The 71,228-nt window shown below is 37.8% G+C and overlaps 4 protein-coding genes and 1 long non-coding RNA gene across 16 annotated transcripts; 2 read left to right on the forward strand and 3 right to left on the reverse strand.

Annotated features, from left to right (window-relative positions):
• Positions 1-4,547: 4,547 nt before the first annotated feature.
• Positions 4,548-16,215, forward strand: LOC122009168 (DEAD-box ATP-dependent RNA helicase 39-like). 2 transcript variants are annotated; one of them, XM_042565196.1, is made up of 10 exons: positions 4,548-5,197; positions 5,638-5,733; positions 5,814-6,002; positions 6,152-6,292; positions 8,495-8,635; positions 12,527-12,669; positions 14,125-14,254; positions 14,366-14,414; positions 14,684-15,175; positions 15,932-16,215. In XM_042565196.1, the coding sequence occupies exons 1-9, from the start codon at positions 4,631-4,633 to the stop codon at positions 15,142-15,144; spliced, it is 1,917 nt and encodes a 638-aa protein (XP_042421130.1). In that variant the 5' UTR covers positions 4,548-4,630; the 3' UTR covers positions 15,145-15,175; positions 15,932-16,215. The 2 variants fall into 2 exon arrangements, with proteins under 2 accessions (XP_042421130.1, XP_042421129.1); XM_042565195.1 differs by lacking the exon at positions 15,932-16,215 and having other exon boundaries at positions 14,684-15,474.
• Positions 15,959-18,385, reverse strand: LOC122010862 (U-box domain-containing protein 35-like). The gene is made up of 4 exons (XM_042567333.1): positions 18,208-18,385; positions 17,990-18,105; positions 17,779-17,897; positions 15,959-17,699 (listed from the first exon to the last, which is right to left on the reverse strand). The coding sequence occupies exons 1-4, from the start codon at positions 18,383-18,385 to the stop codon at positions 15,959-15,961; spliced, it is 2,154 nt and encodes a 717-aa protein (XP_042423267.1).
• Positions 18,386-27,131: 8,746 nt separating this feature from the next.
• On the forward strand, positions 27,132-33,473 carry LOC122009171. 5 transcript variants are annotated; one of them, XM_042565209.1, is made up of 4 exons: positions 27,132-27,272; positions 27,361-27,548; positions 27,629-27,791; positions 33,219-33,473. In XM_042565209.1, the coding sequence occupies exons 1-4, from the start codon at positions 27,195-27,197 to the stop codon at positions 33,219-33,221; spliced, it is 432 nt and encodes a 143-aa protein (XP_042421143.1). In that variant the 5' UTR covers positions 27,132-27,194; the 3' UTR covers positions 33,222-33,473. The 5 variants fall into 5 exon arrangements, with proteins under 5 accessions (XP_042421143.1, XP_042421142.1, XP_042421138.1 ...); XM_042565208.1 differs by lacking the exon at positions 33,219-33,473 and adding an exon at positions 28,206-31,547; XM_042565204.1 differs by lacking the exon at positions 33,219-33,473 and adding an exon at positions 28,110-28,546.
• On the reverse strand, positions 30,002-34,105 carry LOC122009169 (zinc finger protein CONSTANS-LIKE 9-like). Of its 7 annotated transcripts, XM_042565201.1 has the most exons (6): positions 33,535-34,105; positions 32,491-32,570; positions 32,193-32,400; positions 30,876-31,361; positions 30,390-30,560; positions 30,002-30,228 (listed from the first exon to the last, which is right to left on the reverse strand). In XM_042565201.1, the coding sequence occupies exons 3-6, from the start codon at positions 32,229-32,231 to the stop codon at positions 30,130-30,132; spliced, it is 795 nt and encodes a 264-aa protein (XP_042421135.1). In that variant the 5' UTR covers positions 32,232-32,400; positions 32,491-32,570; positions 33,535-34,105; the 3' UTR covers positions 30,002-30,129. The 7 variants fall into 7 exon arrangements, with proteins under 7 accessions (XP_042421135.1, XP_042421134.1, XP_042421137.1 ...); XM_042565200.1 differs by having other exon boundaries at positions 32,193-32,570; XM_042565203.1 differs by lacking the exon at positions 33,535-34,105 and having other exon boundaries at positions 32,491-33,225.
• Positions 34,106-44,367: 10,262 nt separating this feature from the next.
• LOC122011573 lies at positions 44,368-45,434 on the reverse strand. The gene is made up of 3 exons (XR_006119976.1): positions 44,813-45,434; positions 44,664-44,732; positions 44,368-44,426 (listed from the first exon to the last, which is right to left on the reverse strand). It is a non-coding gene; the product is annotated as an uncharacterized LOC122011573 (long non-coding RNA).
• Positions 45,435-71,228: the final 25,794 nt, after the last annotated feature.

The following is a 71,228-nucleotide window of genomic DNA, read 5'->3' on the forward strand; positions in this document are numbered from 1 at the left end:
TGGATTCAAACCAACATTAGTGCTAGTCTTTAAAGACCAACACCAACGCCGATGTTGGTTTGTAGAAATCAGCACCATCTTACATGCAGGAGAGGGAAAAAAGTTATTTGCATGCAAAAGAGAGAAGAGAATTGTATGTGAGAGAGGGAAATAAAAAAACAGTTTTAACAGTGTCAGAGCATCCACGTTGGATATTGTCCACCGTTGTATAGGGTAAGTTGTATAGGATATCATTCTTAATATATATATATATATATATATATATATAGAGTTTTGATCTCCTGCGCGCTCGCACAGTGCGCGACTGTGCGCGCGCGCAGGAGATCGGTCAGTTTTCTTTTTTTTTTTTTAATTTTTTTAATATTTTAAATTAAAAAAATCAATTAAAAAATTTAACATTTCCTTATATAAATTTTTAATACCTTAATATATCCCCTTAACATATTACAATACTCAATAAATGCTTAAATTAATTTTATTTTAATTTTTTTTTAAACCCAAACACTATAATCTAATTGGAAAGCCTAAACCCCAGAGGTAAAATCTAAAAAAAAAAATAGCTTTAACACTATAACCAAAGCCTGAACCCTAGAAATAAACTTTTAAAAAAATATTTTTTTTAATTTTTTTTTAATTTATAAATTAAAAAAAATTTAAAAAAAATAAAAATCAGTTGTTATCCTGCGCGGCGCGCACAGTCGCGTACTGTGGCGTCGCGCAGGATAACAAATCCTTATATATATATATATAGAGAGAGAGAGAGAGAAACATGCTTTGCTACAGAGAAAACGCCGCGTGATTATGTGTGCCACAGCGATCTCAATTTTGTTAAAGATAACACTATACTCCGTGAGCATTTAAAATTTTTAATTTTGAACATTATAATCTAAGAGGGAAGTCTGACCCTAGAGAGAAAATCTTATTATCTTAAACCCATTATAACACAACCCCTAAATCCTTAAATCTCAAACCTAAATACATATAATATACACGGTGAACATCTAAAATTTGTAATCTTGAACATTATAATCCAAAAAGGCTTATAATCCAAAAAGGAAGTCTGAACCTTAGAAGAAAAATTTTATTAGTTTAAACCTATTATAATCCAACTTCTAAATCCTAAAATCTTAAACCTTAAATATATATAATATATTCAAAATAAAATAAAAAAAAATCACTGAATGCATCCAGACGCTTGGATTCATTCCAGGAGCCTAGACCAATGTTGCACACAAGCACGTGACGCAAGGTCTGCAACAGAGCAAGCTTATATATATATATATACACACACACAAATTTATTATACTGGGTAACGCACGTGAGCACCTCTCATGCGCGGAGGCGCTTCCAATGATCAGAGACACATACGCGTGCCACCAAGCATTATATATATATATATATATATATATTACTTTTGATTTATGATGGTTGAATTTTTATTTCAAAGTAGTTATTGACCTATAACAACTTTAAAAAGAAAAAACATTCGAAGCGCCACTATATCTACTACTAGGCTGTTGCTTCTCTTTCCCCATTGTGTCCGTTTCGACATTTGGCTTCAGGCGCCCGTCGACATGGAGCAGCTCGAGATGGAAGACGCGAAGACGATCGGTATCAGCTCGTCTCCTCCTGCCGAAATCCAGTCCCAGATCTCGTCTCTCATCTTCGGTAGGAACTAACTCTCGCTTGCGTACTCCTAAAATCTCGTTTCATCGAATCTCCCGTCTCAGTGATTGACACGCCATTGTTCGCTTGCCAACAATCTGAAACATGTTTTGTATCGCATTCTATTCTCATCTAAATTTTATGGCATTTGGGCGAGAGATTTTCTCTTGATGCTTCCTCCTTCCGTTTTTTTTTCTCTCAATGAAAAGGGTACTTCGATTCTTCTAGCTCAGAGTTGATCGATCTGGTGTTCGTATACATAGATTACGATAGTTTTATCCCTGGATTTCTCTGTTGGTAAGATATTCACCTGCAATCTCTCGAATCGAACAACTTCTTTATTGAAGATTTTGGAGGTTAAGCAAACCGCTATGGTTTAGATCCTTTAATAAACGAGGCCAATTCAATGGCCATGAGTAAAGAGCGGCAATGCAGAAGATGCTTTGGGAAATAATTGCACGATTGATTAGGGAGATTTTTGAAACCTTTTTTTTGTGTGTGTGTGTATGTGAAAAGACTTTTGAAATGCTTATGATTTTGTGAATATAGGTTTTCCATTGACTCATTTGTGAAGTGCTAAGTAATTTAGTCATATTCTCTAATCGAGTGGGATTTTGTTTTCTCCAAGATATCCTTGGTAATTAGTAGTTGATGTAAATCTCTGCTGATAAGGGGATCCATTGTCAATGCAACTAATCCATGTGTTACTCTTTCATCTTGATTCATGTCCTGGGTTATGATGTTTCTTATGTGGATGGTATTCCAGATCTGTATTAGCACCTGGGGAATGCCACTCCAACTTTTGAGCATCAGTATTTTAAAGTGTAAAAGAGTATTCCTTTTAGTATTTTGGTGTCATAGGTCAAAAAGAAAAAGAAAAAAAAAGCCCTGGACATTAGCAATGAAAAAGGAAGGTGCAAAGAAACTGTGAACTAGAACATTTTAATCTTTTATCATTTACTTATAGTCACATTTTTGAGGGCTCTAGCTTTAGCTTAACATTAATATGAAGATTTTGAACTCTCAGAGCTACTGAATCTTGTAAAATCTCAAGTGATCTAAGAAGTTCATATTCTAACCCAACAAATCCTAATAACTTAAGTTTTTATGTTGAAAATTAAATTAATTGAGATCATTTATGTATGAAGACTAAATTGTAGATATCAGGGATTCAGGGACCAAATTGAGGATTACTTAAATTCAACAAAGCCAAACTTTGGGGTAATTCTGCTATTAGCCATATAAATAGTAGAGATGCCATCAAACTTTCATAGAATCTCTTGCACTGCTGCTATCATGTGTCTGTAAATATGTATTTCATCAATTAATTCTTTGAAGGATGACTATTGAAGTCAATTTTTTTTATTTATTAGTAAATCTTTTGTCAATCAACATTTGGTATAAATACTCTTTCATGTGATAGTTGATTCACCAGGGGCTTATGATTTCAAATGGATTCACTTGACACATTTTAACCTTGCAGAGACATGGCAACAAGTTCAAGATGCTATGGAGAGCATGGTTAAAATGACTAAGTGAGATTTTTATCTGCATTTTTTATTTTTAACTATAAAAACAATAAAGTTGAGCTATTGTTGTTTTCTTGGTCTATCCTGTTGGTCAAGGAAGATTTCCTTACGCTATGTTTTTAGGAATATGTGGTATTTTCAATTTTATGATTGTTTTATAGGTAGAACACAATATTCTCATGCACCTATTTCGTATATTAGGTGTAGCTAGTGAATTCAACGGCTAGGTATGGTTCCTTTGTAACCTCTAATTTGATCGAGGAAACCACTGAAAGCGAATATACTAATGTAGGTTACAGATACACGGTTAAAGGGTAGAGACTTCTAATATTGTAGTTGCCCATGGTTATTTTGAGCAATTGATCTTCCATATGCTAGTTTCAATCCTTTCACCCTTTTTCTTAATCATTATTTCAGTAAGTGAAAAGTCGAATGTTAAACTTTAAAGCAATGAAACTCATCTTCAAACAAGATCTGAATTCTACTGTTCTTGGTTCTTCTTTCTCTTTAATACCAAACCAATTTCAGACTCTTTAAAATTTGTTGCAAGTTCCAGCAAAATTGCAATTCAACCTTGTGAAAATGTACGTCACATGCAAATCTAGGATCCATATATAAATGTTTCATATTATTCGCAACAAATATTTGCTACAGCCTTCACTAATAAAATTTATTTGCACAACAGTGAGATTGAACAAACATCAGCTGAGATAGCGGAAGAGATTGAGAAATGCAAGGAATATTTGGTAGTTAGGAGTAAGGTACTGGAGGAAGAAAAAGAGAGCCTTCAGCGAGCAGCTTTTGCTGTGCTGCAGATTTTTAACCCCGATGCCATTTAAATGCTTTGCATCTTTTGTTATTTTCACTCAAAATGACGGTTAGTGGTAAGTCCAAGCAAAAGGCTTTTCGTTCTTTGCGGTTAGCGGTTAGCAGTTAGCAGTGATGAATTAACCACATCTGAAGATAACTGTGACAAATTTTCCCCAGCTTCATTTGAAAATGCATTTTTCTCCTTGTTATTGTTGTTGTTTCATGTACTGGCTTGCATTTTGTGGTGAAATCACTCACTTCAATTTAAAAATTAACCTGCTTTCTTGTAAGGTTTATGTGATTTGTTCCTCGTTAACAAAATTCTTATCGAGCTTAAAAATAAATTAAAAATTCTCAAAATTAATAAAAAGCTCTTAAAATAAAAATAAGCTCAACTCAAGCTCAAATAATTATTTTAATAGTTTAGTTCATTTAGGCTCGGTTCAATTTGATTAAGTTGATCGAATCGTTTGGTTTGACTTGGTTTAGGTTGGCTAGGCTAGTTTAAGGGCCTAGGAGACTTCGCTATTACTCTTTACCCATAAGTATCCAGAGGCCCCCGACTTTATCCGCAGTCCTCGCTCTCGCTCTCGCTCTCGCTCGGTGCCGCCGCCGTTGCATTTGGCATGCCCATGGCCGTGGCAATGGCCGCCAGTGGTGCCGCCGGGAAAGCCCTCTTTTCCGCTTCCTCCTCGTTATTCTTTTCGCGCACCTTCCGCTCCTTCTCCAATCCCCGCCTCCCGCCACCGCCTAGGCTTTTCCCTGTGCTCGCCCGCCCTCTATGCCTCTCCTCAATTCCCGCCTCCGCAGCCTCCACGACTACCGTCGAGCCTGAGCAGGCAGTGAAACCCCTCCTGCACTCGGTCCTTCTTGAGCGCCTGCGCCATCGGCATCTCAAGGACCAAGCCAAGGGAGCCGTCCAGTCGCGAGCGTCGTCCCCTTCCTCGCTCCCAAAGCCTGCGAATGTTGCGGCCAGGAAGAAGATCAAGGATACACGGAGCAATACGGTGGAGAGCTTTGAGGAATTGGACCTCAGTGACGAGGTGATGGGGGCCGTGAAGGAGATAGGCATCTCTGTGCCTACCGAGATCCAGTGCATCGCTGTGCCTGCGATTCTCGAGGGTAAAAGTGTGGCTTTGGGCTCTCATACTGGTTCTGGGAAGACCCTGGCATATATGTTGCCTATAGTCCAGGTCATTTTTCTTTTTTTGTTATTTTCACTTTATGCCGCCTTTTCTTGTTCTACCGTATCATTTACCTTTTTCTTTATATACATATACCCAGGGTTCACGTTTGTTTCATCTTGGGTTTGATATAATCATTTTCTGTCTACCATCCATTTAGTTTACGACTTTTAGATTTTTCATACATCATCTAAGTGAACTTGATCCTGTACTTATTTATGATTCTCTGTTTTGAGCAAATGGTCTTGCATGTTTGCAGTTTGTTGAACGATTGATTTATGATTTCATTCCTGAAGATATTTGCAGTTACATTACCTCAGAACAGTGCTTAAAGATTTTATGATAAAGCAGCCTTCTTTTAACATTTATCCATCTTTTAATTAACTTTGGACCAGATATCTGGGTCGACTTTCTTCAATTTTCACTCGTCTAGATCTTTGATTTTGCAGTTGATGCGGCATGATGAAGAAGTGTCTGGAAAGTTGATGAAATCCAAGCGTCCCAGAGTGGTGGTACTTTGTCCTACGAGGGAGTTATGTGAACAGGTCAAGTATTTCACGAATCCTAGACACTGAAAACGGGAAAAAAGTATAGTGTGTAAAATTTTCATCCTTTGAATCTTTAGGTTTTCCACGTAGCAAAGTCCATTAGCCACCATGCACGCTTTAGATCTACGATGATCAGTGGAGGTGGCCGATTAAGACCCCAAGAGGATTCACTAAGTGAACCAATTGATATGGTTGTTGGAACCCCAGGGAGAATTCTTCAGCATATCAATGAAGGAAACATGGTGTATGGGGACATAAAGTACTTGGTACGACTTATCAGAATCAGTCAGCGCTTCAATTGATTCTATGTTGCTATTTTCATTTAGTTGCAATTCTTTGCTGTTCTGTTTTACGGAAAATATGTTGATGAGTAATAGTACCAACATGATATTGAATTTGACCAACTTTATACTAGGTGTTGGATGAGGCTGACACAATGTTTGATCAAGGTTTTGGTCCTGACATACGCAAGTTTCTTGGTCCCCTAAAGAGTCGTGCAGAAAAACCCGGTGACCAAGGTTTTCAAACTGTTTTGGTGACTGCAACAATGACCAAGGTTTGATATTGTTCTTTATGAAGTCATTTGGACGACATTTTTATGTAATCAGCTTCAGATGCATATTTAGTTAAAGATGTAGACTACTTTCAAATTTGTCTAGATGTGCTTCGATTAATTTGTTGTTTTCATTCTAATCAATCTAGTCTCTATTTTTTTTATAGACTAGTAGCAATTTTTTCTTTTCTAGATGTTGTATGAGAAGTTATTTGTGGTGCCATTTACTTATTTTGCTTTTAATTATTAACCCATAACCAGAAATAGTCTTATTATGATGCAAGTTCTGCACAGATACCTTCATAACTTTTCATTAGCTCTCAATATTGCTCTTAACTATCATAAAGTAATAATAGATGGAAATAAAGTGAAAAAAGAAGAAAAATACATGAAATTGAGCACTTGCTTGTAATTGTGAAGCTGTGTTGAAATTTACATGAGCCGAAATTAGGTGATGCTCATGTCACATTTCATAATGTATCTTTTGTAATTACTTCCATTATGCAGTTATGGGTTAATCCACTGATGCTGCAATTTTGGCTGTTATATATCTGGACACTAAGTCTTGATGGCTGATACTCGTTAAGCATTGGTTTAAGATGCCTTAATGCCCTTTTACCGCATCTAGATGGAAATGAATGGACAAGTTTTATGACATTAGCTTGAGCAAGACCTAGTGTGGAAGGAACTAATGGTTTGGATCATACTTGTTGAAACTTAATGCAAATTTTTGTGTGTATGTCTGTTTTAATCTTTGAGTCATATTTCATATTCCTTTTCTTTGTCAAATTCTTAAACTATGAAATTTTACATTTGTTATTCAAGGAGATAGCATTGTGAATATCTTAGCAAAATATTGACTAAAGATTGAGTGTTCAAAAATAGGAGTTTGTTTTCAAAATCTTGTATGGTATGGTGATCGTGGGTAAAAGCAAAATTTTGTAAGATTGTGTTACAGCGAGCCATTTTTTATTAATCAGTTAGAGACCAACCTATGAAAAGTTAGTGCGAAACCTTTTCTTTTCTATAAAAAAATGAAAATTTAGCGTAGTATATTTGATAATGCTTATATGAATGTATGAGGATAGTAGAACAAATAAAAATAATAAACTACAACTATATTACTATCAAGGAGTTACAAATTATTATTTCAATCCTATAATAAGGTGTATTTCATGACATTATCAAACAACTAGATATTTAAATCCTATATAGTGTTATCAATATTAAATATGATTTGTTAACATGATATAACTGATTGGAAGCATGATCAATATAGACAAGCAAAAATGATATGACATGATTCAAATATGTAAATGAGTGACATAGATTTTGCCGAGTGAAACTAATTTTAGTATCTAATATCTTTTTATTGTCTGAAAATTGTTAGGAGGTTTAATTAATTTTAAATCATGTAAAATTATTTTAAAATACATAATCAATTGTATATTATTTTGTATAGTTGTATATTGACACAAATGACATGATCACTTATGATACAATTACCATGATTTGATCTGGATTTCCACTTCTAGTTCTATGTATTTAACATTTTCTTACTAAATAGGTTTTGACAATGCAAAACATGTTTAGGGATTAATAAAAAATAATATTCCCCAAGCAATATATCTTAGTGGTCAGCTATTGTTTTTTTAGTTTCAAATGATCGATGATTAAGCTGAGTTCATAAGTCCAAAATTTGTTTTTGAACTAAAAAACTGAACCTGTTTTTGAGTATGTCAGGGAGTGAGTGCGTGATTTTGATATTGGGAAGTAGGGGCATGATTTATTTTAAAAGAAAATTGCAGAGGTGTGATTTTGAGAATCCTAGGTATGTGATCTAGAGACTTAGCTAGCTGATTACAACTGTAACACTTCTAGTTTATGACTTTAAGCTGACTTGAATGCTTGCTGAGATTTTGATAATTACTTAATTTTAATGGCTTATTTTAATTCATACATATCAGAAGATCTTGTTTTTACTTTCTCATTGGCTATGCATGTTGTCTGACTTGAAGCTACCCTCCTATTCAAGACTTTTGATTTATAGGCTATGCTTAGCTCTGTAACCCTTGAATTCTCAGACTGGATTTGGATGATGACTGTCTTGTACTATGCTAATCCTAATCTAATAGGAGTTAGCTTTTAAATCCCTAAGTTGTCTGTGCTGTACTCTGTGATATCTGACATGATAATATTCTGTAGGCTGTGCAGAAATTGATTGATGAAGAATTCCAGGGAATAATTCATTTAAGAACTTCTAGTTTTCAAAAGAAAGTTGCATCTGCTCGACATGACTTTATAAAGCTTTCTGGTGCAGAAAATAAGCTTGAAGCTCTTCTACAGGTCACTCTCATTCCCTTCCCCAACTTTTAGATTGCTTTAATAGTTCTTTCTAATTTTCATGTGTTATTAGTTGATTCAATTAAGTGAACCATCTCTTGTGCCTTTCTTTCAAGTTTCTAATTTTCCCTTGTCGTATATTGGAACAACTGAAAAAAATGTAATTGTTGACTATAGTTCTTTATTAAAGTCTTCCTTGAGATTTGTTAGTTGTGATGGATTATTGCCTTCAACGAGAGGCACTTGGGCTGGGGTTTTCCCCATTTATGAGTCTACAACTAGAGGGAAAGTATTTTCTATCATGCATCCCTCAAAATACAAATTTTTTTCAACCTTCCAAATTGAGGAGAATAAGGAAGGAATTCCTTGTAAGATTTTTTTTTACCCTTTTTTATATACGTCCTTTTAAACAAGGAAATTTTTTAATCACTCTCTTTCCTGCCTTTGTTAAAGCACCCAAGATTGCCCTAGGTGGCAACAATTATCATTCGAAGGAATTTAGACACTTGGGTTTATTGTCCGATAGGAAAGGACTAACTTCTATGGAGGAGCTGCTAATAGACTGATTTTCTTGTATGCTGAAAAGTCTAGGCTGAGTTAGATTTTGTGCCTTGACTAAGATGTCAACCAATAAAAGACAGTATGCCATTGATATGGTCCCGAGTATAGGATCGAGTCACAGGTCGAGATCCGGACCCGTACTTGGTCATGCAACACGTAAGGGGGGGAAAGGGGGAAGATAGACTCGTCCTAGACAGAGTCCCAATTACTCAATTTTCTTCGCCTCTTCATTGATAATAACAAGGAGAAAAAGGAAAAGACAATCCCTAAAGGAAACAAGGAATCAAATAAATAAATGTCCTTTATTTATTTCTACTTATAACAGTAGCAAATTTGGGCAGTAGCAGAATTTGGACAGTAACCAAATAGGCAGTAGCAGATTTATTCAGTAGCTAATTAAATAGTAGCAGATTTATTCCAAGCTAGTAATTTGCTTCCGATTATAGTGGCGTCCAACAAAGGCGTCCACATCATTACTCCCCTCCTCGATGTTGAGCTTGTCCTCAAGCTCGAAGGTTGGGTAGATGGAGAGGAACTTCTCGGCCGGTTCCCAAGTAGCATCTTCAATGGAGGAATCTGCCCAATGCACTAAGTACTCCCGTGCTCCTCTGTTAAGACGGCTGCGCAGAATTGTCTGGGGAACAGGTAAAGCTTGGCCTTCACACATCTGAGGTAAGGTTCCCGCATTATCTGGTGGAGATCCCTTATATGGCTTTAGCAATGAGACGTGAAAAACATCATGGATGCGACTATCAGGCGGTAAATCAAGTCTGTAAGCAACAGACCCAATGTGTGCCGCCACCTGAAATGGACCAAAATATTTGGGAAGCAACTTGTGATGACGTTGGCAAGCCACCGATAGTTGACGTACGGCTGTAGGCGCAGCCAGACCCAGTCACCCACTGCAAAGCTCAATTCACGGCGAGAGGAGTCAAAAGCCAAATTGGTTCGCTATTGGGATTGCAGTAAACATGCCTTCACCACCTGAAGCACCTCATCCTTCTCCATCAAGGTGCGATCTACTGCAGCAACACGAGTAGAGCCTCCAGAATAAGATAGGAGACGAGGGGGCTCTCGTCCGTACACTAGCTGAAATGGTGTAGCCCCCAAAGCAGTATGGAAAGATGTGTTGTAGCAATACTCAACCCATGGAAGCCATTCAAGCCATTTCTGCGGTTGATCCCCAACAAGGCAGCGCAGATACATTTCAGTAGCTAATTAGGTAGTAGCAGATTTATTCAAGCTAGTAATTTGTTTCCGATTATAGTGGCGCCCAACAAAGACGTCCACATCAACCATCTTAGGTTTGTTGGACATGGGAAGGAAATGGTGTGCTATTTATTAAAAACTTTGTGTGTCTGCTATCGTTTATTTATAATAACTATTTTGTCATGTGTCTCAAGTCTTCAGGTCAATACTATGGTTTTTTTTGTCTTCATTAAATGTGCATAATACAACTTGATACTTTTTAGTGATGTATATTTTCTATTAAAGACCTGACAAGAGAGTCCACTAGAAATTAAAATATTCTTCAATATCACATTTCCTTTTGAGAAATATAAACTTATCTTAATAATTCCTTGATTAATAGTTACCTGGTTGCTTCACCGAAGAGGAAGATTAGTTTTGTATACCTACTCCTGTAGCAATGTTTAGACTTTTTATTGCTGGTATGGTACGAGTTATAACTCCATTTTGCATAGCAGAGATCTTGTGTGTTCCTTTTGTAATGTTATTTATAGAAGAAAGTAGATCTTTCCGACACCTGAAAAACTGTTTTGGTGGTTTTTCCTACATTAGAAAGATGAAATGGTGGGGTTACGCTCTATTCTGGAACAGTCAGTCTTAACATGACTTCTTTCTACTTTGTTAGACTACAAATTTCTGAACCTTTATGATTTAAGAACCACTTGGGACAGAGGTTTAAAATTTCAACCCGTGCCGAAGTTTCGGTTCTAGACCGGAACGATACAGTTTTGGTATCGTATCGTACCGTGCCGTGCCGATATAGTTTCGATATTTTTTTATTTATATATAGTGATTATTAGATAAATATATTTATTGTTTATAATTTAAAAAATAAATTATATATTGATTTTATATAAATTCTCTATTATTACAATTTAATATTGTTAGAAAAAATAATTAAATATATATTTTTTTAAGAAAATTAATCTATCAATAACTCGAATTGAATATTTATTTATTTATTTAATAATTCAAATAATATATTTAAAATAGTAAAAAATAGAATATCAATTTACATTAAAATAGTAAAAAAACACAAAATAATTTTTAAAAAATATCAGAATATAAATTTAATTTATTAGAATTTTTATAATTTTTCGATTTTTTTAAAAAAAAATTTAGAATTTTTTATAGAATTTTTAAATAAAATTTAAAACATTATAAACAATTTCAAAATATTATTTAATAAAATTTATTAATTTTTTAAAAAAAATTTAAATATATTTTTTATATTTTATTGGGAAAATTTAATTAGGTTAATGAAAGCCTCTTTCAAATATTATACTTCCTTAGGAATTGTTTAATTTATTTAAATTAGAATATGAATTTTGCATAGTAAAACCAACGACACTCGCCTCCAATGCCCACGTCTACGCCTGCCTCTGACGCAACGCCCGCGGACTCCTCTAATGGCGTCAGAGGAGTCCGGCGACATCTCCAGCAGCACCAGAAGTGTTTGGCGATGCTTCCGGTGGCACTGGAGGCATCCCGCGATGCTTTCGGCTCTGCCAGAAGAAATGGGGGCACGCATGCGATGCCTCCGACGACTCCGAACGCGTCACGCGACGCTTCCGACTCCTCCAGAAACGTCGAGACGTGTGTGCGTGATGTGCCGGTTTCGCCTTTGCGGCAGAACGGTAAAAATTGTCCGTGCCGGGTGATACAGAACGACATTTCATTCACTGCTTGGGACAAAATTCTTCATACTAATAAATTGAAGTTTGAGTTGTCTTGCCATCTTAATGCAAGAACAACAATGAACCATGAGTAAATTATATTGGTTTGGCTGCTTAGATCTATGAAATCTAGTCAAACTTAATCGTCTTTTAGAATAAGAAAGATTATTATTTACATCCTAAGGTGAAAGTCATACTTTAACAAAGTTGGGGTGTAAGGTCTGCCTGTATGGTGAAGTAGAAGGAAGGTGTATGAATGATTTATTTCTTTAACATCTTATTGCTAAGGTTCAATTTCAGCTACCTGTTCTATGCACATGTTAAAATTAGATAACTGACTTGCTATGAAAGCTAATTGAGTAATCCAAAATATGTAGTCTTTTAAACAATATGCAGTGTTTTATGGCAGGTTCTTCAGCCAAGTTTGGTAAAGGGTAACAGGGTAATGGTATTCTGCAATACTTTGAACTCAAGCCGTGCTGTCGATCATTTCCTTGGTGAGAATCAAATATTCACCGTAAATTACCATGGCGAGGTGCCTGCAGAAGAAAGGTAAATCAGTTGGTTCCATGTTTTGACTTTCTGTTACTACTGTAATATTTCAACAAATACTGTTTATATCCTGTTTGCATATTATAATGTTCTTATAATTCTTGCTTCTAGTGAACTTCATCAAGCTTTGTCAGGGTTATTCCTTCTGTCTTTTTCATTATTTGCTGAATTCCTTGACTTATCTGAGCATATTCCTGTATTTCTCTACTTGTTGGAATTTTCATGGTTTTAACATTTTGTTTTGTTTTGTTTTTATCTGTATTGGCATTATGTTTGGTGCGTTGAGCACTCTATTATTTTCTTACCTAAGACTTTCTAGCATATCTTCCTTGATTTTTCTTGCATTTTCTGTATTTAGTTTTATGATTTGCCACAAACCCATCTTCCACCATCAGCTACGATATTGTACTTGTATTTTGTTTGCACAAATTGGCCGAATATGACAACTGAGGATTCAAAGCCTTCCATGAACCAGTGTAATATTACTCATAGTTTTCCCTTTGTCCTGTTTTTAGATCTTTTGACCCTTTTCCCACCCTTCTCATCTTGCCCTTTTTGACTCAAATAATCACTTGTGAGAATAAAGGAGCTTGTTCAGCCAGAACAAGTTCCACTTATAGCCGTTGCATTGATTCAGCTCCTGCAGCATTTATCGAAGAGGTGAACATTGCTGAATAAGTTTCACTCAGATTCACAAAGTTAGCTTTACTTCTTTGTTGTTGGTTTTGACCATAATAATTCCTACTAATGGTGCATTGGTTGGTATCAGTGAAGCACCATAAGGCCATTGACTCATCCAGCATGGATGGTTCTCAAAACGTTGGGAACAGATTTTAGCAAATTGATTTACTCTTTTCACATTTCTTTGGAAACATCTGGGGAAGGAAACACCCATATGGCATGGATGGAATCCACCCCAGAGTAAAGAAAGAGACAGGGAAGACTTTCCCCAATTTTCTACAAACTAGCTTCTGTCCACTCAGGCAGCAAGCTCCTACTGGGGGGCAAAATGCCAGAAATTTATATATATAAGGCTTTGATAGCCTGCGCGATGCCGGTGAGCGACGTGCGTGGGCGCTTCTCACATTCAGAGGTGTCTCCAATAAGGCGCCCACGCGCGTTGCCCACCGGCGTCACCCAGGCTAATAAGCCTATCTATCTATCTATCTATCTATATATATATATAATTGATTTTTATTTATTAAAAAAACAATTTCACAAAATAAAGTTCTGCTCCATTTTCTCTCTAAAGAAACAGCAAAGATTTCTCTCCTGGTTTACTTCCCTCAAAGGAAACAAAAATGAGAGATCGCTTTTCTCTCCACAAACTTTTTCTCTATCTCTCTTCTCTCCGTACAATATATTTGAGATAAATGTTATCGGAGCATTTATTCTTTGTTTCCATATGATTGTTATTTTTAATTGATTGGTTGTTGTTTTGCCTCTTTATGTCAGAGTCGAAAATCTGAAAAAGTTTAAGAGTGACGATGGAGATTGTCCTACTTTGGTATGTACGGATTTGGCTGCTAGAGGACTTGACCTTGCTGTGGATCATGTTATCATGTTTGATTTTCCCAAAAACTCAGTGGGTGTTATTTTTCTTTTAGATGTTCTTTAACAGTGTAGATTATATACATGTTTTACCCATTTCATTGGTCATTCTGTGAAAATTATTTCTTTATTGTTGCATATTTAGATCGATTATCTTCATCGGACTGGAAGAACTGCTCGTATGGGTGCCAAAGGTACACATTCTTGCTTTAAATTTTAATATGGTTTTGCTAAACCAAATAAGGGAAAAGTAGTAGTACTATTCTAACATTGAAGTCATAATCTATGGTGATATAACTGTTTTGGGTTTGCTTTTTAAATCATATCTACCTAGTGAGATATCAGTTAATAAGTAAAGAAAATCCCTGTATGAGTTTCTGAACTTTTATATTTCATCATTGTGATTTACAAGAAAATTCTACCTGCGATACGATTAAAAATCTTGACTCGCTACTTTATGCAGGCAAAGTGACAAGCCTAGTTGCAAAGAAAGATCTGCCTTTAGCCACAAAAATTGAGGAAGCGTTAAAGAAAAATCAAAGTTTGGAATCACTCAGTATTAACAGTGTGAAAAGAGATGCTGCTATATCAAGACAGATTAATAAGACATACAAAATGAAGGTTTTGTCCAAGCCTTCATCCAAAATCGGCAAAAAGGATTCTGCTTCCCCAAACTCACTAGCTAGTAAGAAAGGAGTCGCTGCTTCTCCGAGTAAAACAAAGAAGGGTATCACTCTCTCGAGGGCGAATAAATCCTCCGGTGCTTCGAGAAGGGAATCACCTAAAGGCAACAAGCTTCGCCAGACTAAAACATCTGGTGCTAAAAAAGCTCCTACATCTAAACTTAGCGTTGTAGGCTTCAGGGGCCGTAGTTCTGCTGGCAAAAATGCCGCTTCTAAAAATTCCACTAGGAGATCAACCTGAAGTCTAAAGACATTTTTGGCTCCTTTTCGAGGTGAGTTCTGCTTGGTCATTTGACACTAACAGAATCATAAAGATTATCAATGCCGTCATTCATATGTATATAATCTCGGTGTCTCGGTTACGAGCAAAATCGAGACGCTTGCAGGTTTCTCGATTTTTCAAGTTGTTTTGGTATTTTTCTTAAAATGCCATATGGCAGGTAAGGTTAGGAGAACCACCAAGTTGCTCTTTACCATTGTTCATGTAAGCAGTTACTGAATTTATCTCCTGATTGTTTATCCATTTAGTGAGCTGATTACAGAATTAAAATGAGTATATTTGGTGGATCAATTGAAGAATGAAATTGATTGCAGCTAGTTGCTGATTGTGGAACCAAGTTTTTGCATTGATACAGCTTTTTAATATATGCACCTTTTATATTATTTTAAAAATATTTTGTTAACTAATTAATATATCAGCAATAGTTCTTTGGATTGTGAATAAACAAAAAAAACATTTTAAATCAAATAAATATATTAATATTTTCACAAATTAAGTTCTTGTATCATGATAAATTTATCATAAAACTTCAAGTATACATATTAATTATTAAACATGAAAGTCTATATATGGTTCTATTTTTTTCTAAATGTTATTAAGATCATGGCAACTATTTTCCTTCAAAAACAGAAAGATATATTAAAAAAAAATTTATTTACAAATTGTATGAGAAAATTTGATATTGAACTCTTGAAAAATTTGACTGGTCGATCGATGAACATGATGATGAGACTTTCTTCATTTGCAGAGTGGAGATGCATTGGAAGGACTTTCTTCATTTGCAGAGTGGAGGTGCATTGGATGCACCTCGCAATGTGTTTGGGATAGCACAGACATCGCCGTCGAACAATTTGAATCGCTTGGCTTCGAATTCTTGACCGATGCGGCTCAGTCGGCTGAGCTCCGGCAGAATGGCCTTGGACAGATCAGGGCGGTCCTTTCTCCTCAACTCGGCGCACTTCAGAGCCAGCTTAGCGAATGAGATGGTCTCTTCCGCCGGCCAATCCGTGATAGCGCCGTCGAGCATCTCCGCCAATGCCCCCCTCTCGATGGCCAGCTCCACATGGCGCGTCAGCCCCATCGGACCTCTCGCCGTGATGATCTGCAGCAGCAGCACGCCGAGCGAGTACACGTCGGACTGGACGCAGAGCATGCCGGACTGCTGGTATTCCGGGTCGATGTAGCACAGCGTCCCGGCGGTCGAAGTCATCCTGCACTGGGTGACGTCGTCCGCCACCGCGGCCGGCACCAGCCGCGCGAGGCCGACGTCGCCGATCTTGCTCACGTAGTTGCGGTCGAGGAGTATGTTGGCGGGTTTGAGGTCTCTGTGAACCAGCGGCTCCGGCTTCGCCTGGTGAAGGAAGAGCAAGGCGGTGGCTATCTCCACCGCGATCTTGAACCTGGCCGGCCAGGGAATCGGCGGAGTGTTTCCTCGCCGGAACAGCCTGTCCTCTAGACTCCCGTAGTCCATGTACTCGTACACCAAACATCCGTACTCCGGGCACGCCCCGAGCAGCAGCACCATGTTGGGGTGCCGGATGCTGCTCAGAATCTCTACCTCCTGCTGGAACTGCCTCCTCCCCTGCGCCGCGTCCGGTCTCAGAATCTTGACGGCGACGGGGGTGTGATCGAGCACGCCACGGAACACAGGCCCGTATCCGCCCTCACCGATCTTCAGGGACGGGGAGAAGAAGCTCGTGGCCACTTCGATCTCATCGATGCTGTACCTCCGACACCTCAAGTCGGAGCGAAGAAGGGACTGGTGCTGCTCCTTGGCCGCCGCCCGGCTTCTGGCTTTCGACTCCGCGTTGAGTCGCCGCTTGACTTCGAGCTCTGCGATCCTCTGCGCTGCGTCGGCGACCTCCAGAGCCGCCTTGCACTTGGATTTCTCTACCGCAGCAAGCGCAAGGGCGGTCTCTTCCGACTGCCTCACGCTCTCGACTTTCCGCACTTCCTCTATCTTCATCCTCTGCAGCTCCTCCGCCTCGTCTTGGGCCATGATCGCCTCTTTCAGAGCCGCGTTGCACATTTCCGTCGTCTGCTTCAGCTCGAGCCTTAGCCTCCGCAGTTCGTCCCCCGCCGACCGTCGTCCTCCCTGATCACGTACCGGAACTGCAGAGGAAAATGACGTCCGACTCGGACAGCTTTCCTCGTTCCCCAACTCCGATTCATCCATTTTCCTTGCCAAGTCAACGTCTTCGCCGGATATTGAGCGAAGATGGCGGATCCTAACCGGCGCGATCCTAACCGGCGCGATCGAGGATTCACGCGGCGTCGAATGCATGCTCCTCGTATCAAACTGCCCGACGGAGCAATCCAACTGCGGTAATGATTGAGATGGCGTGGGATCGAGTTGCAGTGAACGCCTGGGAGGAACATCATCGACTTTGGCCGCCGCCAGCCGCACTTTGGCCGTCCGGCTCGTCAGGAGCTTCCCTTTGTATATCACGTACACTCCACACCAATCGGGCAGGCCTTTCATCAAACACGTCGGAATATCCGGATTCAGAAACCTCCTGATTCAACAGAATATTAAATTAAAAAAAAATGAGACAAAACAAAAACAAACAAAATAGGCGAGATGTGGAGACCTACATGAGTGCGTTCCTGTTGTTAGCTCCGAGAACGACGCTTTGGATTCTGTTGGCAACGACGTAGTCGACTATGGCTCTCGGTACGTCCCAACCTTCCAGCACCACCTTCTTCATTTGCAACTGCAATTTAATTAATTTCCATGAGCAATATAATCGAATTAATTAAGGAAGTAGTGCTTTTCAAGCCAACTGCTAATTAATTAATTAATTACGTCTTTACGGGCACAGAGAGCTCTGTAAGGAAGAAAGATCTCGGCGGCCTCGGCGTCCTCTTGCACAATCTTCCACTCTGAACCGCTCGATCTTCCGGTTTTCACAGGGCCATCCGCTGCAATGAATTTACAAAGAAATTACCGTCAGATATTGAAATTAGTTAAACAATGAATTAATAACCCATTTAAGGAACTGCAGAGCGATCGAGAGAGCCGACCTTTTGGGCTCCTAACATGAATGGGGACTATGGACTTGGTGTCGCCGAAGAGGAGGTGGTCGACCGCCCATTTGAACGTTTGCTGGCTGTTCTTGCTTTTGTCGATCGCCACTGCTATCGCCGGTCGCCATGGGTTAGATTCGTCCGATGATGGCAACGAAGATGAGAGAATGTCCATTTGGTGCCGATTCTTACACTAAACTAGTAGTAGCAATAGTAAGAATGAGGGATGGATTGAGAGGTTGAGCGAGTGTCGATGAATATATAGGTATACCTCGATCTTCCTTCTCCTATCTTGTCATGTTGTCTCAAAATCGTTATTGCAATTGACAGTTGGAAATCTAAAGGAAGCCAGATCGACAGTAGGAAATAACAATTCTGAGGTGTGAAATATCGTTGGCCAGGAATTGGCCATGACTTCTTTGGACAGATCCATCTCATTTATGAAGTTTTTTTTTTGTTTTTGTTTACGCCTAAGACCACTAATTAGACTAAATAAAAATAAAAATATTATTTTAATATTAAAAATGAATGAAACCAAAGTATCTTGAAAATTATTTAGAATTAGTTGGATTTATTTAAATTGAATTGATATCAGAATATCTCAATTGTTTATCCATTATTAAATTTAAAATTTTTATTATTGTAAAAGATAACATTATCAAGTAAAGAACGAAGTTTAGGATCATTATAATGTATGGCTCGAACCGACTAGAGAGGATGTGTCAATCATCGATTTTGTTAAGTGCTTGTATGTGAATTTGGTTGGTTATTTGTGCAACTAATAATAATAATAATAATAATACTTTCACATTATATTTTTCATGGTTCAAAGCCTTACTCTTGCTCCACAACTTAACTATTTGTTATATGAATCATGCCGGTACAATCATATACCCTTAAGCATGTCGTTTTATTATTTGAGCAAAGGTTTAAATTAGGATTAAATTATAATTATAGATATGACAGGAACTCTGCTCCGCACTAGCCAACTCAACCTTGCCCCGGGAGCAATATAATTGTTGATATGGTATCTCCAAGTGTGGGTTGCTTAATATTGATATTGCAAGTGCAATAACAAAAGTCTAAGTAGATCGAGCGCATACTCGACAAATGAAAGTTTAAGTACGTCAATAATTAGATATTTAGTAAGTGAAAATTCAAGTAATCTGAGAACCAGATACTTAGTGAATTGAAATCCTAACAAGTTAGAGGGCACCAGACGCTTAGCAAACTAGGAAGTCCTAAAGACACAATCCCTTAGTATGGAAGATTCATACCTCACGCTTTTGACACATAAAGTTCTAGAGGCGAAATCTCTTTGAAGTTAACTTTTTGTGAAGTTTAGAGTCGAGTTCATCTATATGTTGGGTTATGTGTGGGGCTAGACATAGAAAAGCATTCAACCCTTATAAATGATCTTAATCGAGTATTCAGTTGACTGAGTCTTTCACTAAATTGGAACTTAAGTTGACTATTGTTGCGCAAAGAGAGGGCAACACCTCTCAACCTCTAAAATGCGGAAGAAGAGGAAGAGAGAAAAGAGATCGCGCGGTGCAACAAGACAAAGACGCACAAAAGGAGAGCAAACACAAGGAAGAAGAAGAAGAAAAGAAAGAAGAAGAGTTACTGTGGTTCGACGACGTGCCTACTCTGCAAAATAGCCGAAGCTTTATTGGAATTCTCTCTACACAAGAGAATCACATCTAATGATTGTTATGTTTGTTGTTGTACAATAGGCTTACAATAATCCCTATAAATAATGCTAAACTCCAGACTTGGAAAAATCGTAACAGAATTTTGTTATGAAAAATCACAATAAAATTCTGTTATATAAAATCTTAACAGATTTTTCTTCCATAACATCCCTCATATTAACCTTATCCAAATATGAGCCACCCGTCAACAATCTCCACCTTGGCGAATATTCGCCCATTCGAAGAACACGAGTATCTGAATAAAGCTCCACTTGGATCTCTGGGTCTGGACTTCGTTCCTCTAGCATTTAGAGATATGGATTAAGTTCAAGCAATGCTTGAATTTCTTTGTGGTCATTGGCTTTGTCAGCGTGTCTGCATCATTGTCTGCAGTGTGAACCTTCTCAAATTGAATTTCTCCGGAAGCAATCAACTCTCTGATCTTGTGAAATCTCATATCAATGTGCTTGGTTCTCGCATGATACACTTGATTCTTCGCCAAATAGATACCACTCTGACTATCACATAACAACTTGACTCCACTTTGCTGAACACCCAGTTCTCTGACCAACCCTGTAAGCTATAAAGCTTCTTTCACTGCTTCAACTACTGCCATGTACTCGAACTCTGTAGTAGACAATACAACAATAGATTGTATCATAGATTTCCAACAAATAAGTCCTCCTGCCACAGTGAATACGTATTTTGTAGTAGACCTCCTATTATCTAAATCTCTTGCATAGTCTGTATCTACGTACCCAGCAACTAAATGATCTTCTGGTTGTCTACTGAACATGATGTCATAATCAGTTGTATTTCTCAAGTATCTGAAAATCCATTTCACTGCATCCCAATGTTGTCGACCAGGATTTGAGAGAAACTTGCTCACCATACTAACTACTTGCGCCAAATCTGGTCTCATGCAAACCATGACATACATCAGACAACCAACTACACTGGTATAAGGAGCCTTTGGCATCTCTTGGATCTCGTCATCCGTCTTTAGACACTGTGTACTGGATAACTTGAAGTGATGTGCTAGGGGTGTGCTCATCGATTTTGCATTCTTCATGTTGAACCTATCCAGCACCTTCTCCACATAGCTACGTTGAGACAACCATAATCTCCCTATAGCTTTATCTCTGTGAATCTCTATCCCAAGAATCTTCTTGGCCTTTCCCAAATCTTTCATGTCAAATTCCTTGCTCAGTAGCCTCTTCAATTTGTCAACCTGTTTTTTCTTCTTCGCAATAATGAGCATGTCATCTACGTGTAGTAGTAAGAAAATTAATGATTCATCTTCAAGGCTCTTCACATATATGCAGTAGTCATACTCACATCTCCTATATCCGTTTTGAATCATATATGAATCAAAACGTTTGTATCATTGCCTAGGAGATTGTTTCAATCTATAGAGCGATTTTTTCAACTTGCAAACCAACTGCTCTTGTCTGGGCTGACTAAATCCCTCGGGTTGTGATATAAAAATTTGCTCCTCCAAATTTCCATGAAGAAATGTCGTCTTCACATCCATTTGCTCAAGTTGCAAATCGTGATGTGTCACTAAAGTCAACACCGTTCTAATTGACGTATGTCTTACCACCAGAGAGGAAATTTCTTCATAGTCAATCCCCTTTCTCTGTGAATACCCCTTTGCTACCAACAGAGCCTTGAACTTCACTTCTTCGCCCTCTGACATTGCTTCTTTCTTCTTGAATACCCACTTGCACCCTATAGCTTTCTCTTCTTCAGAAAGTTTCACTAGATCCCACGTTTGGTTCTTATGCAATGACTCCATCTCCTCTGCCATAACACTTGTCCATCTGTCCTTCTCAGAGCTGTGTATCGCCTCCTGAAAAGATGTAGGGTTTCCGCTACTAGTGATGAGCGCATAAGATACCAAGTCTTCGAATCTGTATCTAATGTGTGGTTTTACGACTCGTCTCGTTCTACCACTAGCCATAGTGCGATGCTCCGTGTGCTCTGAGTTAGAATCATCAGAGTCATAAGTCTCTAGCTCCACCTGCACAATATCTTTCTCCATGTTGCTCTGTGGTGTTTCCTTTCCTTCTTACTGAGTACGTTGTAACATAGTTTTCTCGTCAAACACCACATCTCTGCTGATCACCACCTTGTTTGCCTTAGGATCCCAAAGCTTGAAGCCTTTAACTCCTTTCTGATACCCTAGAAAAATGCACTGCTTTGATTTCGCATCCAGCTTTGATCTTTCCTCACTAGATATGTGCATATAACCTGGACATCCAAAAACTCGAAGATGAGAGTAATCTACTTGATTCTCTATCCATACTTTCTCTGATACTTTACTTTCTAGTACTACCCTTGGTGATCTATTAATAAGATAACATGCCATGTTACCTGCTTCCACCCAGAAATTCTTTGCAAGCCCTGCATTCAGCCTGAGATATCTTACCTTCTCAATGATTGTCCTGTTCAACCTTTTCGTTACCCCGTTCTGTTGAGGTGTCCTGCGAACCGAGAAATGCCTCATTATCTCATGTTGCTCACAAAATTCCTGAAACTTTGAATCTGTGTACTCAATCCCATTGTCTGACCTAAGATATTTGATCTTCCTTCCGGTCTAGTTCTCTACTTCAATTTTCTACAATTTAAACTTTCCAAAAGTTTCCGACTTGTGACGCATAAAGTATACCCAAACCTTTCATGAGAAATCATTAGAAAAACTCACAAAATATAAGTGTCTTCCACATGATGCTACACTGGCTGGTCCCCAGAGATCCGTATGTACGTAGTCATCCGTATGTACGTAGTCCATAATCCTCTCCGTCTTGTTAGCTATCGTCTTGAATTGCACTTTGCTCTGTTTCCCAAGAACATAGAATTTGCAGAATTCAAGATTGCACATCTTGACACCCTTCAACAAATCTCTCTTGTGAAGTTCTAACATCCCACGTTCACTCATATGCCCTAGCCGCATATGCCACAAGACAGTACTGTTTGATTTAGATTCCATTGAGGCGACTCCACCTATAACTGTAGTCCCTATCAACTTGTAAATATTTTCTGCTATCTTTTGTCCTTTCATTACCGTCAGAGCTCCCTTGCTGACCTTCATCACATCGCTCACTGATTTGTAATTACACCCAATACCATCCAGTGTGCCTAGTGAGATCAAGTTCTTCCTTAGCTCTGGTATATATCTGACATCACATAAAGTTCTGATCACACCATCAAACATCTTGATTCTGACGTTCCCTATGTCGATAACTTTGCATGACACATCTTTTTCCATCAACACTGAACCAGAATTCACTGTCCTATAGGTGTCAAACCACTCCGTGTTTGGAGTCATGTGATATGAACATGCAGAGTCTAAGATCCATGCATCTGTCAACTGCTCCGAACTCGACATAACTGATAGCATATCTCCATCACCGCTCTCTGAATTTTTTTTTCTTCAACTATGTTTGCAGACTTTGTCGAACTACCTTTGTTCTCTGCAACATATTTCTTTATCTCTAGACAATCTCTCTTAATATGACCTTTGCTTCCACATTTGTATCACGTGATCACCTTCTTCCTTCTCAATTTAGAATGAGCCTTGTTGTTATTACCCTATCCATGTCGAGATTTACTCCTACCACGCTCTTGGTTACTATTTACCACAAGTCCTTCTCCTTGAGAAACTTCATCGCTTGTTTTCTTCCTTTGGTGAAAACCTAGCAACGCACCTGTGATCTCCTCCAATTTGAGAGTTTCTTTTCCCCACATCAAAGTAGTAACCAAATTCTCGTATGTAGGAGATGAAGGTAGAGAATTCAACAACATTAGTGTTTTATCTTCGTTTTCGATCTTCACATTAACCCGCTTCAGATCACTTACAATCTGGTTGAATATGTTGATGTGCTGGCTCAGATCGGTTCCTTCTGCCATCTTTAGCCCGAATAATTTCTGTTTAAGATACAACTTGTTTGTTAATGACTTTGACATGTACTGACTTTCCAGCTTTTACCAAACTGCCACCGGTGACTCATCGCCCATGACATGGTACATCACGTCATATGTAAGACAAAGTCTGATTGTTACTACTGCATTCGCCTGAAGTTCTTCCCAATCTGATCTCTCCATGCTTTCTAGTTTTCTTTCTCCTAGCGCCTTCACCATGCCTTGCTGCACCAACAAGTCCTTGACTCTTCTCTGTCATAATCCAAAGTTTTCGGTTCCGTCAAACTTCACCATATCAAACTTCGTAGAAGTCGTCTCCGACATATTGAAGAAATCCGCCGAAAACCTGTAGGCTCTGATACTAATTGTTGTGCAAAGAGAGGGCAACACCTCTCAACCTCTAAAATGTGGAAGAAGATGAAGAGAGAAAAGAGATCGCACAGTGTAACAAGACAAAGACACATAAAAGGAGAGCAAACACGAGGAAGGAGAAGAAGAAGGGAAAGAAGAAGAGTTACCGTGGTTCGGCGACGTACTTACCTCACAAAACGACCGAAGCTTTATTAAAATTCTTTCTACACAAGAGAATCACATATAATGATTCTTGGGTTTATTGTTGTACAATAGGCTTACAATAATCTCTATAAATAATACTAAACTCCAGACCCGATAAAATCGTAACAGAATTTTGTTATGAAAAATCACAACAAAATTCTGTTATATAAAATCTTAACAGAATTTTATTACGAAAAATCTTAACAGTTTTTTCTTCCATAACATCTCTCATATGAACCTTATCCAAATATAAGCTATCCGTCAACAACTATCTAATTTATTTAATTGACTTAGGTTAATCAAGAAGAAAACAAAGTGTTTTTGTGATGTTGGGTTCTAGGGTTCAATCAACTAACTAGTCAACTGATGCGTGATCAATTGGCTGATGATTAGGGTGAGTCAATTGTGGAACCAATAGAAATATTAGCAAGAAACCATTGATCTGACATGATTAGACTGCGACGACCATCAAATGCTATAATACTTTAGTCGATTGATAGTAAGATTGAGTCGACTAAGATTATTGTTATTGTGTAGAAGGGTGATGAATTCAAGTCAATAGTTAACTTGAGGCATACATTAGTCAACTTATTAGACGTTGAAAATTAGAACAAAGTTGAAAGCAATGATGATTGATGTGTCTATAAATATGGGTCAAATGAGCAATAAGAAAATGATTGAAAGTGCTTCATTTTGTAATTCTCATCAAACTACTTGTTTACTCAATTGTTTTCATTCTTCCAATTCATCGTTGTATTTAATTTATATCTTGCAAGAAGAATGTAAGAGATTTCTCCATCTCTAAAAGTTTTTTGAGAAAGAGATTGAGAGGAGTGACTCACTAAGTCATAAGCTGTGGGGTAGGAATCAAAGTTCCGAAACGCAAAATATAAATGCTTGTATTTCTTGTTTGATACTTTTACTTGTATTTTGTTTATCCATTGCATACTAAATTTAAATGTAGAATCAAACAAGAAATTGAACAATGATCCTCTATTCACTCCTCTCTCTAGCCTTATTAATGATCCACTAAGTTGTATAAGAGTAAATTCACTCTCAAGCCAAATAAGTAAATTCAACACATGACAATGTAAGACGGACATAGCATCCGGAGGAAAATGTTCTGTTATACGATGTAGCTAAGATTGAATTGTGAACACTTGGGAAATTGCTTGATTGCCTTATCGATGCACCAGATCCGAAATTCTTTTACTACTCTGGCTACCGCCTAGAAAGTCATTCAAACAATTAGTAGCAAATAAATGATACACAAGAATTCAAGGCAGCATACCATAATGCTAACTCAGGCATATAACATGGTTCAATTATTGATTCTACTTCATTGTCTATGATTCATCAGTGAGTAGTGAGTTACTTTCGAAAAGCCCACTATCCTTCTACTCCATGGTTAACTATTAAAGGTAGAGAAATCTCTTACAACAAGCATATACAAGAATTAAGATGAAGACAAAAGATTACAAGAGGACATTAAATAAGATCTAACCAATCTAATTTCACCAACATAAGCCATCCATCTTACTTTTCTTTTATTGCTTTCAATCCCCTTCATTTTTGTTTACTAGTTAATTAGTTGATTTGTCACTAAGCAATCAATTAGATTCATCACTAGTCGCCTGATTACTTTAGCTTGAATCTACCAACAGTTGCTTGAGTCAACAATATTTCACCGTCAGTCGACTAGCTGACTATAACCCTTAGCTATTCAATTATTGCAACGCAATTTTATAACATTAATTGCTCCTTCATGCTTTCTTCCTATGGTAATTAACTAAAATTCTTTATAAGTCGACTAAACACAAATTAGTCGGCTCTCTAATTAACTCAGTCTTGAATAAATATATTCTATTTACTAACTCATCACCTTGAGTCATATCTTTAGTTGACTCATCTTTTCAGTTGACTTCTCACTTTTAGTCGAAGATGAACCCTACCCCAAGAATAGATTTTCTTAGCTCTCTTAGTTCTTCATTAGAACTTATCTTCTGCGGCTTAGCTTCACCACAACTGTTGCCTTATTAGGTTATTTGTCCCTCGGTTTCATTACTTGGTCCATATAATCCTTTGTACAGACATCAAAATTGAAGGTTGAACGCAATCCCTTAAGTCATGATTATATTAATATAGTCGATTCAACTCAATTTCAAATAGAACTTTGTTACTTGTAAATAGAACCTCTTTACCCGAATTCCCAGCTGGCTTGTCATCCCAGTTGACTAGTATTAACCTCTAGTGATTATATCATTGACTACAACTAAACTATGGTCTAGTTAAAACCTACATAGACCCTAAAGTTCAAGCTAATCATAACTCAAATTATGGTAAGTGTAAATTGATTGGTGAATAACTTATAGAATTAAAATCCAAGTTTATGCAAAAATAAGGGGTGCAAAAAAGAGAAAAAAATATAGCATTTTCCAAAAAATCATTTCCATAGGCATAAAATAAATTATATTGTTGAATTAAAATTCTAACTTTATTCCATATAAAAATGTGTAGGTTATTATATGTAATTTTTATAAGAGTAATGACGTGTAGGGAGAAGAAATCGTAAGTAAAAGTTTACATATAAATATCATGATCTATCATTTTTTTTTTATTTTTATGATTCCATTTTACGTGTCTATCCTAAAAAATTTTCCAAAGAATTTTTCTCTTCTCGTATCATTTTTCTTTATAATATACAAACTAATTTATAAATCGATCTAATTTTGTGGGTTAGATGTGGAGGGGAATACTATAAATAGTAAACACAGTCCATTTTCCCAATTGTTCAGGAGAAGCTTTCCAGCAATGGCGTTTCCATCCACCTTCCAAGAGAGGCTTCAACAGATGGAAGCCACTCGAAACCAAAGGCTTCTCCTCCTTCAGGTTATCCTCCTCCTCCTCCTCCTCCCCCGTCCCTCCTTCTCCACCGTCCCCGACAAACCCTAACCCACATCCGCTGGTGTTGCTCCAGGCGGAGAAGGAGCTTCACCTCGCCAAGTCGCAGCTGCTGTCGAAGAAGATCGAGGACCTGCGGCGGGAGGAGTGTCGGTGCCTCCTCTTGAAGAGGAGAGGCACCGAACTCGCTTGCCAGATTCTCGCTAGCAAGTCCGAGATCGACGCCTTAGAAGCCCGGCACCAGGCGGCCGCCTGTGAGTACAGGCAAGTTTCTTCTGTCTGCCCTTTCTCTTCCTACTTGTGGCTTTATTCCGTGCTTTATAGATGGGAACATGAAAAATTAGGGATTTGAAGAGGGAGATTGAGGAACTGGAAGAGAAGGAGAAGACGAGGGACGAGTTCTATAATCTGCGGATGTCGGAATTGGAAGAATTCAAGGAATCCACTAGGAGATTTCTTTTGGATAACCGTGACAAGGTGCAGAAACTGCAAGATTCATTCTGGGAAGTAAGTTTCTTTTTCCTCTCTGCATCTCCGACATGTTGATGCTCAATCCTCTCTTTTTTTTTTTTTTTTGGATTCTTCTATTATCCTCAACTCTTAGAAGGCATATATTTATTGATTTGGTGCTTAATTAAACAACGAGAAAGATCAAAATGATAGCCTCGGGTGGTCTTCCTTTTGGAACTTGTATTAAGCTAGCTACATTTTGTTCCAAATTCCAATTTTGCAGGAGGGTTTTAAACAATTGAGCTAATAGAGAATTAAGCTTTACTGGTTGAAGAAGTATGTATGGTTTAAATCTGAACTGATAATGGTTTATAGTATTTGTTACAGAACACTTGTGACCTCTTAGCAATGCAACTGGTTTTATGTAATGTCATGCCGTTGCAGCTCAAATCAACTCTGAACCTCCTTCAGGGCAGCGATGGATATATGGATAATGGTAGGATTGCGGCAGCAGAGACCAAAAAGTCTGAGCTCTTAGCAGAGAAGGAGAAATTAGAGAAGTATTTAATTTCAAGTGACCATTTGAGGACGTTGTTGCAGAAGCAACTCCACAAGATGTTGATATCACAGGGCAAAAAGAAGACCAAGGCCCTAACTAAAGATCAAGTTGAGAAATAGCAAAGTTGGAACCAATATAATGGACGTTAGTGTGGTCATAACTAAGTTGCTGTTTAGTTTTCACTTTTCGTTGGTATTAGATAGAATGCTAGTTCTATGTGATTCAAGTTAGGAAGTAGTAAAAGAAATTGTCATTGTTTGTTGGTCTTTCTGCACCCATTTCTACGATGAGATGCAATGCAAAACGGGCTTAATATGATGGTGGCCCTGGTGTTATGGTTGAATCACTAAATACTGAAGTCTACTTGATTTAGGTTGAATATGGCACTTTGGGCCCCCAGGGCGTAGTACAAACGGTAGGTTTAGGACATTTTTGTCATAATAGTCAAGGGTCGAATCTCTATGGGAGTGGTGCTCTGCTATTCACTCTATGCGTCCAACGTCTATGTACCTGTATTTATCTTCCTTTATATTCGTGGATCCGGTTATAGGAGATCTGTTGAGGTAGCGGATCTATTTTTTTTTTTTAATATGACACTTTAGTGGAAGGAAAGGATGAAGATTGAATAAGGTCTTCTTAGATTGGTTACTTGCCTGCTAGTCCACTTCTTCTAAAGAGGGAGTAGTTCGTTCAATTGATTCGAGGTAGGAATAGTCGACTACTCTGCCTATAGTAGTAGTCTGGTGAAGGTTAGATGAAAAGTCATCGTCGAAAGAAATGGTCGTGATCCATTGGAATCAGTCATAGTAATTAACTGATGAATCATAACAACCATGGACAATAAATCAGAATGATTGTGGCAAAGATTTATTTAGAAAAATATGTTGTTTTAAGATTTTAAGAGTCCATGAATAAGCAACAACAATAGAATATTTTTCTATTGAATTATATTGTTAATTCTAGAAATTCTATTGTAATCCTCTGTTAGCTTTGATCAGATATGGCCCAAGCCTCCAAGTAAAGTTTAAGAATATAAACACCAATCCTTTCCTCATGTTGCTGTAATGGTGAGTAGCGCCTGTGTGTTCTTGGCCCTCCCACAATTGCTAACATGTTACATGCTCCTTAACTCTTCAAGTGAGGTGAGTCTAGTCATATAACCTCCTAGAGAGATCCATGCATCATTGTCTAACAATTCGACATAAGATTGGTAAACAAAAAATTGCCTTGCACATCAAATTTCAGAACAACAGTTTAAAGCTATAGAATATGAAAACCACCCTAGTGCCTAATGGATCTGTGGAAGTAATGTAGAAAGGCATCGACCATTAGGACTCCAAAAATCACAAGGGATGGAAGCTTCCTTCAATGTCATCCACAACGGAAGTTTTGATCTCTCCTAGAGGGTGGCAACACAATCATCTTTTCTAGATCATTTGTACCTGTTATTGTTCTGGAAGAACTATCTATAGGTAGCAATGAGCTTACCGTTTGCAAAATTTCGATCACGGTCTCAGCAACTAGTCAGCTCCATGAGAGCTTCTAGCATCGCCATAAGCAAAAGCTTCTAGTGCGGAGGCTTAAACTTGGATATCATATCTAGTATCTAGAATAAAGTTTATCAAGATTCTCCAAGTCCATAGATATCATATCAGAAAATTTTCTTCGTTTATTACCACTTTAGGACATAATTCAAGGCAACAGAAACTTGTTATAATCATTAGTAAACTGATTTATTTATACGTATTTACATAACTGCGATAGAAGACTTAATTTAATACAGGCAAACACTACAGCTGAAGAAACATTTAGCAATAGGGGTATTCTTTACACCTCTTACAGCTTACTACTCGTAGCACTCTTGTCTTCTATCTTCACAAACCTTCCACGGACACGAGGCTGACAGTCTGCTAGAGCCTTTCTGCACGCGTACTGCTATATGTGCAAAATTTTGTCATTCATTGGACTAAAACAATCATGTGTTTCTATGAGAAGAAATATTATAGTAATGCATTTAGTAAGTTTAAGAGGATTGCTCTTCTTTTTGTTAACATACTGAGAACAATCATACAATCTGATGGAGGTAGAAATTTCACCTTTATCTTTCTTCCATAGTTTCTACTTGTCCTTTTCTTCCTGTACCTAGAAAGCTTTATCCTCCTTGCTTCAATCTTCTCCTCGGTCTTCGCATCCTCTACGGATGCTAAAAACTCAAGAGAAGGAAAAGTGTTCATGATACCATGAACTGGGTTATTAGTTCGAAGAATCTGCCAGAAGAAACTCAAAATCAATGACCTGCAATATCCTGTGGCAATTGACAAAAAGACCTAAACATATCTTAGTATATGTAACATCACAAGCAAAGAAAAATCAACTACCGCCAATTAGTTAAAGCATGTATACTTAAAGAAATCTCGTAGAAACAGGGTCACTTCGAATCAAGTATCCAACCCAGAAACTGTTTTGTGATGTGGCTATATGGATAAACAGACCAGACAAACAAAAGGTAGTAATTTTTTTAATCGAAAAGGAAAAAGGCAAAAACACACACACAAACACGGAAGTGTACTCTTAGTTCTGACCTCGATATCCCCTTCACTGTATGCCCTCCTTATGCCAAAAGCAGACTCAAAATTCATTTCATGCAAGCCAAGCAAACATGGTTCAACACTGGAAGGGTTAGCACCATCCACTGTGCTTAAACACTCTTTACTGATACTCTTCTGCAAAGATCCCTCTACAGAAGAACCCTCTGTCAGCGGTGCAGAAACCGGAATATTTGATGCCTCAAGAGTAGGCACATTTGTGACTGACTTTGAAACGAGGTCTCCCTTCCAGTCATTGAGCACCTCACATAAGAGATCTTCATTTTCAATTGATTTCATATCTGAAATTTGTATTGTTTCATCTGTAATAGAACTTCCATAGCCAGAGATCATTGATAGAGCAGCAGACAAAGGATTCACTGCAAGTAATGATTCTTCTACTATGGGCTTTGGGGCATTGAACAGATCTCCATCTCCTCCAAGGTCATAGTCAGAGACAGCAGATGTATGGATCAGGTTATCCTGTACCAATTGTAAAAGAAACTAAGTTTTACAGGAATACTTTGTCTAGCTACTAGCTAATTATATTCTATCTGGCACTCCAAAATAAAATCTATGTGCCATAGTAAGTTTGGTCCCTTGTATAAGAGATATATTGCAACTTACATTTAAGGTTGAGTTTCTCTAACGTCAACAAATTCAACACCATGTATATGATTCAAGACATATTCATTACTATTAAATTCTTCAGCGACTTAACATTGTGTGTTATAATGACAAAAATGGTCACTTGTTTTATAGCAAAATTCTGATTGTTCGCTTGGAATAAGAATTTGAAGACTGATAAGGTTCATGCGAGTTGTTCTTCTTTCATCAATAAGCATTTTGCAATCCTTAGATTGACTATAAAACATAAACTACAAAGTGGTTATGAAAGATAGAGTTGCACACAGTTAATAAATGTGACCGAGTAACTACTACAAATATTTTTCAAATGATTCTCATATTGTCAGATGTCCTCGTGACCGACCAGGAACAAAATCATACTTTCAGAAATGAAATTTAAGAAGGCATAATCGAACACCAAGAAAGGTTGGATAAGAAATATAGTGGAAAGGTTCAGAAACTATCCTATAATGATAGAACATAGAAAATCTGACAGCAAAGAGAAAGAAGAAAACCTGCAAATGTCACATGAAAAAATGATCTGCTGTAAAAATTCTCAGAAAAAAAATACAATAACCTCTAAAATAATCAACAGTTTCAATGTCATCAAAGGACACAATTTGCCACAGAAAATGATCTACATTTCATGTATAAGAAAAAACAGAACATAACTATACCCTGAATTACCCTGCACTGGAATGTTTGCATGAAAGATGAAGGGCACATTGAATAATGAGAGCAACTGATTGGTATTATCCTCTTCAATGCACAAACTAGCTACCAAGAACTCTTATGTGGCTGCCTATGTGCAGGTCTACTAGTGACTTGGCATGGAACAGATTCACAGTGAACGAGCACAACAGCCGTACGATAGAAATGGCAACCTAGGAAGATTCTACAACAAAAACCACACCAATGTACTGCATGTAAAGTAAATCTTGAAAAGTTGATACCATTGTGTCATAAGTAAACCATCAAAATTTACCAATTTTATCTTCCAACTGACTTCAGCTTCATAGCCATGAGTGAGTATTTCTTCAGGTTGTGGTGTTCTCGCAAGAACATCTAGCATGAAGGTAGCAAGTAAGAGGACTTCTTTATAGCTTACAAGCATATTGTCCATAAGGTATGAGATGGATATAAACAACTGCTTTTCTCAACATTAGCTACAAGTACATGACTTGCAAATTCCTCAAGATATTAAAGTGCAAATTTATCTAAACTGATCGAGATTTTATCCCTCTGAGCCCTCGAGACAAAGAAAAATTTTCAACTAATTATATTACTTAATTTCGATGTAAATAACTGATTCTTAAAAGAAAATGTTATCTTGGCGGTTTCAAATATGTCAAAGCTTTTTACCTTCCTTTCAGTACTATGCAAAAGTTTTATCCAATCGGGTAATTCTATACTTTGTAGCTTTCAACCATACTATGTGCTCTACTAGAGTAGTGCAAAATATAGCAACATATCACTGATAAATAAAAATATGAACCCAGATGGAAAACACTTAGAAAGTATCCAGTTTAACTTTCAGGATAACCTATTTCAGAGAAGATTTCCACAGGATAACTATATAAGAATTCTAACCTGGATCAACATCTAGCAATTAATTTAAGTGAGAATGAATGAGCTATACTTTTTTATCTTGAGAAAACAAATTTTGGACCTTTAAGTAACCATTGTTTATCTATTTCACTTCCTTTGCAATAGTAGGATCATATCAGCCCCATCTTGGGACAAAGGTAGCATTCTGAATCGAGCATATTCAACAACATCAACATTTCTGTGATAACTTGATGCGAGTGAGAAGAGCAGAGGCAAGGAAACATGCTTCAAGAAGGCAACTTGATGTAGAAGAAAGAGAGGGCTGCAAGGGTTGACAAAACCCTTACAATTTACAGTTGATTTTCCCAAAGAGGAAATCCAAGAGACAACACTTTCACATAGTTGATTTCTTTGAGGAAGCGATAAGAGGGCAAAAAAAAAACTCAAGGTAAAAGGCAGCAGTAGGTCTCGAAACATATACCAAGCTGATGGAGAGCAAGTCTGGGGAAGACGGCAATGGTGTGAGACGGTGGTCGCCCCAAGATATCTCCTGCGGCAGGCCCTGCAGGACGGGTAACAGCAGCCCCAGGTCGGCATACATCTTACCTCCTCCCCTTCTACCTCGCTGAACCAACAAGATCGACAACGCAGGGAATATAAGAGCGGCAAGAAGCAGAAGACTCTACAGGTCCCCAAACTACTCTCTCCTTGCTTTTCGAGCCAATACTGGACACAGCAACATCCCCTAGCAAGACCACTGCACAATATCTTTCCAATTTATTCCGAGTTGTCACTGTTTTCCGTATTATATCTTCCGGAGTTCCAGAGACATTTAATCATCAATTCAGACTCTGTCTCGGTGGAATTATCACGGTAAGAATAATGTGGAAGTGGTGACTACAGGATGAAGATAAGGATACCATTGCTTGCATTTCTTGAATAAAATGCATTAAAAAAGAGATTGCCCCGAATCCTTTTTCATTAAAGTATGATCAAAATAAGAAAGATGGAGTCTTCTTTTCACTGACATAAAATCAAGCTCCATTCAAATGGAGTCAGTGGTCCAATTTGCTGCAGCATCCATGCTCCTATCTTATCCTAAAGATAAGAGGAATATTATTAAATTTGCTGATCAAGAAAAAAAAAAGATTGGAAAATGTTTAATGTATTGTGAACATTTTGATGACTTTTAGCAGACAGGGAAACAAATGGGAAAGAAACTGATGCTGCTGACCAACTACAGTGGTAGGTTATTAAGATAGGGAGAGCAAGAAGGTGAGGTAATCAGCCAGCCAGTCACATGAAGCCAAATGAGTCGAGGTCAGGACGGACGTGAGCACATTAATTAAATCCTGATGGTGGGAACTAAAAGGGTTAAGTCAGGGATTATACATTTATATTAAATCTATGACAGGTAAAGCTGGATGCAATAAAGCTTTCTCTGAGATTTCGTATGACGAGAATTTCGTCCACAGACTATTTTTTTTTATATTAAATATATGACGGACATAGTCTGCGTACTTGTTGATTGATTCCTTGTCATGATGTTGAGGTGTTGTTGTTGTGCTATTAATTTTATAAAAGAGACGATAGCATGCGTTTTTTTTACATAATCACGTTTTTTATTATAAGTAATTACCATTTCAATTGAAATAATTGATATTTATATGAATACATATTCTAATAAATTTAGAGATTAATTTTTAACTGGCGTAAAAATATTATTGGATGTCTAACAAAAAATTCTACATGTAGTGATGGACTTATTCCGTCGCTATTTGCATATAGCAACAGAATATATTCCGTCGTTTAGATTTTTGTCATTTACATTTTTACGACGGAATATAAAATATCGTCGTTAATTAGCAATAAAATAGATATATCGTTGCTAAATATAACAACGAATTTATATATTCCATTATTATATTCCGTTAAACTAATTAGCAATGGATTTAAATAAATCTATCGCTAATTTGCAAGAGTAAATTATTATCCGTCGATAGTTTGAATAGAATTAGATTCCATAAATAAATTAATGATGGATTCTATATAAGCTAGTCATTAATTAGTGACAGTAAGTTAATATTCATTGCAAATTTAATAAACAAAATTCGTCGAAGCATTAGCGACGGGTATTAAAATCCGTTGCTAATTTTTATTAAAAAATTGTTCATTTGGTTCATTTTCCCTGTTTACATCTAAATATAATCAAATACAATCTATGATGTTCATAACAAACTTATAATATAATCCATATCAACAAGCTCACAATGGAAAATCATATTAACAAATATCCATATCAACTTAAACAATACAATCCATACACAAAAAAGATAACATCCAAAACTAATAGAATCTATTGCATAGGACATCCAAAATTTGGACACAAAGTTTATATCATTCATACAAGACATTCTGATGAAAATCTAATACAAAATATAAAAACAAACTCACTATGGATATCTGGATATGGTGATAGAAATATGCAACATCTGAAAATGATTATGAAAAATTATAATATAATTAGAAATGCATATAATTTTTTTTTTAAAAAAAGTGATAGAAATGTTTTTGACTGAAATAAATACAAAATTTAAAAGCTAAGATAAAGGATAATATACTTCAAAATGATCTAATCGGCAAGGGAATCTTTGGGATCTTAGACCTCTTGGGACTCCAAACAATGGGGGTGCGACATCTATGTATCGGGAGTGAATGCTACTACAAACACTTCAATATGGCTAACTTTCTCCTCAACTCGAGATTGTCGCTCGTGCATCTCCCGTATCTCTGCTCTCAACCAACATCTCCTCCAATAACAAGATTCGAGACCGCAAATCCTGAATTTCCACCCACAATATTAATGCTTGTACCTCACTAGATGAGGATGAGGAACTAGGATGCCCTTGATCCCTGGAGCCCTCATCCGATCAAAGATAACTTTGGTCTGAGAATCAAGTCCATAGAGGGAGGTCTTCTTCCTTCCACTGACGATATCATAATAAATGTCATAACTTCATAGGTGGAAAGAGATTGTAATCCCTCTCGCTCTTCATCAGGTTGAGATGTTTGTGTAGCTCTAGTGGACATTGCTTCTTGTGTTAAAATAATAATTTTATTAACCTCCATATAAAATCTACAAATATATTCACGAAAATTAATATTCTTACGTTCATTGATGAGGAATGTCAATGAACCTTCTTATGGGTCTTGTTAAATATCTCACAATAAGTAACGGGTCTCTATAATTCAACAGTTTGTCTACAGAGAATGCAAGTACATTAAAACTAATAAAAAATACATGTAATAAATTTTTATATAACTTAATTTTAAACTTAGCAAGTCAGAAGCATGTTTCATGATAGAACGATATCCAACAGTATGATTTCTGGATCCGATGCTCGGCCCAACAGACTCTGAATTGTGATTGTCTCGGGCAATCGCTGAATCAGACTGCCAATCCTGGGTAGCCCAAATGACTCTACAAGCATCCCAAACTGCATCAAGGACCTCAGATAGCCTGGTGCCCTTCTGCCTCCACTTGTATAACATGCCCCTATATAGTTTAGCACAGTAGTTGTTCCAAATTTTTTAAAATTTGGCCTCGTACTCTTCCTCCCAAATATACTCTTGGCGCAACGGGGCTGACAAGAGGGGTGTAAATTGCTTATGTGAAAAACAAGCAAGCCTTTCCCAATCTTTCAGCTTGGATTAGTAGCAGTAGCACAATTATAATAAAAATAAACGAACAACTTTAAAAGAAAAGAGGTAAAAGAGTTACTTAGTTACAATCTAGATGGTTGTTAATCTAAGGCAAATAAAGCACTAAAACAAGTCTCCTTTGGTGAAGGCAGAGAAGCCCCTTACACTCATTGAACGTTCAGAAAGTTGCTAGGAAATGAATACTAAAGTTGTTGATTATTTCCTAGGTCCAATTATAGCCCCTGAAAAAAGTTATCCGCAGCTTGAAGACGCCTCCAATGAGGTCCAAGGTGCCTTCCATCGGATAGAGTTTTATCCATCGAGGATAAAACTTTATCCTCGACTAACGGCTAACGAAGGCATCTTCAAAGTTTGGAAGGCGTCTTCATACTATTCATCGAATGCACCTTCTATCCATGGAAGGCACCTTCCACAGAGCAACTCAGCTCAAAGCTGATCTCTTCACATAGTTGTTCACGTAGGTGATTATCCGGCTAACCGGAGTTGAGCTCACTCGAATCCAACTCCGACCTTCACCTAGAGCAGGCTTCCTTCCCGGCTTCCCGTCCCTCAAATGTCGTGCACGTTCTTATTGTCCGCCGGTGTACTCTTCCGCAATATCTCATCCTTCGGATACACCGAGCCTGTCGACTCCCTTCCTGTGTCATCCTTCTCGCTAATTACGTCTTCCACTCAACTTCTTGTAATCCTAAGCTCCTACACACTTAGACACAAGGATCAAATACAACATAACCTAACTGAACTAGGTTGACTACATCAAAACTACCCCCGTGTACTAACAATCTCCCCCTTTTTGATGTGCATCAACTCAAGTTCAAGTTATGGATAAAAATGCAATGAAGTAATATAGTAATGAAATGAATTAAACAAGTTAATTGTAAAATAAATGCAAAGATAAAAATTATGGGAATTATCCTAACTCCCCCTTAATCTCTTTAACTGTTGCTCCCTCTTAATCCTCTTAACTTTTACTTATTTCTCCTCCTTTGATTACATAAAAAAAATTCGAGAAAATTTTGAAAAAAATAAAGTAAAATATTTAAAAAATTTCAAAAACTTTTCGAGAGGTACATTACAACAATCACTAGTAAGCTAGTGTTTTTTAGAAATAATTTTAAAAATATTCTATTTTTACTAATTAATCTCCTATTTTAAGAAAAATAAAGTTAAAAAATACTTATCAGTTTTGAAAAATCATGAAAAGTTTTGTCAACCTCAACCAGAAATCATGAAAAATTTTATCAACCTCAAGCAGACAGTGTTAGATTAGTATAAAAATTCACATAGAGAAATGCTTTTGTATTTGAAAAGAAATAAATTATTTTTAGTATAGAAAATAATTTTCAAAAAAATCTTTAAAAATATTTTTCAACTCTAAAAAGTTCTACTATTTTTCTTGGATGTGTAAAACACATTTTTAAATGATAAAAAAAATAAAAATTTTAAAATTTCTATTTTCTTAAATTTTTAGTATTAACAATTATCTTTTCGGCAAATAATTTATAATAAATAAGATATTATTCAAAAAAATTGAAAATATTTATAAGGATAGAGAATATAATGTTTCATCACAAAAAAAATAAAATTTATCAAAATTTAAATCTGTGAAATAAGTTAAAATTTCAAAGTATGATTTTTGTCAATAATTAATTAAAAAAATAATTCAATAGTAAACAAAATTCGAAACAATTTCTATTTATAGATTAAATCATGATAGCATAGAATAAATTTTCAACTCTAAATATGAATAGAAAAACTAAAAATATTTTTCTAATTGAGATAATTTCTATCCTAATAATTAAAAAAATTAGATTTTAATCTAAAAAATTTCGTTCCTAAAAAAACATTTTGAATCTTAATAATATCCTAAAAAAGATTTTAGAATCCAATATAAGTTTCTGCCTACTGGATTTACTAAAAATTTGGAAGATACATAATTTTTAAAAATTTTCTTAATTTTACCCTGGTGATTTTTAAAGTATTAGTTGATTCTACCATAATTTTTAAATTTTAATTTTTCAAAATCGTTTGAACATGCATGGTCATTTTTCAACTTTTTAATTTCTATTTTCAGTTTTTCGTTTTCTATATTTAAATTATCAAACATATCTAAGGGGCATGAAATTGCTAAGTTTAATTTTAATCTAGCGTTCTCTCTTTCTAATTGTATTATATTCTTAGATAATATTTTGATAAATTCAAAAGATTACTTGGGAGATAGCGCATGTACCTCACTTACCTCGTGTTCTGATGCTCCTCCTTCATCGCAGCTTTCCTCTGATGATCCTCCCCCTTCATTGATGCTCATCGAAGCTGCTTTCATCTTCTCCTTGGTGGTCTACCATTAGAGCTAGTCTGGTGTAAGCTTCAATCTCGGGCTCGGAGGACGATGATTCATCCCATGTGGCCTTCAGATTCTTGTGCTTCTATCTTGTTGGTCTTTTGCCTTGTCCTTCTCCTTCTTCTTCAATTCGGGGTAGTCGTCCTTGATGTGCTCTTCTCCTTGACTGTTGTAGCATCAGACCTTCCTTTTGCTCCGAGAATGTTTCTTAGTCTGCGCTTTATTAAAATTATTAGATTTAATAAATTTACTAAATTTTCTTACCATTAGACCTACTTCGTCTTCATTGATTGACGCTTCAGAGTTTAGATTGTCTGTTCTTACCTTCATGGTGATATTCTTTTTAGCCTCCTTTGATTCTGCACATCTAGATTCGTGAAGTTCTAAAGTGGAAAATAAACTTTCTAATGTGTTTACTTCTAGATCTTAAGAAATATAATAGGAGTCGACAATTGAGGGCCATTTGGGTGTCCTTGGAAAAGTATTTAATGCACACCTAAGGGAATCTTGGTTTATTACCTTTTTTCCGAGATTCGTGAGTCCAGTTATCAGCTACTTCAGTTTAATGTGTAGTTGTACTACTGATTCTCCTTCTCTTAGCCAGAGGTTCGTCAGTTGGTTCCGGAGAAGACCTCATCTAGTGAGCTTTGCTTCAGACGTTCCTTCATGTAGCTCCAGGAACTTTTTCCAATGTTCCTTTGCTAATACGTAGACACCGATCCTACTGATTTCTTGAGGTGACAGTATGCTTAGTAGGTAGAATTTGACTCGTCCATTCGCCACAAAGTTCACTTGCTCTTTCTTTGTCTAAAGGTACTCTTCTTTTTGTTCATCTTTTTAATCTTTTGGAGTTTCAAAACCATATTTAATTATTAATAAAACTTCAAAGTTAGTTTTAAAAAAAATACCTCCATGCATTTTTTCATTACGCAAATTCTCCCTCAAACTTCGGCGGATAGATACTCGGTCCGACCACCATCTCGGTGTTTCAGCCAGCGGTTAGTTTTTCTGAGACATGCTGTCTCTGATGCCACTTATTGGCTCAGCAGGGCTAGCAATAGGGAGGTAAATTGCCTTTCTGAAAATCAATCAAGCCTTTCCCAATCTTTTAACTCGGATTAGTAGCAATAACACAATTATAATAAAAATAAATAAACAACTTTAAAAGAAAAGAGGTAAAAGAGTTACTTTGTTACAACCTAGGTGGTTGCTAATCTAAGGCAAATAAAGAACTAAAAAAAGTCTTCTTTGGTGAAGGCGGAGAAGCCTCTTACACTCATTGAATGCTCAGAAAGTTACTAGGAAATGAATACTAGAGTTATTGATTATTTCCTAGGTCCATGGGTCTTTTTATAGCCCTTGGACAAAGTTATTCACAGTTTGAAGGTGCCTCCAATGAGGTCCAAGGTGCCTTCCATAGGATAGAGTTTTATTCGCCGAGGATAAAACATTATCCTCGGCTAACGACTAGCGAAGGAGCCTTCAAAGGCTGAATGACACTTTCATACTCTTCATCGAAGGCACCTTCTAGCATGGAAGGTGTTTTCCACAGCGCAACTCAACTCAAAGCTGATGTCTTCACATAGTTCTTCGCGTAGGTTATTCTCCAGCTAAACGAAGTTGAGCTCACCTGAACCCAACTCTAACCTTCTCCTCAAGCAGGCTTCCTTCTCGGCTTGTTATCCCTCGAACGCTACGAACGTCCTTCTCTTCCGCTGATGTACTCTTCCACAATATCTCATCCTTCAGATGCACCGAGCCCGTCGCCTCCCTCCCATGATATCCTTCTCGCTAGCTGTATTTTCTGCTCTACTTCTTGTATTCCTAAGCTCCTGCACACTTAGACATAAGGATCAAATACAACAAGACATAATTGAACTTGGTTGACGATATCAAACTACCCTCGGGGTACAAACATATACCTCTTCTACAACAATAGATTTTGAGAATTAGTATCATGTTAATTTTAAACTACAAAAATATTTTATATTCAAAATACTTACCAAAAATTCACAAAGTTGCATGAAAAATATCATGTATGAGATATGTGTGATAAATAAAAAGAAGATTAAGTACTAGAATAATTACTAAATACATAACAATCACCAACAACCCTCAAAATAATCTAGTCACCATGTGCTTTATGTCTTGATAGTGTGACTATATATGCAAAATCACAGTGTAAGAGATACACATTTGAAATAATAATGTTTTCTAACTAGGAAGATGAAAAAAAATCATACAATATACCATGATATTGTTACTAATTTTTAATCATATGATGTCATTCTAAATCAACTAAATTAACATTTTATAAGTTCTCATCGTCAGACTCTATTGGTACATCAACCTCCTCACTGCTAGACATCTCTCCATCATTTATTTCCTCGTAAGTGGCATTGCCATTTACAAGTAATTATGATGTGGATTGTATTTCTGAATCAACTAAGTATGTCTCGACTTTTGCATTTTGATATGCATCATAGTTTAGGGCAGTTATGATGTTCTGCATTTTTATGGTTGACTAAGGCTTTATTTGACACACTACTAACCATCCATTATATCTTCTTCTCTTTGTTTGTTACTTAAGATAGAATACTTGACCAACTTGTATTGCAAAGATGAAAGGCTCAAACTTGTTGAATCTTTTATTTGTGTTAACCTCAACTAAATTGTAGAAATGATGTATTTTAGTACTGATTCTTAGAGTTGGATCGTACCATGAATATTTGAACAATACACACCTTTTTAAAGGTAAAGCAGGATACTCAACCTCTATGATTTCCTCTAGTCTACCATAATAATCAAATTGAGTATCATTGTTGTTCATGGATCTTTTTATATAAACATCAAAATTATACGCGAGCCTTTGTGAATCGCGTTAGGCTACATGAAATCTGAATCCATTAACATAATAACCTGAGTAGACTGTTATGTTACGGAGAGGTCTTGATGTAAGATTTTTTTTGTCTTTTATCTTGCACATTTGATATTCTACTGTCATTCGCCTACAACAGTAGTTATGATATAAATTAGATTTATATATAACATAGTTGCATTGTAATAAATAATTTAATCGCTAACTTACATAAATTTGAAACTAAAATATAAATTCATCCTCTAACTTGTGATTTACCTCACTTGCACTTATTGATGGATTTTGTATGTGTAGTTGTTGTTTGTACATGTTGTCAAAGAAAATAATTTGAAGACATATTAGATAATATGTCAAATATACACAAAGCTATCTATGTATATATACTTGAACTATTATCTTATGCATGGTTTAACATTTTTACATACTTAATCTTTAGATGTGGTCATGATAGCATGATATTCTTGTTCATTTAACCATCTAGAGATAGTTGCACCCATTGCCTTACTAGAAAACTTGAAAATAGAAAATATATTTGGATCAACTGGTTGACTATCATCGGATTTTGAGGACACTTATGATTTTTTATTTTCACATTATCAGTGAAATAATAAGAGCAGAAGGAAGTTGCTTCTTCAACCAAATATGCATTACATATTAATCCCTCAACTATTGCTTTATTATGAATATTATTCTTTAATTTCTTCAAAAACCTTTCATATTGGTACATCCATCTGTATTGTACAGGACTACCTAGTTGTGCCTCATAAGGTAAATGTGTAAGTACCCCGTGTTGGTTTTGATATGATCAATCAAGTCAAGTTAGACTCTGCGTATTTGATGTCTTACATTTGAGTGTGTAGGGACTTAGAAATGCAAGAAATCTTGTCACGCCCCGGAGGAGTCCCTGTCCGAAGAAATTTCGGCAGCATCTCCCATAGACGACGGACAATCTAAAACTTTTCTACAAGCACTATATACCTCAGCCACATGCAGCTGGAATAATAACAAAAAAATAAAACAATCACCACGCAGTTAAATAGTAGACAAACAGAGCAGTAATAAGATGACTCGAAAACAACCCTACTCAACTACACTCGTAAAGCTCAAAACATATTCCTACTCCACTACACTCGTAAAGCTCAAAACCGGTGATAAAACCAACTTACCTCTTCTGCCATCTAGGCAGGCATGTAGTAAAAGCAAATCCCAATAAAAGTCATCACAAGTAACAATCCATACAAGATCCAAAGTATCGAAAACATAACAAGTTCAAAACATGGTCTAGTAAAGAAGAAAACCAAAAGATCCAAAAGGCCCTCGTGGTCTGCAGGAGACTAGCACTACGTGCAGTGGGGACTAGCGATTGGAACTGCTCCGGACAGCCTCAACCTGAAAATATAACAACAATGGAGGCGGGGTGAGTCCAACACTCAGCAGGTACAATTGATATGCAAAGTAAAGAAATAACACCTAGCACTAATCATGCGTACAGTCTCTTGATAAAAATAAAGATAAATGTAAACCGAAGTACACAGGAGAGAATCTGTACTAACCAGGACCCGGTATAAGGACAAACAGTCCGAAAGGTATAGAAGACCTGTATGCATGTCAAACATAGGTATCCAAACAATATGCAGCATATAAACGTGAAACACAATCACTGAACAATAAATGCATCACGTATGATGCGATGTCATGGTCACCCCGACGCCAACTCATAACAAAAGTGGGACCGAGTGGGTAGAGTGACAACCGTGCACTCGCATCACTACCCACGATGGTGGCCGAGTGGACGGGATCTTTGTCGAGTACACACGTACTCTACCCCAAATCATAAATGGGGAGCGCAATGCTCTCATCTCCGGAGGGATCTTTAACGTGCTACACGCTGCGCTACACTACCCATGAGCGGACCAACGGAGCACCGGAAGAGCCAAACCGACGTGCTACCACGCTACCCATGAGCGTCACAACGGAGCACCGAACAGTGATGAAACTGGCAATGTGCTCAACAATAATGGAGCAATCTATCGCACAGTATGCGATCATGCAAATGGTGCATGTCACTAAGCATGGTAATATACTAAACCAACCTCTGGACATATAACAATGGGCACTATAGTGAGTAAATCATATCAAGATATACTGATCAATAAGGTATCAAACCTAGGTCCTGAACATGTGAAACATGGTTATATCACTACCCATGAGCATGAAAAATCAGGTACGAGATCAATATGAGATACAAACAAACAACCAATCAAACAGGTAACATGTATTGGGCAGTGATTAACCGAAATAAATAAGAAACACAATTAATGCAACATGTTAATTTCATTACTAAGCATATCAAAGACAATAAGTCAAAAGTACCCGCCTCCGATAAAATGGTCCAAATCTGACTCCGAGATACTCGTCTCACGTCAAAGTCCTGTATCAACACGACATACATGTTTAGCTAATTATATACAAATTAATTAGCTAAATCGAATCCCTGAAATCTAACTTAAATACAAACCCAATTTATAAACCTCAATTGGATCATCAATTAACTTATCCAAATGGAATACAACAAATACATTTATCAATCTAATATCAACTAATCAACTAGTACTATCCATTACTATTAATGAAATTCAATGTAGAATGGAATCACCTCTAAACTCACCTAAATCTGGATGTATCACTTTTAAATCCAAGGTTGAAGAATTTCCAATTGACACAGCTGAAAACCTTGCTGCCGGAATCCAAAAACAATTAGCACATGATCCAACTACAAGAGATGGTTGCTACTGGAATTAGAACAAGTGACTTCACTGCTAGGGCACGGTTTAGAGGCTTCAGCAGTAGGAAACTAGGGCCCAGGTGAGCAAGCAACGATCTAGGGTTCGGCTGGCCGGCAATAGGGCGAACGACGGCGACACTGTGCAGAGGAGCAGCGGCGATAGTACACCCAACTAGGGCACGAAAGTAGGCTGTGAGAGTCGGCTCGGCAGCATAGAGGGAAGGAAGAACTCGGTACCTAGGACTCGGCTAGGGCAGAGAGGAGTCTCAGCGGTGAACACAAACTAGGGCACAGCGTCGGCTAGGGCAAAAAGGAAGGCCGGCGGTGTCGTGAGCCCAGAGGGGAGGAAGAATCGGCTGAAGAACTAGGGCTGAGGAGAAACGGCTCGGCCAATTAGGGCATGGTCGCGATCGGCGAGGAAGACACGAGGAAGATGGAAGGCGACAGTGGATCGGCAGTGGCAGATCATCGCCGACGCTTGGGAAAATAGTAAGAAGAAGGTGTCGGCTGCGGAGAGGGAGAAGAGAACACTGGCTTCTCTTGATCCCGGCCTTATGCACGCGAGGGAGAGGAGGAAAGCCGCCGTGGGCGGTTAGGGCAGAAGGTTTGCGGGCGCAAGGGAGAAGGTGGTCTCGGGGAAGAGGGAAACGGCGAGGAAAATAAAGAGAAGAAATAAGAAAAGAAGAAAAAGAAATAAAAAGGAAAAGAAAACTTTTCCTCGTTAAAATGGGGTAGCCTAAACAGGCTTTTCCGGGCCCCGTTTTTATCCCCGTTAACTCGTCTGTACGAGCTCCGAAAAAATTCCTGAAAAATTTCCAAAAATTTCGAAAAATTCCCTTATTATTATTCTCTATTTTTTGGTATTTTACAAATCTAGTGGAAGATGTAGCGAACAAGAAGGATGGCACGGGAATCTAGTCAACAAGATCGATCTATTTGAGGGTGAGAAGTTGCGGAAGAGTACACCGGTGGAGTGAGAAAGATGCACGCGGTGCTTTCTGTTGGTGTAATCGACCTAAGTTTGATCGATACGATCATGGTTTTGATGTGTGTGTCAAAGAGTTTAAGTTAGGCTTTCATATTATTTTGATATGTGTTTAAGTATTGCAAGACTTGGTGAAAAACATGAGGAACTTGGTGCGTCCAAGTTTGGTAAGCTCATCTAAGGGCTTAGATCCTTGAGTCGGTGAAAGATAGTGTGGCTGACATCTAAGGGACTATCGGACAAGGAGCAACGGAGTGAAGCCGAAGGAAGCAGCCTTCAAGGCAATGTGAAGGATAACATGGAGAGGAGCCGCGGGCTCGAGTGCATCTAAGGGACGAAGGCCGATGAAGAGGGCTTCAAGGATGACTCCGGAGAGGATAAGTGTGAGTGTGTAACCGAAACCAGTTGACTGATGGAAGTTGTAGTCGATTGGTCCATTCAATTGGGAGCAAATAGAGGCATTCTGTTCGCTCAGTCAGCAGCGACCAGTCGATTGGTAAGTAACTATTGGCACTGCGAAGTAGCCGTTGGCTACCTCCAATGGTAGCACCAGTCAACTGATGGAAGTGCCAGTCGACTAGTGTCAAGATGAGTTGATTTGTTGATCAACTCTCTCCTCTTATTTATAGGTATCTTTGGGGCATGAAGGAGGTTACTGATTATTGTTGAATCACTCCTTTGTCATTATTCAAAGCTTCCAAGCCATACTCTTCTTCCTACTCTTAATCTCCATCTTGTAAAAGAAGAAGAGTGCTTTGTGAGAGGTTGTACTCCACCGAGAAGGAGTAAGCTCTAGCCGGAGATTGTCGGGGACAGATCCACCGAATAATCAAGGGTTCATCCACCTCAAGGGCACGCCATGGAGTAGGAGCAAGCTGATGGATCGAAAGCGCTAGAGGGGGGGGGGGGGGGGGGAATAGCGCTCGTGGCTATTTCGTTTTTCGAAATCGTAAAAGCTTGTTCAGAAATAATGCAGCGGAAAGTAAATAAAGTGGGCACGAAGGATTTACTTCGTTCGGAGCCTGTGACGACTCCTACTCGAAGGCCCGCGATCCTTGATCGCTTCTGGTGGGCAACAACTATAATTCGTAAAAGCTATTACAAGCTAAGTACAATTTAAGCAGTAAAGAATATTGTACCGACAATAAAAAGACTAAAACTGAAGCTCCGGGTTGTCGTTGCAGCACTTCTGAGTCGAGACGTTAACAGCTTATCGCACAGAGAATGCTTAGAAGATTGTTGTTCTCAAAAGCTGCACATCAACCCTCCTTTTATATGAGGTTCCGGGCGCCTGGGTCCTTTCCGGGCGCCTGGAGTGTGACGTGGCCAGCCAACCAGGTTGCTCCACGTCGCGAAGTCGCGCAGGGGATAAAAGTTGGTCCCGGGCGCCCGGACCTGTTCGGGCCCTCGGACCTCCGGGCGCCCGGATCCATCCCGGGCGCCCAGACTTCCTTTTTCCAGGAGCCGCTTCTCCTGCAAAACAAGGTTAGTCCGAGCAATTGCATACCCTGCAAGACAATGTTAGAATCTGATAGTTCATAAGTGAAAAAGAGCTGACAGTCTTCGGACTGTCCGAGTCTGACTTCGGATTTCCAACCGGAAACCCTAGGTCGACCCGACGCCTACTGTTCCTTCTACGAGGAACGCGCCCTCACCTACTCCACTCAGGAGATTTACCTGATGCCAGTCCGGTCCTGCAGACCGATTGGATTTTTCGCCTAGGGTTACCACCCTCTAGGACCTAGGGTTACCGCCCCCTAGGGTTTTTCTCCACCTAGGGTTACCACCCCCTAGGACCTAAGGTTGCCGCCCCTTAGGGTTTTCCTCCACCTAGGGTTACCGCCCCCTAAGACCTAAGGTTACCACCCCTTAGGGTTTTTCACCTGCCTAACCGCAGCTAGGACTTTCCTGAAACACTCATTCAACCATGTTAGATCGCACACTAACTTAACTTTGAATCCTTTGCCATTATCAAAACTAAGGTTCGATCGTCGGATGCTTCCCGCACCAACACAAGCAATCTCCGAATCATGTAAAAGAATCATGTTAGCGTTTATGTTCTTACTTATTGCTTTCATTGTTTTAGTTTCATTTCCTCTTGCGCAAACTAACCATGTAGAGAAGAAAGGGAATTAGGGGTGACCTAGCTATCCAACCCCCCATCTAGCCGGCCACCGATCTTCTACACTTTTGATGGACGAGAAGCTAGAGCGAAAGATTGCTCGAGGAGAATGTCAGAGTTGGATTCGGATAAGTTCAACTCTGGAAGGCTAGAGGATCACCCCAAGTGACTAGAGATGAAGCCAATGACTAGAGAAGGCCCCGGATGAGTCAGCACTTGGCTAACTGGTCCAAGCGCCCGGACCATCCAAGTGTCCGGACCATCCAGGTACCCAAACCACCGAGGCACCGAACAGGCGCCTCGTCGACAACCCGTTGTTGTGGATCACTTTTTGATCCACGCCAGTAATGGTCCGAGCATCCAGACTAGTCCAGGCATGGATAAAATCTTATCCCAACGTCATTGCGAAGTCGTTGTATGGAGATAGAACTTGCCACGCTGGAGGCACTTGGAGTCCCATCCAGCCGCTCGGAGTTTGCCACATCAGCAACTGATAGGTTTGACCATAACACTATAAATAGAGCCCTGGTTCACCTAGTTTCATATAACACTTTCTCTATACTTGAATTTTCTACTCTATTCTTCAATATCTGAGCTGCCAACGTCTTGTATGAGGTTTCTCTGCCTCCGACTTATGTCGAAGGAGTCTACTAGCAGAGCTTTATTTGCCTTGAATTAGCAACCTCCCTGGTTGCAAACCAAGTAAATTCTTTTTTGTCTTATACTTTCTTTTATTCTATTTAATTTTATTTATTAAAGTATTTTTATAACTTAACGTCGAAAGAAAGATAAAGGTATTTGAATTGTAATTGTAGGGCTAGTCACCCCCCTCTAGTTGGCCACCAAGGGACGAACAATTGGTATCAGAGCAAGAGAGCTTCAGAAGGACTAATCGCCAATCAAAGTAAAGAAAATGATGGCCAGACTAAGCATCAATCCGCCAAAGTTCAAGGGGGAGTTCATGTTGGATCGAGTCGCACATGAGAGGAGGGTAAAGCACGTGGTTTTAAAAAAAACTTATTCTTTTCATTTTGAGATCAAAGTACACCGTGAAAAAATACAGAAATAAAAACAAGTAAAAAGACAAGCACAGACACAGTCGATTTTACTTGGTTCAGAGCCTTAGGTGACTCCTGCTCCAAGACCGAGGTCCCGCAAACCTATCGATGGGTAATCTACTAAAATACCTCTTTTGAAACCGTCAGAAGAGAGGATCAAGTATAAATAAAGTCAGAGCAAGTGCAATACACTACACTTGTCCTTTTGTAATAATTAAGTACAGAATTTAAAGTGACCAAACACTTTCTTTTTAAAGTCGGTAGGCTCAAGCTCAGTGTTTGGACGGCTTCTCAGCAGTAGATGGGCATAGCAGTGTTGTAGCAGAGTCACAGCAGAAAGCCAGAGCAGTCGGGACCTCAATTGAATGCGTGGAAACTTGTGTATAAGTTATATTTTGAAGCTCGGTCGAGATGCTCTTGCAAAGGCTATGGAAGACACCTTCCATAGGGTTGAAGGCGCCTCCAGCGTGTAAAACTTGATCCAAAAAAGAACTAATCCTTATTGCCGAAAAGGTCAAAATTTTATTCTGTGGAAGGTGCCTTCCATAGGCTGAAGGTGTCTTCCATGAACAGTGCCATGGTGTCTTCCAATGCTTAAAGGCGCCTCAGGTAGTATTCACTCGAGACTTTTGTGCTCTTCTTGTTCTACAAAACATGATAGTCTAATAAATAAAATAATAACCTACAAGACAAGTGTTAGTACAATAATCATGAGTAATAATAATTAGCTCCTGTCCTCCCTGGACCAGAAACTAGTCAAAGTTTCAGTTTAGAGATCCAAAATAGACCTAAACTAGACCGACACCTATTATCCCTTAACTGGGATGCGTCTTCACTGAGTCACTCTTCTCCAGTGACTTGCCTTTACTTATCAACTTGCAGTCAGTTGGCTAGCCTCTTGATCCACTAGGTCTTCATGCCAATTGTCAGGTTTGCATACCCAACTGGATTTCTGGGGTCGTTAGGTCCCACAGACGGAACTGGACTTCCTACCAGATATCAAGTTGGCCCTTTGACCAATCTGGGCTTCACACCAACTATGAGCTCCTATGGACCTAGCTAGATTTTAATCTAATGTCAGGACCTTCAGACCCGTCAACTCCTGCACACTTGGTTAAGTAATTAGATCACAATAATACCTAACTTAACTCACTTGTCATTCATTAAAACTTGAGTTAAACCATTAGTGCACACTTCACCAATAATCTTCCCCCTTTTGATGCAATGACAACCTGAGTTAAAGTTAGGAAAAAAATATGCAATATATATATATATATATATATATATATATATATATATATATATATATATATATATATATATATATATATATATATATATATATATATATATATATATATAAATTAATAATTTTAAGAGAAGTCTAAAATAAGACAGCTAGTTTTATTCTCTTAATCATTTTTTAGGGTTAGATTCTTCTGATTTTCTTTGGTTTTCTAACTTAAACCCTTCCCCTTTGATGTTCATCAAAAAATACACAGAAAAAAAATGTAGTAAGTCTTGCAAAGTAAGTATGAAAAGTAATAAGGCAAAAATTAGTACAAAAATTTCAAGTTTATTAAAAAATTTCACTTAACTTTCAGGTTAAAAAAAAATTAACTTCCATGATATTTTCAAAGTAATTTTTAAAATAATTGTTCAGATTTTAAAAATAATCTGATTTTTCAAAACTATCATAATTTTAAAGTTTTTAAGGCAAATAGTTTTCCAAAAAAAATGTTTTTTCGATACTTTTAAAATCACCTTAAAATATAAATTTTAAGCACAAATTCTAAACTATGAAATAATTGTAAAATATTTTTGAAATAAGAATTTTTAACTTAGAAATATTTTCAAAGTAATTTTAAATAAAAATTTGTAAATTAGAAATATTTTCAAAAAACTTTAAACAAGAATGTCCTAAGTTATTTTGGGAAAAAAATTTAAGTAAAGATTTCCAAAATAATTTTTAAAATAGGCCTTTGTTATAGGAAATTTTTAAGAATTCGAAAGAATTTTGCAAAAGATCCTTTAGCCAAACAAAAAAATGTCTTCAAAAAATCCTTTCAAAAGAATTCAAAATGATTTTAAGCTATTTTGAGTAAAAGGAATCAAAACAAAACACAATTTTTGTTTTCAATAGTGAAAGTTAAAAAATTATCTTTAAAAGTGTTCTCCCCCTGAACCTGATATTATTTACGGAAAATAATCATCTAGAAAGTGTCCTTTAATGTCTAACCGATAATTACTAATTGACTATCGAAAGATAACAGTATTTACTTGGTTAGTCAAGTTAAGTACATGTATCCAGTTAGTATTTGACTAAGATGGATTACTTAACTTGATCACTAAGATGGATTACTTAATCAGACTTGTGATGATGCACTGATATAAGCATCTTAAGTCCAAGTAATTTACCTATGCATCTCACTCATTCTAGGTTTTTGAATACATAATCAAGGGAGACCTAATGTGTTTGTGAGATGCTCAAGTCCTAGATCTATAGGATCGTGTTTTCTATAGATATGATCTAGACTAAGGCTAAAGTTAATTTTGAAAGTCTAAGGAAATGAGAATTTTAGAAAATTGAAGTAAAGATTCTTTTTCTTCTAGAATTTGCAAACCATTTTTTTAAAAAATTGAAAGTAGTAGTCCTAGTCTATGAAACACATTCCTAGATTATCCAAATAAGGTGGCAAAAAGTGGATAACTATATAGATCAAGTCAACCAGATATAGAAAGTATGATAGTGTACTAAAATAATCAAATCTGGTCATCATCAAATGGAGGAAGTGGGGACTGCTCAGGTACTCGTAAGGCTCAAAGAATTTGCTGAAGTCCATGGTCATCTCCTCTCAGAGTGAGGAGCATCCGGTGGTCATCTCTCCCCGAAGAGTGCTGAATCTGTCCAAGACTGACTAACAAATATGAGCAGAAGACCCCTCAAGTCGTGCTAGCCTGAACTCGATGGATAGTGCGATTGAGGGCTGGGTTGAGGTCGAGAGTTGGGTCAGAGTTAGAGGCTGCCCAAAGAGCTCCTCGGCCATGAATGTCAGCAACTCCTCTCTCTCGACCAGAATGATAGGTGGGAAATCATCCTCGGTCTCATCTGGAGTATCTAGCTACGGTCGAAAATATGTATGTCAAAATGTGACAATAGGGCATATGAACCTGATGCCTATTGACGAGACTGGATGCATGAATGATATTCTGAAATATGTATAATGCAATGTCAATACCAAGGTGTTGACAAAGTGCATATAGGAAGAAGGAATGAGAGGGTCGCGTTATCACAACATTGTAAGATGTGATCGGCAAAATACAGGTGGTCAGGACTCAATACAGGACATAGTCCTGTACCCTAAGGGAGAATGACCTAAAGTCAGTCACAATAGGTGGTCTCTCCTCCCCAAAAAAGTACATGTGGATAGTATCCAACGTAATATGGAAGTAGGGTTCACCAAATGGTAAATCTCTACTAGGGTAACATAAGAATGGACAGGTATATCTCCTAAGTCCTAAGCTATCATACAATAGAGTAAGGGAGAAGCTAAAATCCTTCCCACCAACTATAGTGGAGTATATCAGATCATCGATCTTGACTACGTTGTTATAGAATTGTGCACACATGTCTAGATTTACTGAATGACTACAGTAAACTAGTCTATCTAACTGATAATAATCAATCATCTCAATGATATGTGCACAGAATCCAGTGAAAAAGGACTTACTCAAAAATCTAGATTTAAGTGGAATGTATGTATGCTGTAAAAAGTCTAGTCTAAGTCGTTCAGTGAGAAATCTAGCATCAGTAGATGGGGTACTGCTAGGGATAGGGTTAACATGTTGTCTCTTCCTAAAATATTTTATACAAGCAAATATATAATAAAAAACATATAAATAGCCAAAATAACTAAGTAGATTAAGTTAGAGTCCTAGGAGGCATTATCAAAGTTTAAAGGGAGAAAAAGGGAGAAATGATGAAAATCTGATGGAGGAAGGTGCCTTGCCATGTGTAAATTCGCAAATAGAGTTGAGCTCTGTTCGCTAGAAAAGGTTTAATTGAAGGCGCCTTCAGCTTGATGGAAAGCACCTTCCATACGCTAAGGAGGGTGCCTTCAACCGACTAAAGGGGCCTTCGGTTAGTTACAGCGAGTTTTTTTCCCGCACTTCCAGGGCGCCTCCAATTGTCTCGATAGCGCATTCATTTTTTTAATGATTTTAATAAGTTGTCTTAATTCAAGAATTTAAGTTAAAAATTATTTTACTTAATTTAATTTAATTTAATTGATTTAATTTAATTAATTTAAATCCTTAGTCATCATACTCGATTTATATTTACAATCAGGGAATCTTATAATTTTGTGAGATAAATTAAGTTAGATTTCATGGTTTGGTTTAACTTTGTGTTAGATTCAAGTTTAGTTTTAGGTTCAACAAATGGACATTTTTGGATAAACTTCTAAGTTATGGTGAGTCACTTGGATATTATTAGAGTAATCATGCCTTCGAAATTTTCTAAATAGTCCTATCCACTGAACTTAATATAAAACTCTGGTCTAACTACTTAGGATTCATAAGGAGTAGTTTCAGTTAGCTGCACTAAAACAAAATACACTAGGTCGAAGTCATATCTTCCTAGACATGCACAGGCAGAATTTTCCTAACCTACTATCATCTAAAACTTCACTAGTATCATTTATCAAATTAAACTTTTGTCCCTTTTTAGACTAGTCCTAATTATCCACCTGGGTAAGTTATTGATTTTGGAGGTGTCAACTAGTTTGGACCCTCCCCTGAATTATTGGACTTGGGTTTTAGGTTTTGGGTTTATGTCGATTGCTTTATAGTTATAATAGACTTGGTTATAGTTTGAATTTAGATTAATTTTATTTTTTATTTAATTTAGATTTAGTCATTGCTTTGGTTGACTTTATTGAATTTAGTTAGGGTTTAATTTTTTAGATTAAGGTTGATTTTTTAGTTTTAGATAGTCTATTTTATTTTTAGGTATATAGTATTAATTGATCCCTATTTACGTGGTTAGGCATGCTTTCGGAACCTAGACCTTGATTTGATTTTTGTGTTGATTAACTAAAGATATAAAGGTTTTGTTAGCTGAGCTGGACTTGTATCCGAGTTCGAACTTATTATACACAACTCTTTGTGATCCAAGTATTATATCAAGATACTTAGATCTAGTTGTGAATTTTTCTAGTAGTTGTTTAGTTCAAGTACTTCTCTTTTTAATATGGAATTGTCCTCCTCAAGTTTTATAACTTAAGTTGGGATTTCAGCTTGAATTAGCTCAGTTGTTGAATTTGTTATTAGTTGAGCATTAAATGTTTTATTTTCTTTTCTCAGTTCATTTATTTAATATTTAGGTATAGTTAATTTCCTATGTAAACATACAATTATTTTAAAATACTTTTTGCTTAAGATAGATTGTGCCTCATCTGAACCTTTGGAAATGACTGTGAACTCATGGCATGATTTGGATTCAGACTCGTCTTCTAACTCACTTTCTGATTTTGGTCTGTATGCCATCTACACGAGATAGTTGGTGTGCTTTGGTTCGTCGTTGTCTAATTCCTCTGCAGACGATTCATCCCAAGTTGCCTTGAGGGCTTTCTTCTTCTTAGATTTGGGCAATTGTTCTTATAATGTCTCTTCTTGTTGCATCCAAAGCATGTGACATTTGTCTTGTTATTTTTGAAATTGAAAGTGGAGTTGATCTTCTATTGGTACTTTTTGGTGAAGTCCTTCTTTCTCCTAGTGAACATCTTTCTTACCAGGTTCACCAGGTATTCTTCATCGTCTGAGTCAGAGACAGACTCATCTTCAGGTTTTGGTTTAGATATGCATTTTTCTTTTAACAATCTTGCAATAAGAGCAATACCTTTCTCGGGGTTGCCGTTAGTCTGTTTGTACAACTCTAATTCACAAAAGAGTTCATCTAATTTTAATTTGGATAGATTCCTGGATGCCCACAATGCATTTCGAGGGAATATGTTTAGAGCATACCTTATCAGATCTCGATTCTCTATTTGATGGTCGATTGTGTTAAGCCCGTTTAGGATGTCTTCTATCATTGCATGCAAACTGATTAGCAGATTCTCCTTCCTGTATTTTGATGTTAAATAATTTGTTTAAGAATAAGTCCCTTTTTGTTACCTTTTGCATCATTGGTTCCCTCGTATAGTTTTATAAGATTATCTCATAGTTCCTTTACATTTTCGTATGGGCCGACATTGTTTAATTCCTCCTTTGTTAGTCTGCACTGGATTGTGTTGAGGGCCTTGAAGTCAATCTGGGCCTTTTTCTTCATCTCCGGATTCCAATTTTCTGGGTCTATTGGAATTCCAATATTGTGGTCAACTGGAGCCTTGTATCACTTGGTGATGCTGAACCACTGGTCGAAGTCAGTCTTCAGGTATACTTCTATCCACTTCTTCTAATATGGGAAATCATCACCTTGAATAGTGGAGGATGAACAATATTGTATTTTTCATTTTGGGTCATTTATCACTGAGATAGACAACTAGAGAGAGGTACCAAAACTTTGTCTTGGATTAGCAGAGTTTAAGTAAACAAGGATATCGAGGAACTCGAGTGGTGTTGCACCAAATTTAAGTAAAAACCAAATGAGAAAGAATTATGTGAAGAGGTAAACTTTTACCAATTAAAATAGAATATGAAAAACTGAAATCTAAAGAATAAAACAACTCCCCCAGGCTTGATTAGTGGTTGCACCAATTCACAACAGAACCTTGCTCTGATACTACTTGTTAAATCGAGTCGCACGTGAGAGAAGGGGGGTGAATCACGTGATTTTGAAAAACTTGTTCTTTTCATTTTGAGATTAAAGTACGCAGCAGAAAAATACAGAAATAAAAACAAGTAAGAAGACAGAGACAGATACGGTCGGTTTTACTTGGTTCGGAGTCTTAGGCGACTCCTACTCTAAAACATGGGTCCTGCGGATTTATTGATGGGTAATTCACTAAAATACCTTTTTCAGAACCGCTGGAAGAGGGGATCAAATACAAAGAAAGTCAGAGCAAGTGTAACAAACTACACTTGTCCTTTTGTAATAATTAAGTACAAAATTTAAAGTTACCAAACACTTTCTTTTCAAAGTTGTTCAGCTCAAGCTTGGTGTTTAGACGGCTTCTCAATGGTAGATGGGTATAGCAATATTGTAGCAGAGTCATAGCAGGAAGCCGGAGTAGTTGGAACCTCAATCGAACGTGTGGAAACTTGTGTATAAGTTATATTTTGAAGCTCGGTCGAGATGCTCTTATAAAGACTGTGGAAGGTGCCTTCCATAGGCTTGAAGGCGCCTCCAGCGTGTAAAACTTGATCCCAAAAAGAGTTGATCCTTATCATCGAAAAGGTCAAAATTTTATCCTACGGAAGGCACCTTCCATAGGCCAAAGACTGTAACGACCCAATTTTCCCTATTTCAAGTTCTAAAAGTCCATAAAAATATTTGGAAATACTTTTAAAATATTCTAGAGATTTTTAAGAATTTTTAGAGTATTTTTACGTAATTTTTGGAGGTTGTTTAGTATGTTTACAAAAAGAAAGAACTTTTGACAAAAATTGTTGAAAGCGAGGTTCGACCCCACGACCTCGGGTCGGACTGACTCCAGCAAAACCGGCCCAACCAGCTGAGATACACGGTTTTATTAACCTTATATGGAGTGAATAATATTTAAGCAGTAGTTAGTGAATAGAGAATAAATAGGAAGAAAACTAGTTGCAGCCGAGACTCGAACCTGCGAGCCGCGCTTTAAGCAAAACGCAGCCAACCAACTGTGCCAGCGAGTTATGTTAACTCAAGAGGGAGAAATATAGTTAAGTTGTAATTGGAACCGAAAATAACCCTAGTTATAAAGTGAGGACTAAAGTGATTTTCGGAAAACCTAAAATTTCTTTTCCTCTCCTCACCTCTCGCGTGCGACGGCGGCAGATCAGGCGGAAGGTGAAGCCGACCTAGGGTTCCTCTCCGGCGGTCGGCAAGGGCTTCTTTTCAGAAGCCGTTCACGGATTCGTGGTCTCCTCGTCAAGGAGAACACGCGGATAGGAAGGGATCGCAGAGATCTTCACATCATCCGAACCCTAGAATACTTCATCTTCTTCGGTTGTAAGTTAAAGAAGCAAGGTGAGTTGCTTCTCACCTGCAGTAGGAGTAGTTCCGATTCGTTTAGTGTTTTCTTGTTTGTTCGAGTTTTACGGTGAAGCATGATCAGGGGTCTTGTTTTCTGCCGTGAGTTTCCCGAATTGGGATTTAGTGTTTCCTTGTTTCTCTTGTTTTCTGTTGAAACATGCTGTAAAGATTATGGTTTTGTGCTTACTGCCGGGGATCTCAAAGAAAAGGAATGAATTGTTTAGTTTAGGCATATGATTGGATTTCCTTCATGCCTTGCAATTAGAAATTCAAGTTAGAGTTAGAATTTTCTGTTGTGACCTTGCTGTGCAATTCGGGATTGTGACCTTGCTGTGCAAATTGGATTGGTACGGATTATGGTTGGTGCCAATTAGCCCTAGCTGTTTTTTTTTCAATTGGCACATTAGTTTAGACTTCCTTTTCATGCTGCAATGGGCACGAACAGCCCTCATTGCCCGGTTTCGGTTGGTGCATATGAGGAACAGAAATGATGTATATAAATGTAGCATGTAGAACAAGTATGGTTTTGAGTTACAGTAGAAATTCCCATTAGATTTATTGGATTGATCCCTCTTGCTAATAAAAGAGTATACCATTAGCTGTATGTGTAAGTTGACTCTCCATCTCGTATATCTAAGGTTATGGCTTTTCTTTAGTCACATATCAGTTATTTCACATGCACCTATTGACCAATTTCATTCATGCCCAACCAAGGTATTAGAGTATGATATGGCACATTCACAGTAGAAGCAACAGCAATTTAGTCAAGTAACTCCACCTTTAGGGAAAAGTCTTTAAGTATGACCACGCATTCCTAATAGCCTTTTGGTTAATGACTTAGAACTACATGAACAGATTTAGATTTCTAGTCCCCTTGCTACTAGAATAACATATGCAGATTTGGTTAAGCATTGTAGTGCAGATTTGCTTAAAGTATTTAGTTTCTTTAGCAGTGTAGATTTTAGTTTTGCTCATTTCTATTTCCAGTAAGCATGAAAAGGGTTGCATTAGTTTAGCATTGCAGGTTGTGACTTTTCCTTGTTACTGCCGAACATGTTTAGGCCATATATTGTACATTGCAGATTTAGTTCCTCTACTATTTCTTACACATGAACAACCCCTTTCAATTTAGTATGCTACTTAGTTTTCTCATCCTGTTCTTTGAATTTAGATTTGCTAAAAAGGTAATCATATTATGATCCTTAGTATGTTTAGCATTTTTAGTCTTGGATTCCTATGCTCAACGAATATGAACAGCTTAAGCTTAAAGTATGCATAGTTGATTCTTTTTAGCAATTCAGTATCTATTTCTTGAGCATTTTACAAGTACGAACAGCACCTTGTAGCATTTCAGATTTAGTACTTATTGTTGATTTAGTAGCATGAGCAGCCTTGCCATTTTTAAAGTATCAGTTGAACATGAGCAGTAATGATTCCTATCTTTAGTCTTTTCCTATTGGACTAATATGAGAAGTTATAAGCTAAGAAAGACCAAGACTTTAACTTGATCCCAATTTCAGAAGTTTAAGATCAAAAGCGCACACAAGGTGTTTGCTTAAATGCCAAGTAAGGGCAAGTATAAAGAAGTTATAAAGAAAGTATTTTACTTTTAAAGGGAATGTACCGGACACAAGATCCAAGGGATGGGCTCCAAGTTGCCCCTAGGCACATGGCCTAGAAGTATCTTAGTAGTTTCGGGATTAGCTACCTCGATTCTTATTAAGAATGCGCGCAAAGTGGTACAATGCCGGGCCCAAGAGAAGTTGATTATTATTTTCAAGTATTTAAGTATAAATTTTAAACAAGTGAAATAAAAGAATAAATTTAGAGTAAATCAAGTAAGTTTCACTTTGTTTTAAAGATCAGCCGGTTTAGCTTTCTTTTATGCTAAGCAGCTTTTACATGTTTAGTTTCTTACATGTTATTTATTTGCTAGTTGATGAGCATGTTTAGCTTTACATGTTCAGTAGTTTTACATGTTTAGTATGCTTCTCTTATTAGTTTATGAGCATGATAAACTATACATGTTTAGCTTTTCAGTTAGTTGATTTCTTTGCTATTTATGAGCATGAGTAGCTATACATGTTAGTTTTTCTGTTAGTTGGTTTCTTTGCTATTTATGAGCATGAATAGCTTTACATGTTAGCATTCAGTTTTAGCATGTTTTATTTGTATGCATGCATATCGAGTTTTTGTGAGTAGATAGCGCCCACTAAGCTTTATGCTTATAGACTGCACTTCCTCCTACTGCAGATAAAGGAAAGGAAAAATTTAGCAAGGAAGGCGACAAGGTGGTGGTGATGGAGGTGTGTGATGGCTGGACTATGGGGAGATCAAAAGTTTGCTAAGGAATTATCAAGACTTTTCTGTTTAGAGTTCTTTAGTTTCCTTTAAATGTTATTATGAGTTAAGATTGTTATTAAGTTTATTCCGCATTTGTAGTTGGGTTCTACTGTATGGAGTGGTATTGTTGTTTGCTATCGTTAGGATAGTTTCCTTTTTTTTGTGATATTATACTGCGTGGTTGTGAAAATATATGTTCCAGCCGCCTGTGGCTGAGTATAGTATGTTTGTATTTTTGATTTGGTCACCGGTACAGGGGAGACTCTGCCGAAATTTTTCGGTAGAGTTTTCCTAGAGATTTATAATAAACCGGTTAAGTAGAGTAGTAGATAAGTAACGGTCACTCTTAGAGAGTAGTAGTAGTAGTAAGAAGGGTGGTCGTTACAGTTGGTATCAGAGCAGGTTCCATTCTCCAGCATCACACACATCAGCATCATCCTTGCCGTCTCCAAGTAAGAAAGTATTTAAGTTCTTTCTTTATTGCTTTTCTTTATTATTATTTGCAGTATAGAGTGATTTCTTATAAGTGCTTAAGTAGATAAGAGTTTTTGTTATTTTTCTTTCTTCATATACAAACATGTATGTATAGAAAGGGGTAGAGAAAATATCAAATCTTTTTATTTGTTTAACTAGATGTCAAGAAGAGGGCGTCCCCGTACCGCTCGTATTGTGGACCGAGCACAGGAGAATGAAGAGCCCAGAGTAGCTGAACCGAATCTTTCTGAAGTTGTTGCTCAACTTCAGAGACAGGTGGCAGAGCAGCAGCAAGTGATCGTCAATCTGATGGCGAATCAGCAGCCAGTTTCTCCCCCTCCCCTAGCAGTCACTATGGAGATTCCAGTGGTAGCTGAAGTTCCACCAGCTGCCCTGGGAGTCGTCACAGCATCTCAGAGACCAGAAGCATACCTAATACAGTGGCTGAAGCTGAAACCAGTCAAGATCGAAGCCAAGACAATAGGGAGCCAGAAACCCCACTCAAGTAATCAGAACTGGAAGGGCAAGGGTCACAAGAGAAAGCAGTGGAGCTCAGGAGGTAACCAAAAGGGGGGACCAGCAAACAAGCAGACCAAGTTTCCTCTATGTCCTGAATGTGGGAGAACACATCAAGGAGCCTGTCTTTTGGGTAAGACAGGATGTTATTCATGTAGGCAGGAAGGACACATGGTTAAAGAATGCCCTAACAAGCTCAAAGCACCTCAGCCACAACCATTGCAATGTGGAGGCCAGCCTGCACAGTTGCACCACATGGAAGCAGCATTGGAGGGACCCTATATCAGTCAAGGAAAGTTAGAAGCTCCACCAGTTCCAGCCTTTGATGGTGCCAGAGTATTCTCTCTCACCAAAGAAGAAGCTGCTAGTGCCTCCACGGTCGTAACAGGTCAAGTAGTTATTTTTCAGCACATAGCTACTGTACTATTTGACACTGAGGCGACCCATTCTTTTATATAGATACCTTTTGCCAGTAGTTTACAGGTGCCTACAGAGAGTACGAACTCCAAGTTCCTGACGACCCTACCTTCTAGAGAAGTCATGGGATCCAATCAGTGACTCCGAGCCGCACTGGTCAGAATTGCAGACCGAGAGCTATATGTAAATTTGATAGTTCTCGGCATGCAGGATTTCGATATCATTTTTGGTATGGATTTCCTCAGCAAGTACAGTGCTTTGGTGGACTGCCGCAGAAGGAAGGTGATTTTTAGTCCAGAAGGTGAACCAACTTTTGAGTTCACAGGAGTGCCAAGGGAGAAGACCCAAGAACACCAGGGAGATCAGAAGCTTCCTTGGTTTAGCTGGGTACTACAGAAAATTTGTGGAGGACTTTTCCAGAATAGCCTCTCCACTCACAGCCCTCACCAGGAAGGACAAGAAGTTTGAATGATCAGATAAATGTGAGCAGAGTTTTCAAGAACTCAAGAGGAGACTGACCAATGCTCCTATACTGACTGTTCCAGAGAGCGACAAGAGTTTTGACATCTACAGTGATGCTTCCAAGATGGGCTTAGGAGCTGTACTCATGCAGGAAGGAAAAGTTATAGCTTATGCTTCCAGACAACTCAAAGACTACGAGAAGAATTACCCCACTCATGATCTTGAGCTGGCAGCTGTGGTCTTTGCACTGAAACTCTGGCGACATTATTTGTATGGCGTTCAGTGCAGGATCTTCACAGTCAGAGTCTTAAGTACTTCTTCACTCAGAATGACTTAAACATGAGACAGCGTAGGTGGCTAGAGTTGGTCAAAGATTATGACTGTGAAATCCTCTACCACCCAGGCAAAGCTAATAAAGTGGCAGATGCATTAAGCAGAAAATCCAGTGCATCCCTGATGTCTTTGTCATCATTAGCCCTACCACTGCAGAAGGAGTTGTCAGATTTTGGAATGGAAATTATTTATGGGCAACTCTCTACATTGACCTTAGAGTCAACCCTGCTTGAGGATATACAGAGAAAGCAAAGTGAAGATCCTAATATCCAAAAGATCAAGCAAGGGATACAAGAAGAAGGAAATTTGGAGTTTCGAGTATCAGACAGTGGAATTCTTTATCAGGGGAGCCGCCTTTGTGTCCCCAATGATGAAGAGCTGAGAAAGAAAATTTTAGAAGAAGCTCATAGTACACCTTATTCCATGCATCCTGGTTCTACCAAGATGTATCAAGACGTGAAACAGAGAATTGAGACTACCAGAGTAGACAGAAGAGATATGCTGACACACGCCGTAGGCCACTTGAATTCCAAGTAGGGGATTCAGTCTTTCTCAAGGTTGCTCCTATGAAGAGAGTGATGAGATTTGGCAAGAAGGGCAAATTAAGTCCTCGTTATGTAGGACCTTACCTGATCACAGAAAGGATTGGGAAAGTAGCTTACAAGCTGGAATTACCACAAGACATGTCAGCAATACACAATGTGTTTCATGTCTCCATGTTAAAGAAGTGCCTCCATGACCCTAGCCAAGTGATTGAGCCTCAGTCAGTGCAGATCCAAGAGGATCTTAGTTTTGAGAGTAGACCTACACAGATAGTGGACAGAGCAGTCAAGAGATTAAGAAGCAAAGAAGTACCACTAGTGAAGGTCGTCTGGCAGAACCAGAAGCACGAGGAAGTCACTTGGGAGCGGGAGGACAGTATGAGACAGAAGTATCCAGAGCTATTCTAAGTTCGAGGACGAACTTTTTATAAGGTATGGGGAATTGTAACGACCCAATTTTCCCTATTTCAAGTTCTAAAAGTCCATAAAAATATTTGGAAATACTTTTAAAATATTCTAGAGATTTTTAAGAATTTTTAGAGTATTTTTACGTAATTTTTGGAGGTCGTTTAGTATGTTTACAAAAAGAAAGAACTTTTGACAAAAATTGTTGAAAGCGAGGTTCGACCCCACAACCTCGGGTCGGACTGACCCAAGCAAAACCGGCCCAACTAGCTGTGATACACGATTTTATTAACCCTATATGGAGTGAATAATATTTAAGCAGTAGTTAGTGAATAGAGAATAAATAGGAAGAAAACTAGTTGCAGCCGAGACTCGAACCTGCGAGCCGCGCTTTAAGCAAAACGCAGCCAACCAACTGTGCCAGCGAGTTATGTTAACTCAAGAGGGAGAAATATAGTTAAGTTGTAATTGGAACCGAAAATAACCCTAGTTATAAAGTGAGGACTAAAGTGATTTTCGGAAAACCTAAAATTTCTTTTCCTCTTCTCACCTCTCGCGTGCGACGGCGGCAGATTAGGCGGAAGGTGAAGCCGACCTAGGGTTCCTCTCCGGCGGTCGGCAAGGGCTTCTTTTCAGAAGCCGTTCACGGATTCGTGGTCTCCTCGTCAAGGAGAACACGCGGATAGGAAGGGATCGCAGAGATCTTCACATCATCCGAACCCTAGAATACTTCATCTTCTTCGGTTGTAAGTTAAAGAAGCAAGGTGAGTTGCTTCTCACCTGCAGTAGGAGTAGTTCCGATTCGTTTAGTGTTTTCTTGTTTGTTCGAGTTTTACGGTGAAGCATGATCAGGGGTCTTGTTTTCTGCCGTGAGTTTCCCGAATTGGGATTTAGTGTTTCCTTGTTTCTCTTGTTTTCTGTTGAAACATGCTGTAAAGATTATGGTTTTGTGCTTACTGCCGGGGATCTCAAAGAAAAGGAATGAATTGTTTAGTTTAGGCATATGATTGGATTTCCTTCATGCCTTGCAATTAGAAATTCAAGTTAGAGTTAGAATTTTCTGTTGTGACCTTGCTGTGCAATTCGGGATTGTGACCTTGCTGTGCAAATTGGATTGGTACGGATTATGGTTGGTGCCAATTAGCCCTAGCTGTTTTTTTTTCAATTGGCACATTAGTTTAGACTTCCTTTTCATGCTGCAATGGGCACGAACAGCCCTCATTGCCCGGTTTCGGTTGGTGCATATGAGGAACAGAAATGATGTATATAAATGTAGCATGTAGAACAAGTATGGTTTTGAGTTACAGTAGAAATTCCCATTAGATTTATTGGATTGATCCCTCTTGCTAATAAAAGAGTATACCATTAGCTGTATGTGTAAGTTGACTCTCCATCTCGTATATCTAAGGTTATGGCTTTTCTTTAGTCACATATCAGTTATTTCACATGCACCTATTGACCAATTTCATTCATGCCCAACCAAGGTATTAGAGTATGATATGGCACATTCACAGTAGAAGCAACAGCAATTTAGTCAAGTAACTCCACCTTTAGGGAAAAGTCTTTAAGTATGACCACGCATTCCTAATAGCCTTTTGGTTAATGACTTAGAACTACATGAACAGATTTAGATTTCTAGTCCCCTTGCTACTAGAATAACATATGCAGATTTGGTTAAGCATTGTAGTGCAGATTTGCTTAAAGTATTTAGTTTCTTTAGCAGTGTAGATTTTAGTTTTGCTCATTTCTATTTCCAGTAAGCATGAAAAGGGTTGCATTAGTTTAGCATTGCAGGTTGTGACTTTTCCTTGTTACTGCCGAACATGTTTAGGCCATATATTGTACATTGCAGATTTAGTTCCTCTACTATTTCTTACACATGAACAACCCCTTTCAATTTAGTATGCTACTTAGTTTTCTCATCCTGTTCTTTGAATTTAGATTTGCTAAAAAGGTAATCATATTATGATCCTTAGTATGTTTAGCATTTTTAGTCTTGGATTCCTATGCTCAACGAACATGAACAGCTTAAGCTTAAAGTATGCATAGTTGATTCTTTTTAGCAATTCAGTATCTATTTCTTGAGCATTTTACAAGTACGAACAGCACCTTGTAGCATTTCAGATTTAGTACTTATTGTTGATTTAGTAGCATGAGCAGCCTTGCCATTTTTAAAGTATCAGTTGAACATGAGCAGTAATGATTCCTATCTTTAGTCTTTTCCTATTGGACTAATATGAGAAGTTATAAGCTAAGAAAGACCAAGACTTTAACTTGATCCCAATTTCAGAAGTTTAAGATCAAAAGCGCACACAAGGTGTTTGCTTAAATGCCAAGTAAGGGCAAGTATAAAGAAGTTATAAAGAAAGTATTTTACTTTTAAAGGGCATGTACCGGACACAAGATCCAAGGGATGGGCTCCAAGTTGCCCCTAGGCACATGGCCTAGAAGTATCTTAGTAGTTTCGGGATTAGCTACCTCGATTCTTATTAAGAATGCGCGCAAAGTGGTACAATGCCGGGCCCAAGAGAAGTTGATTATTATTTTCAAGTATTTAAGTATAAATTTTAAACAAGTGAAATAAAAGAATAAATTTAGAGTAAATGAAGTAAGTTTCACTTTGTTTTAAAGATCAGCCGGTTTAGCTTTCTTTTATGCTAAGCAGCTTTTACATGTTTAGTTTCTTACATGTTATTTATTTGCTAGTTGATGAGCATGTTTAGCTTTACATGTTCAGTAGTTTTACATGTTTAGTATGCTTCTCTTATTAGTTTATGAGCATGATAAACTATACATGTTTAGCTTTTCAGTTAGTTGATTTCTTTGCTATTTATGAGCATGAGTAGCTATACATGTTAGTTTTTCTGTTAGTTGGTTTCTTTGCTATTTATGAGCATGAATAGCTTTACATGTTAGCATTCAGTTTTAGCATGTTTTATTTGTATGCATGCATATCGAGTTTTTGTGAGTAGATAGCGCCCACTAAGCTTTATGCTTATAAACTGCACTTCCTCCTACTGCAGATAAAGGAAAGGAAAAGATTTAGCAAGGAAGGCGACAAGGTGGTGGTGATGGAGGTGTGTGATGGCTGGACTATGGGGAGATCAAAAGTTTGCTAAGGAATTATCAAGACTTTTCTGTTTAGAGTTCTTTAGTTTCCTTTAAATGTTATTATGAGTTAAGATTGTTATTAAGTTTATTCCGCATTTGTAGTTGGGTTCTACTGTATGGAGTGGTATTGTTGTTTGCTATCGTTAGGATAGTTTCCTTTTTTTTGTGATATTATACTGCGTGGTTGTGAAAATATATGTTCCAGCCGCCTGTGGCTGAGTATAGTATGTTTGTATTTTTGATTTGGTCACCGGTACAGGGGAGACTCTGCCGAAATTTTTCGGTAGAGTTTTCCTAGAGATTTATAATAAACCGGTTAAGTAGAGTAGTAGATAAGTAACGGTCACTCTTAGAGAGTAGTAGTAGTAGTAAGAAGGGTGGTCGTTACAAGACGCCTTCTATGAACAATGCCAAAGTGCCTTCCAATGCTTGAAGGCACTTCAGGTACTGTTCACTCGAGACTTTAGTCCAATAAACAAAATAATAACGTAAAAGATAAGTGTTAGCGCAATAATCATGAGTAATAATAATTAACTTCTGTCCTCCCTGGACCAGGAACCAGTCAAGTGTTGGTTAGTCCTAGGAAAAACGTACCGGTTCCACTGTACAAAAATTTTGTACAAGTGTCGAACCTTTCATTAAATAACCTATTGTGTTCTTTAGAAGTTAAATTAGGAATCGCAGACGGAACTTAACATCATTGATTCCAAATTTAACTTATCTGTTCTTGATGGTTTAGATTTGGATCGCAAGCGGAACTTAACACTATTGATCCAAATCCACCTATGTTATTAATTTTATTAAATATTAATTTCCAAAATTGGCTTCCAGGACTGCATGGCGAGGCACATGACCTTCTTGGATATGGGAGCAACCACCACCGCCTAGACAAAGTCTTTTAAGGAAAGCTAATATTTAATTTCCTTAAATAACTCTAGGTTAACCAAAAAGAACAATCGAATCACAAATTCGAAAAATAAAATAAAACACAAATTCGAAACAAATCCGAAAACTCTAGAATCACATGCCTCTTGTGTTTGGTATTTCCAAAAATAAATATACAAAGAAAACTAGTATGATGCGGAAAACAATTACTAATTATACCTTTCTTTGTAAGCAAATAACCTCTTGATCTTCTACCGTATTCCTCTTCTTATCCCTGACGTTGTGTGGGAAACGATCTACCGAGATGAGAATCCACCTAAGCCACCTTCTTCTCCAAGTAAGATTCGGCCACCACAAAGACTCCATGAAAGGATGAGGTTCGACCACCACCAAGCTCCAAGGGATGTTAGGAAACAAAGCCTCCTTCTTCTTCTTCCTCAAGTAAAATCCGGCCACCAACCAAACTCCTAGAGAGGTTGCTGCCGGCCACAAGAAGAAGAGAAAAGGGAGAAGCTAGGGCCGACCAACAAGGAGAAAAAGAGAGGAAGAAAAAGAATAGAGTTGTAAGCCATGAATGCACCTCTACTCCCTCTTTTATAATCCTTGGTCTTGACAAATAAGGAAATTTAAATAAAAAACTTCCTTAATTCTTTTTCCATGGAAAAGAAAATTTATTTAATTAAAAATAATTTTCTCTTCTTACATTACATGACCGACCACATTAAAGCTATAAACAAGGAGAGTTTTAATTAATTAAAACTTCCTAATTTATCTTCGAAAATTTATAAAAAATTTCTCCAATAATTTTTCCTTCATGGTGGTTTGTAAAAAGGAAATTTTTTAAATTAAAATATTTCTTTTAAACATGTGGATGATTTTCAAAAAGGAAAGTTGTCTTTAAAAATTAAAATCTCTTTCAATCTACAAATAAGGAAAGATATCAAATCTTTTCTTAATCTTTTGTAGAAACTTATAAAAGAAATATATAATTTTTAAACTCTCTTTTAAATCATGATCATGGTTAAAAAAAGAAAAGTTTTCTTAAAATTAAAATCCACCTTTTAATCTACAAATAAGGAAAGATTTCAAATCTTTTCTTAATCCTTTGTAGAAAGCTATAAAAGGAAAGATTTAAATTTTAAACTCTCTTTTAAAACCATGGAATCTACATAAGAAAAAATTTATAAATAAAATCCTTTTTAATATGATGTGGTCGGCCATATCATGCTTGGACTCCAAGCATTGGTCGGCCACCAACTTGGCTCAACCTTTGGGTCTTGGCCGGCCCTAGCTTGGGTTCCAAGCTAGCTTGGTAGACCACCAAAGAGTAGGTAAGAAGGTGGGTATGTGGTGGGTATAAATTTCTGTATACAAGAGGCTACGATAGGGACCGAGAGGAGGAATTGGTTTTGGTCTCCCGATGAAATTAAGCTTCCCGTGTTCGCCCCGAACACACAACTTAACTTCATCAATAATAATTCATACCACTAAAGAATTATTATTGAACTACCGCACCAATCCCAAATTACATTTTGGGTTCCTTCTTATTATGAGTGTGTTAGTCTCCCTGTGTTTAAGATGTCGAATGCCCACTAATTAAATGAGTTACTGACAACTCACTTAATTAATATCTTAGTCCAAGAGTAGTACCATTCAACCTTATCGTCATGTCGGGCTAAGTCCACCTGCAGGGTTTAACATGACAATCCTTATGAGCTCCTCTTGGGGACATTATCAACCTAGATCACTAGGATACAGTTTCCTTCTATAATCAACAACACACACTATAAGTGATATCATTTCCCAACTTATCGGGCTTACTGATTTATCGAACTAAATCTCACCCATTGATAAATTAAAGAAATAAATATCAAATATATGTGCTTGTTATTATATTAGGATTAAGAGCACACACTTCCATAATAACTAAGGTCTAGTTCTTTTATTAAGTCAGTATAAAAAGAACTTACCTAAAATGGTCCTACTCAATTCACTTAGAGTGTACTAGTGTAATTTATTAGTCAAGATAAACTAATACCTAATTATACTACGACTATTCCAATGGTTTGTTCCTTTCCATCTTAGTCGTGAGCAACTGTTTATAATTGATAAAGAACTGATAACATGATCTTCTGTGTGTGACACCACACACCATGTTATCTACAATATAAATTAATTGAACAACTACATTTAGCATAAATGTAGACATTGACTAATGCGATTCTTATTTCTAGATAAATATTTATACCAAAAGCTAGGCTTTTAGTATACATCCTAACAATCTCCCACTTATACTAAAAGACTAAGCTGCCATATCAGCTGCCATACATCTGATTCCCAACCCTTCAACATGCCCATCAAAAGCTCTTGCCTTAAGGGTCTTAGTGAAAGGATCTTCTTCCAGGTTATCACTGTCACGCCCCAGAGGAGTCTCTGTCCGAAGAAATTTCGGCAGCATCTCCCCTGTACGGCGGACAATCTGAAACTTTTCTACAAGCACTATATACCTCAGCCACATGCGGCTGGAATAATAACACAAATTAAAACAAACACCACGCAGTTTATAAAGATATTCAGCCTCTGACTGTCATAACCACGCAGTTAATAATAGTAATCAATAACAATAGGACTCTGACTCGAAATCCACCCTATTCCACTACACTCGTAAAGCTCAAATCCAACGAACTCACCTCTTCTGCCGTCCAGGCAGGCACGTAGTAGAATAAAATCCAATATCATATCAAAAATCCATCAAAAGGTATCACTCCATACAATATCCATAGGAAAAAAAATCCAAAGACAATACTAAAACAAAGTCTGATATAGAAAAAGGCCAAATAAAAACAAATAACGAACTAGTAGAGAACTGGCTCTACTTGCAGATGGGGGGCCAGCGACTGGAACTGCTCCGGACAGCTTCAACCTGAAAATATCAACAATGGAGGCGGGGTGAGTCCAACACTCAGCAGGTACAACTGATATGCATAATAAAACAAATAACAGACAACACTAATCATGCGTATAGTCTCCTGAATACGAGAAGGATAAATGCAACTGAAACGAAATCAGGAGATAACTGTACTAACCGGGATCAAAGTACAAGGTAACAGGGTCGTCAGACCGGGGAAGTCATAATCCTGTATGCATGTCAATCATATGCATCCACATAAATGCAGCAAGTAAATGCAGCAATCACAAACAATAAATGCAATAAATGCATATGGTGACCGTGCACTCTGACATCACTGCTCCTGCAGAGCGACTGAGTGGACGGGATGCTGTCGGAGTACTCCTGTCCTCTGTCCCCAAATCATAAATGGGGGAGCTCAATGCTCTCATCTCCTGGTACACAATGACGGGGAGGATATCTCTGCCGGCTACCACGCTGAGTCTCCTGACCAACGGAGCCAAACAGAGTCCACCATCTGCCGGCTACCACGCTGCTACACTAAATGCCAACGGAGCCAAACAGAGCGGAACTGACTGCCGGCTACCACGCTGAGTCCTCAGACCAACGGAGCCAAACAGCAGAACCGCCACACACCTACCTGATATACCACTAATCCATGGGTGGTGGTGTGTGCAGTACATGTAACTGACGATGCGCTCACAATAATGGAGCAGACAACCGCACAACATGCAATCATGCTAGATGATGCATGACTCTAAACATGGCAATATCATGAATAGCATAGCAAGATCCATACATAAATAAAATGTGTACCACAAGTCAATGTATCAGATGGAAGGTACACAAACAGATAGGGTATCATATAAACCCTAGGTCCTGAACATGATGTATCATATGGTTGGGTCACTACCGAAAACATGTATGGTCAGATAAATAATAACATGTAGTGCATAATAAATAAACAAACAACATGTAACAGATCATGTAGTGACCAACCGAATCAAATGGAAAACACAATTCTTGCTATATGTTATACACTTTATCATGCATATCAAAAGACATAAGTCAAAGTACCCGCCTCCAATAGGAAAATAAGATCAGTCCGGTCCAACTCGGACGTCGAGATGCTCGTCTCGAATCAAAGTCCTGTGTCATAATATTTAGTTTAGTTAATTCTATCATGCATTCATTAACTAAACTAAATCCTAATCCATTGATCAATTAGGGTTAATAAAATTAACCCTAATCGTTCCACCTTCAAATTAGGGCTTACTATAACATAATCCATCACAGATTCAACACAAAAATACATCTAAATCTGTACTTACCCATTGCTAGGGAAGGATGCTGCCGGACCAAGAACACTCCACAGTAAAGCAAACCCTATAACTCCTCGACAGCAATACAACAGCGTGATCAACGCCCAAAACCCTAGCAACAATGTTTCTTCCCTACTCCAACAGTAAGACAACGAAATCAGTGACTTTTACCACAGCGAATCGTCAATCGGTTCATCACAGGAGCCAAAATCAAAATCTTACAGTGAACAACCCTACCCAAAATCTGCCTTACCTAATTCGGGGTTAGGCCTCAGAGGGAGGAATCCAACTAGGGCAGAGGGATCTGTGGTGTGTCTGCGCTGCTCCGTGCAACGGTGATCTAAGGCAGAGGAGTTTGGTCGGTTGCCGACGCTCAAAAGAGGAGAAGGGCC

The sequence above is a fragment of the Zingiber officinale genome, chromosome 8A (genome assembly GCF_018446385.1).
Source record: "Zingiber officinale cultivar Zhangliang chromosome 8A, Zo_v1.1, whole genome shotgun sequence".
Lineage (NCBI taxonomy): Eukaryota > Viridiplantae > Streptophyta > Magnoliopsida > Zingiberales > Zingiberaceae > Zingiber > Zingiber officinale.

What these genes read in the sequence shown, in the direction of transcription:
- LOC122009171 (XM_042565204.1), top strand. Translation starts at nt 27,195, where the DNA reads ATGGCGTTTCCATCCACCTTCCAAGAGAGGCTTCAACAGATGGAAGCC. An exon ending in AAAGGCTTCTCCTCCTTCAG is followed by an intron (nt 27,273 to 27,360) that starts GTTATCCTCCTC and finishes GTGTTGCTCCAG; the next exon opens with GCGGAGAAGGAGCTTCACCT. An exon ending in TGCAAGATTCATTCTGGGAA is followed by an intron (nt 27,792 to 28,109) that starts GTAAGTTTCTTT and finishes AATGGTTTATAG; the next exon opens with TATTTGTTACAGAACACTTG.
- LOC122010862 (XM_042567333.1), bottom strand. Translation starts at nt 18,385, where the DNA reads ATGGACATTCTCTCATCTTCGTTGCCATCATCGGACGAATCTAACCCA. An exon ending in TCATGTTAGGAGCCCAAAAG is followed by an intron (nt 18,106 to 18,207) that starts GTCGGCTCTCTC and finishes AATTCATTGCAG; the next exon opens with CGGATGGCCCTGTGAAAACC. An exon ending in CTCTCTGTGCCCGTAAAGAC is followed by an intron (nt 17,898 to 17,989) that starts GTAATTAATTAA and finishes ATTAAATTGCAG; the next exon opens with TTGCAAATGAAGAAGGTGGT.
- LOC122009168 (XM_042565196.1), top strand. Translation starts at nt 4,631, where the DNA reads ATGCCCATGGCCGTGGCAATGGCCGCCAGTGGTGCCGCCGGGAAAGCC. An exon ending in CGAGGGAGTTATGTGAACAG is followed by an intron (nt 5,734 to 5,813) that starts GTCAAGTATTTC and finishes TTGAATCTTTAG; the next exon opens with GTTTTCCACGTAGCAAAGTC. An exon ending in GAGGTGCCTGCAGAAGAAAG is followed by an intron (nt 12,670 to 14,124) that starts GTAAATCAGTTG and finishes TCTTTATGTCAG; the next exon opens with AGTCGAAAATCTGAAAAAGT.
- LOC122009169 (XM_042565197.1), bottom strand. Translation starts at nt 32,628, where the DNA reads ATGGACAATATGCTTGTAAGCTATAAAGAAGTCCTCTTACTTGCTACC. An exon ending in ACAGTGAAGGGGATATCGAG is followed by an intron (nt 30,561 to 30,875) that starts GTCAGAACTAAG and finishes TTCTTCTGGCAG; the next exon opens with ATTCTTCGAACTAATAACCC. An exon ending in ACTATGGAAGAAAGATAAAG is followed by an intron (nt 30,229 to 30,389) that starts GTGAAATTTCTA and finishes TTGCACATATAG; the next exon opens with CAGTACGCGTGCAGAAAGGC.